This window comes from Malus domestica, chromosome 04 (assembly GCF_042453785.1).
Source record: "Malus domestica chromosome 04, GDT2T_hap1".
Lineage (NCBI taxonomy): Eukaryota > Viridiplantae > Streptophyta > Magnoliopsida > Rosales > Rosaceae > Malus > Malus domestica.
Window position 1 is genome coordinate 11,186,964 of NC_091664.1, and position 72,089 is coordinate 11,259,052.

Consider the following 72,089-nt stretch of genomic DNA (forward strand, 5'->3'; position numbering starts at 1 on the left):
AAATATCACATTCATGTAATTTAACAATTATGAATTTAATGGATACACAATTTATGTAGAATCTAAAATTCGAAAAACGTAAAGTTGGGTCATGCATTATGGTGAATGTTCATGCTATCAGGGTTGCAAAAATATCGAGATAAAAACCGTTGTTTTGAAAGAACCTAATTGCGTGATGATATGGATGAACTGGTTTGATGCAGAAAAAACTTCAACGTCAAATTCCTAAGTGTAGCGGTAGGAGCATGTTGATATTGTGTTGTAGCCTATTTTATCTGACAAAGGGAATAGGGCCGACGACAAGGGTAGAGAAAGTGAGAGAGATGTGTTTGTAGAATTGTAGGGGAATGTGTGTGTTATCCCTCCTATATAGTGCCTTTATTTATAGTAGTAAAAAGAGAGAAGAAATTCTTTCATCCCCAAGGAATACAAGTTGTAATAGAAAAAGATAACTATAATAAAATATAATCTAGGATTTACACAATCACACTTAAACTATGAATGTTTACAACAAGAATTTTTTTTTCATAATTTTCTTTTTCTAACAATTAAACACTATTATAGGTACATTTGGCATGCATTTCCGTATTTTAATCTTTTAAATCCTCATACCATTCCAATTATTCAAATAATAGTTTACGAACGATATGAATAGATTTCTTAACAAATCAGCAAGCTGTTGTCTAGTGGTTGGGAAGAAAAATGCAGAAATTATAGGGATAGTAATTTGGAAACAACGGCTTGAAAGTCTTACAATAGTCCAATGGGGACCCTAAGGAAATCCTTTGTAACTCAACAGAGGTTTGTACAGACAATAATTTGTACATGATAAGAAAAAAAGCTAGTGGAGAATACAATTAGCACTGTTGACTTACGTTAGAGTTGGTGTCGACTTTCACATTAGTTGTGATGTTCTTGTTCTTTAGCTGAGTGCTCACATCTCCTAGACACAACTCAGCCTTCCTGATTCCAGTTAACTAATTGTCTTGAGAAGTATAATGAATCGAAATATCAGAACTCATTGCCATTTGAAATGCGCCCCAAATTGAATTTTTAGAACACCACTAAATCTGTTGAGTCTTTGCATATGTTGTGTGATAATGAGCAAAATCTTCAAATAAGTTCATGTCAATCTTGTTTGGGTTAATATTTAAACTTTGGGCTTTCAGGAGGAGAAGCCCAAAGAGGAGCTCAAAAAGGAGATTTCGCCCGAAGCCCAGCACTTGAGCCCAGATCATCCGTCCCAAAAGCCAGTTGGCACTCCCCATTAATACAAAGGCTAGTTGCTTACAAGAAGTGACAACTGATGGAAATTCACCAACTCTAGGCCCAAAAGCACTTTATGGATGGCATAGCATGTAAATACCAATGATTCCCTACCCTCCAAATTACTTTCGGGCAAGAACAGGAATAGCATAAATCAAGTTGACTCATCTATAAAGGGGGGAAGAGGGCCCAGAGACAATGAGACTCAAACAATCAAACAAACAGACATACAACTTGACTCTCAGCCAAGCAAATGCCCAGAAAGCCATACTTTGTCTAGACTTTGCACCCTTTTAGCCTTAGATTTCCTTAGAAAGACATCTTGTCGATGTAAAAGCTCAGCTACCTTTTCCTAAATGTTGTAGCATCAATCTCTAGTGTATAAACTCTTTTCCAGTCATCCCCTTTAATACTCAATCCTTTGTAAACTGCAAAGAGAAAAGACCGCAAGTTTTTGCAAATAAACTCTAAAATGAATGTCATTTAATCGAACAATCATATGGTTTTCGACCTGGAGGATTTTTGGTACATTTGAGGGAAGAGTAAAGAGATAGGCGATCATACTAGGTGAAATAGAATTGCCAAGGATAATATGAGTTTTGATATGACACGTGAATTATTTTGAACATACGATTATCTACACTAAGTGTCACAGCCGGTCTTGGATTATTTGGATCGGTGGTGTGAAAAAACTAAAGTACCCAACGTTTGTGGTGTTGTGTGGTTTAGGTTTTGGTTATGGACCAATTAAAATTTTCCTAAGTGTTTGGACCCAATTAGAAATGAGATTTTTGTTTGTGTTAAGTGGTAGCCCAAACTGGACCACACACACACACACCCAAACTCCCGTTGACCTTTCTCTCTCCTTCCCTCTCAGTTTTTCTCCATTTTCCGTACGACTGTACGGACAACTCCTACCCTAGCTATCCATTCACGGATCGGGGTTTTAGAAGTTGTTTTCATGCTTCTTGCAACCTTAGGAGTTGATCTTTAGCATTGGTTGGACGTGAAGACCTCATTTTCCCAAAAACCAGATAACCCAGTTTTGGGTTACTGTTCATGCAGTCGTGATCATGGAAGTTTCAGTGAATTTCTTCATTTTCCGTACAACCGTACGAACAACTCTTACCCTAGCTATCCATTCATGGAATGGGGTTTTGGAAGTTGTTTTCATGCTCCTTGCAACCTTAGGAGTTGATCTTTAGCATTGGTTGGACGTGAAGACCTCATTTTCCCGAGAACCAAAGAACCCAGTTTTGGGTTACTGTTTATGCAGTCATAATCGTGGAAGTTTCAGTGAATTTTAAGGTTCTAGGAAGCTTTAGGACGTCTTCACGAAGCTCAGGGAAGAAAGTTTGAGTGTTTTGGACGTCGAGAATTCCCAGTTTGCGAGTTTCAAATTTTGGCTGGATTATCGAGGTTTCACTGGTGGGATTCTGTGGGTTTCAAGGCTTGAAAGTGGTAAGAATGTGTTCTACTCACTCTAAACTTCATTTTGAGAAAAATTTCATGAATTTGGTTAAGAAATTGAGGAGATATGAAGGTTTCAATATTTTTTTAGAAACAGGCGATCACAGCGGCACCGACGACGGTCTCCGGCGATCCAAGGAAGACGAAGGGGAATATTCCGTCAAGTTTGATGGAATATTCTGACGACATCAGGTAACGCTGTTAATTTCTATTAAGGTTTTAACGGAATATTCCTAGCGGCAATTAAGTTTCCATCAAGGTTGGCCGCGCGTGGGGTTGCGTCTGGCCGTGCCCTTGGCCTGTGCGTGGCGGCGGGTGGGTGGTCGGAAAATTTTTCTAAAAATATAGGTATGTTCGTGGTGTTGAGTAGATCACGTTGGTACATTCAAACACCCCATTTGAGCATTGTATGAGAAGTTATTTCCTAGTTTTGAGTGTGTGCTTTAAATAATGTTTATTTAGTTATTTGGCATATAGGTGAGACCTATCCGGAGGACAAGCGCCATCAATCGAGGCTCGGGGGCTACAACCCTTCGACATATCAGTGAGTAGGCTTTTGGTTTTCCGTATATACCTATATATACTTGAGATTTTTCCTAGAAAATAAAATTGAATGATTATACATTTTGAAATGCCATGCACAATATATGCCTATTTTATTTATGCATTAGTAGTTGCATATATTTATGATTAGTGCTGCGAACGCACATGTAAGTGCCAGGTAAGTTCGTAAATTAAAGATATGAGATTACTTCAGTTATGCGAGATATAATGTGATGTATTGAGAGCTCATAAACCTGTACCTCGGTGTTAGTGCTCTCGCCCAGAGTTAGGGCACAGTCCTTCACGTGATGTTCACCTTCTGCACCATATACTCACCTTGGATCCAAGTTAGGTGCAAAGGCTTGTCGTACAGACCACTTTAGGTGGTTCCGACCCGTAGGTGACCCGTGATCATTTGCACGGCCTTCACGTGATCGTAGTACGAGAGCATATTTATTTTACACCTAGTCTTGTCGTACATACCACTTTAGGTGGTTCCAACTTGTGTGTAGGATTTGATATGGGTGAGGTTGGTTATGAGCTATAGACTCAGTCATACAGATTAAGTTAGGGGAATCCGACTAATATGATATCTGGCATTGATATATTTTAACTAGATTACTTGTGGCATTTCATTGAGATACTTTGGCATGGTATATTTCTATGGATTTTCATCATGAGCATGATTTCTTACATAGCATATATTGATTTCTGGGAAATTATATAGGTTTTACGGCGATGGGTTAGAACTTTTGAGAAATGAAATGATTTTGAAAAACTTTGTTTTTGCCCACTCACACTTTTTGTTTTGCGCCCTTCCAAGTTTTAGGTAGAAGTGCTTTGGTGGCTCGTAGGGATTTCGACGGTGGTTCTAACAAAGCATCACAAATGTAGGATCACTTTTGGGTGTTATATATCTAGTACTTGTCCAGTCGGACTGCACTTAGGCTATTTATGCTCTAATGGTGTATTTCACACTTAATCTCGCATTTGCACCTTATCTTAATTAGTACTGCTAATAGTTGGATTTTTATTTACTCATTTCTCTATGTCAATTTTGCTTCCGCATTGTGCACATGGTTATGTCACTCTCACGTGACGGCCAGCATGCCCTGATTCAGGTCGGGGTGTGTCCCTAAGGGGGTGGGGGAGTGGGCTAACCTTACAATGGGTTAGCAATAATGTAGTTTAAATTTTCCTTTGGCGAGAATCGAATGTAAGACCTCTCACTTACAAGTGTAGAAGAATACTACTAAACTGTAGTACTAAGTGGCAAGATGTGAATTATTTTAAAGGGTAAAAGACTGTTTACTACCCTCATGTTTCTTGGTTTTCAACATTTGGTACATCAAGTTTTTTTCATCTCAAAGTCATACATAAAGTGTAAATTTTGGGACAGTCTCATACATCCGTTAGTCAAACTGTTAAGTTTTCCTTTAACTGATGACGTGGCACTCACGTAGACAATGACTAGGCGCCACATGTCATTAAAAATATTGAAAAAAAAAAAAAAAACCTTTTTCCCCCTGCAACCCGCACTCTCTCTCTTCTTTCTTCTTCTTCCCAGATTCTTTTTTCTTTCTTTCTTTCTTTCTTCTTCTTCTTCTTCCCAGACTCAGTTTTTTTTTTCTTCTTCCCAGATTCAGTTTTTTTTCTTTTCTTCTTCTTCTTCCTAGATTCGTTATTTTTTTTTTCTTTTCTTCTTCTTCTTCTTTTCTTCCCAGATTCGTTTCCCAGATTCGTTTTTTTTTCCTTTCTTCCTTCTTCTTCTTCTTCAGATTCGTTTTTTCATTTTTTTAATCTTTTTTTCTTCTTTCTTTTCTTCTTCTTTTTTCTTCTTCTTCTTCTTCTTCATCCCAGATACGTTTTTTTTCTTTTCTTCTTCTTTCTTCTTCTTCTTCAAATTCGATTTTTCATTTTTTTTATCTTTTTTTTCTTCTTTTTTTTCTTCTTCTTTCTTCTTCTTCTTCTTCTTCCCAGATTCGTTTTTTATTTTTATTTTTTTTCCTTTCTTCTTCTTTCTTCTTCTTCTTCTTCTTCCCAGATTCAGGTTTTTTTTTTCTTTTTCTTTTTCTTTTTCTTCTTCTTTTTCTTCTTCCTTCTTCTTCTTCTTCCCAGATTCGGGGTTTTTTTTTTGTCTTCTTCTTCCTTCTTCCCAGATTTGGTTTTTTTTTCTTTTTCTTCCTCCTTCTTGCTGGGAGGGGGTAGTGGGTTTTTTTTATTTATATTAATATTTTAATATTTTTAATAACACGTGGCATCTAGTCATTGTCCATGTGGGCGTCACGTCATCAGTTAACGGAAAATTTAACAGTTTGACTAACGGATGTATGAGACTGTCCCAAAATTTACACTTTAGGTATGACTCTGGGATGAAAAAAATTTGATGTACTAAATGTTGAAAACCACGAAACATGAGGGTAGTAAACAGTCTTTTACCCTATTTTAAAAATCATAATTCATGCTTGATTGATAAGGATGAATCAAGTGCATAAAGGGACTAGGTTCAAAATCCTGGTTCGAATCAAAGAGGCGAGACTGGATAATGGTTGAGTTTCTGCTAAGGAAATGATTAAAATGATAGAGAGAATATCCAAGTAAATGCCGAGTAGGCACAGTCTTATCACGATTCTACCGTAGCAGATTTGTTTAATTATCATGGGGTCCATCTCCGTAAATAGAAAAGGCTTTGCAACTTGAAAGCCTTTCAACTCAACAAACAACTCAAACGCTCTATGCGAAAACCCTGGTTATGGGTGAAACCTTTCTCACAGTTCTGAGAAAAATACTAACAATCATAACCCTCATATCAACACATCTTCAGTTTGGAGAAGGAAACAACACTGTATGAACCAACGACATCTTCATTTTAGATAAGTAAACATCATTGAAGCTGTGAAATCAAGTGATTCAGGAGCATCTTCAATTTTGAAATGTAAACAACACTGCTTCAGTTTGGTTGGTTATTTATCAAAGTCTCGACCAACAAAGAGTTCTCAATTCTTTCATCCAAAGAGGTTACTTCATTATTGATTACCAAAATAAAAGAGGTTACTTTATTAAACCCCCTAGCGAAGTGAGGTGTTCAATAATTAGTTACACTCTGGTGCACTTCACAGTTTGGCGTTCAAACAACCAAACTAAAGGCCACATATTCGTTCCTCGACCGTACGTAGTTGCTTAAGTATAGAAGTCAGCAACGCATTTGACACCACCACCACCACCATCATATCTATTCTACACACCTGATCGAGCTAGATTACTAGTTGGCACGTCCGCATTCAAAAATAAATAAAATAAACGTAGTTAGTTCATAATTGGTTTTACATTACGTTTGCTTTATAATTTTTAGAATCAACAATATTTACATATATATATATATATATTGTATAATGAAGCCAAAGCTTCTTAATCACATCCACTAGAGGTTAGTCTCCCTCCAGCTAAGGAAAAGGAAAGAAAGAATGAGTTATGAGTATGACACACCCCGACCCAGGATGTCCATTAGGACTCCGAATCGAGCTGTGCTAGCTGACACCTGGAGGGTGACGAAGCCATAAAATATGATGATGTGGAACAATGTGAATAAATTTAAACCTACACGTGACGTTAGAGCATAAGTAAAGTATAGTAGTGTGGATTGAAAATCATACCAATGAATACCAAGATTTTCCATGAATCCTCATCGATACAAAAGCTCTACTACTAGACCTGGAGGGATAAAAACAAGAGTAAGTGGTCAGAAAATAGAGCTTTAATAAAGACCTTCTAAATGATATAATCTCTCACCGTAACACCTGTTTAGCTTTTAGAAAATCATACTACGGATAAACATGAAATTAAAAGTATACTAACATTAAATCCAGAAGTATACCACATCACAGCATCTCATTAGCAATATAAATAATCAAGTGCTTAATAACCCATACTAACACGCAGTTGGAGTCACCTATGATGACCTGTGCAACTACAACCATATCTCATCAATCAATGCTAGCTTATAAGTCGGAGTCACCTCTAGTGATATGTATGACTTATTCATATCTCATCACATATCTCATTACATACGCTAGCTCGTCAGATATCTCATTACATATGTTGGCTCATCACATATCTCATTACATATGCTAGCTCGTCACATATCTCATTACATATGCTGCCTAGTGACATATTTCATTACATATGCTAGCTTATCACATATCTCATTACATATGCTAGCTCATCATATATCTCATTACATATGCTAGCTCGTTAGATATCTCATTACATATGCTAGATCATCACATATCTCTGCACACGAGTCGGAACCACCTATAGCAGTCTGTACGACAGGACTGGGTGTAAATAAATACGCTCTAGTGCTACGATCACGTAAAGACTATGCGAATAATCGCGGGTCACCTATGAGTCAGAACCACCTATAGTGGTCTGTACGACAGGCCTATGCACCTACCTTGAATCCAAGGTGAGCATAAGGTGCGGGAGGTGAACATCACGTGAATGACTGTACCCTAGCCACGGGCGGGAGCAATAACACCGGGGTGCAGGTTTATGAGCTCTACTCACATCGATTTATCACTAATTATTATTCAATCATACCAACATTATATACACGCCTGAACTTACCTTGACCTCCGTATTGTGTGCAACATTATGCGGATTTGTACCAAATTACATACTAAAATATAAACTAATTATGGCATGGAATTTATAAAACGTAAAACCACAATCTCTCATTTCTTCACACATTGATTTATAATCAACATTTAATCACCGAGATGTAAGGTGAAATCTCACATTTTTCATCACATTCTTTCATATTGCTCAATTTTTCAAACAAGGCTATTGTTTCAATTATTTAGTCTCATTTATGGTATGGTTGCATCTAACGTCTCGTTAGACTGCCTACGTACCCTAATCAAGGATCAAGCCATTCGTAGTTCGCATTAGTACTTCAAACCATTAACAGTAATTATATGAAATAATCAATTTCTAACCGTTTGTGGAATTGTCAATCATATATATATATATATATATATATATATATATAATATACGATAGAAAGGAAAATACCCACTCACCTGAGGTTCGCGCTACAACTCCTTAGCATGCATATCGAGACATCACGAACCATCGTCACCTATGACCAATTATCAAATCACATCTTAGAGTTCTAACCGATAGAATATATAATTTACATAAAACACATCACTATGTAATTCAATTCGGAATATCTGTATCACGGATTTCAGATCTGTTGCTTCCAAAGATCCATATTATACTTCGATCTCCACCAATTGCCAAAACCAAATGGCGGTCAACATTTTATTTTATGAACTTACAACTCCAATTCAAGAAGATCCATACGTCAGATTTCCGATCCATAAGTTTCTATGGTCCTCAAATATTACATACTATAACATATTAAAGTTTGGTGACGATCCAACGGTCGGATCGTCGATTCATATATTTACCAAGTAACGTAGAGGATTTAGATTCCAACAATCAACCTACATCATACAATTACCAAAACTGAACTCAAGGCATCTAATTGGCCTAAGAATAACATCGACAGCCCCCTGGCCACACGCCGCCGTACTAGCCGCCGCGGGTGGCGATCGGCTGCCCCAACTCGTTGAAAAACTCAACTATTTCTAAAAATTCTCAAAAATTAAAAAAATGAAGATCTCAAAGAGTAGAGAAAACTTTATACATGTGGCCAAGCCCAATTTGGCCTTGAAAGGCTCCAATTTGCCTCGAATACGTCGGGAACCCTAAAAATGAGTGTTTTTTATTCATCCCCAATTCGACTCTGATGCTCCAACCAATGATTGGGCATTGTTCTAGGCTTCAAGGGAAGTTTATTGGTGGTGGAAATTGGAAGAAATTGCTTCAAAAATGGGAGAATCGACACAAGACCTGTCGATGTCACCATCGCCAAATGTCACGGATTTGACCCAATTTCTATCGAATCTTGATAGAAGAATGTAGGGGAAGAGGTATGGTGATGATTGCAGGTGGAAATAGGATGAAATGTGCTTGAAAAATGGCTCAGAACTGTCAGAATTCCACCGGTTTCTAAACCGGGTTGGATGCGAGTGAACGGGGTCACCGAAAAGGTTCGGGTTAGGTGCTCTGCACTTTTCTCCTTTCTCTCCTCTCTCTTCCTTCCCATTGGTCCGTCTCTCTTCCCCTCTTCTCCTAAATGGTCCGTCTCCCTTAACTCTAATTGGGTAGCCAATACCCTGATTTCTTTCATTCTCTTCTGTTTCTCCTTCTTCCTCCATCAAAATAACCGTCTTTTAAAAAAAAATGGTTTGAATGCATGGATATAAAGAAAGACATAAGATAGTAATATACCCACTTTGGAACACTATAGAAATATTTTGTACATCTCACTAAATGTTGGTCCACGAAAGTCAATACCCTCGCATCTAGGGCATTCTCGTGAATTCACATTTTAAGATTTATAAAATCGTAAAATTTGGGACAAGTTGTCACAGAGTAGACCTAGCAATTTCTTACAAGACCCATTAACACGACACGTAAACGACACAAAAATATTGGGTTTCGGGTCAACACAATAACTAATCAGGTCATTATCGGGTCACACGATAATAACCCTTTAATAATAGGTCCTTAATAGGTTTACACGAGAGTGACATGTGGGTAACCTGTTTCAACACGATAAGAAAAAAAATATTTTGATGATTTTAATTTTTTAAACTACTAAAAAAAACTTACTATAAAATACAATAGATATAATGAATTTTTATATATTGTTTATTAATTATTATTCTATATAAATTTTAAAATTTAAGTTTTATTTATTTATTTTATTTTTATAGTATATTATAGGTAAAGATTGAGATTAAAAATTATAAAACACATTAAAAATAAAAATATCAAGTAATTTAAAAAGACCAAACACATTAAAAAAATTATAATAATTAATTTACATGTGCGAAAAATATGAAAAAAATCTGCAAATGCTCGTAGTCGCATCCTCTACGCTTTGAGGATGGGTATATGATCGTTTGAATTTTTAAAACCATGCAAACTCTCATGAATAATATTTTAAGGGAGTTCAAAATAAACAAAATTCATAATCATTAATGTATAAGTCTGAAAGATGTGAAAGCATAATAAACGTTCATAATTGCATCCTCAATGTGACAACCTGTCCCTAAAATTTCGTTTATTTATTTATTTTAATCGGGGCAATTGACGAAAATGCCTAGAGGCAAGGATTTTGATTTTTGTTGATCTAGAGGAATGTGTGACTTATTCTTTTGGCGTATTCTTTAGTCGAATTCCATAGGCGAAAGCCGTTTGCGAGTCCGAATTATAACGGTATAGTTACGAACGTTTGAAGTTCGTTATTTAAAGTTAATTAATTGATTAAGGAGGACCAATTAGATAAAAGGTAGAAAAAGGGCAGCGGCCCAATTAGAAATCAGAAAAGAGGAAAAAAAAAAAGGAAGAAGAAAGCTCCCCCAAAACCGCACCTACACCCATTGCAACCACCCATTGTCCAAGGTTGATTCCGGCCAACTCCGATGAAGTTTTTCGATGCTACCACCGCCATCTTGAAGCTCTCATTCCCCTCTACAAAAACCACCCAACAACCACCTTGATTAACCACGGTATGTGGCGGTTTGAGGCCACGAAAGTAGACGAAAATCAATAGTACTTCAGCCACCTTTTTCAAATTTTCGGCGAATCGGAAAAGCGATGGCCGATCCACCACTTGGGCTTTGTAGCCAATCATCCCAGGAGCAAAACCCAACCAACCTTGACCCCGTCGGACCACCGTAGACGACGAATTGACACCGGGAAGCTTTAGGCACCGGCTGATTTTTGGGCAAAATTGACTATCTTCCGTCTAGTTTTCGACTCGTGTGCAGGTATACTTATTGAGCTATGGATAAGTCGTACAGGTCATTAGAGGTGACTCCCGACTTATGAGCTAGCATATACGATGGCATATATGATGAGCTAGCATATGTGATGAGATATGGATAAGTCGTACAGGTCACTAGAGGTGACTCCCGACTTATGAGCTAGCATATGTGATGAGCTAGCATATGTGATAAGATATGGAGTCGTACAGGTCACTAGAGGCGACTCCCGACTTATGAGCTAGCATATGTGATGAGATATGGATAAGTCGTACATGTCACTATAGGTGACTCTGACTTATGAGTTAACATTGATTGATGAGTTATGGGTGCAGTCGTACAAGTCATCATAGGTGACTCCGACGTGCGTGTTAGTATAGGTTATTAATCACATGATTATTGATATTGCTAATGAGATGCTGTGTTGTGGTATATTTATGGATTACTATTGATATACTTTTGATTTCATATTGATACGGGGTATGATTTTCTGGAAACTATATAGGTATTGTAGCGAAGGGTTATAATATTTTAGATGGTTTCTATTAAAATTCCATTTCTTGGGCCACTCACTCTTGTTTTGTTTTCACCATCCAAGTTTTATTAGTTGAGTTTTCTTATCGTCGAAGATTCGTGGCGATTCTTAGTATTGGAGATTCTTTCGAGGGTACGATTCTTAATCCACTCTATTGTACTTACTTATGCTATAACGTCGCATGTGAAGTGGGTTCCTTCCCGCTCACCAGTGCACTCTGGTATTTAGGCACTCTTAGATTTAAATTTATTCACTTTTTTCCACATCATCACACTTTATGGCTTCGTCACCTTCCAGGTGTCGGCTACCGTAGCTCGATTCGGAGTCCTAGTGGACATTCTGGGTCGGGGTGTGTCACTTAATGCTCAGATGATGGTTACATAATCATTTAGATTTTTAAAACCCTCCAAATCTCATGAACAATGTTTTTTATTTGAGTGCAAAATTAATAAAATTAATAATAATTATTGTAGAAGTGTGAAAAATGTAATCACTCATAATGAAAAGTTTTACAACTTTTATGAAGTGGTCAACTCCGAAATTTAGTATGGATATACTAATTTAGTGTTATGTTTTACATTTTTTTGGGTCAAATTATGTTTTGGGTAAATTACATAACACCCCATCAGGTTTGAGGTCTATTACAACTCCATACAACATCTTTAAAACATTTCACTTTCATACCTCACGTACTATTTTATTTCAAAATAATACTTCCGTTACATTTTCCATCCATGGATCCATTAAGCGCTGAGGGGTCTGCCAAATGTGTGCCATGTGGCAAAAAAAGATTATTTTAAAAAAAAAAAAAACCTAAATCTTCTAAAAAATAAAAAATAAAAAACTTAGAAAACGTAGAACCTACCCCCGCAACCTCTCCCTACCCCTCTTCTCCCTCCCAAGCCCACCTCCCTCTCTTCCACTCTCGTTACCTCCCCTCCCATCCAAAAACCCCTCCCATCCCACCCCACCCCGACCTTCCCCGAGCCCTTTCTCCTCTTCACCCCCACCCCTTTTCCCCCTGCACCCACCCTCTTCCCTCCTCTACACACCCCACTCCTTAAATCCACGCCCATTCCTCCTATTTTCAACTCACGAACCTGGCGATGGCGGCGTAGACAGGATCTGAGTTTTTTTTTTTTTTTTTTTTTTTTCTAGGTTGAAGGTAGGGGAGTCAGAGGAAGAATATGAAGATAGAGGGGAGGAGGAGGGGGGAAGACAAATTGAAGGGTTTTATTTTTTATTTTTTATTTTTTTTCTAGGTTGCAGGGGAAAGAAGATGAAGATGGGGGAGAAGAGGTGAGGAGGAGGAGGAGGAGGAGGAGGAGGAGGAGGAGGAGGAGGAGGAGGGGGAGGGAGGTGCATCTGCGTGGGTTGTGGAGGGATAAGGTTTTTGGGTTTAGAGGTTGCGGGGAGGTGTGTTTTAGCTTTTGTTTTTTGTTTGTTATTTTTTTATTTAGAAGATTCAGGTTTTTAAAAAAAAAAAAAGATTATTTTTTTGCCATGTGGCACACATTTGGTAGTCACGTGACACAAATGTGGTAGCCATGTCAGTTCTTAACAGATTAATGGATGAAAAATGTAATGGATGTATTAATTTGAAATAAAATAGTACGTGAGGTATAAAAGTGAAATGTTTTAAAGATGTTGTATGAGGTTATAATATATCTCAAACCTGAGGGGTATTATGTAATTTACCCTTATGTTTTTCATTTTCATTTTTATTGATTTAAAATATATTTTTCTTAATAAGTAACGGGTTGGGTCATATTACTTGATAATATTAACGAGTTGATTTCGGGTTAGGTCATAATACCCATTTACTTTTATGGGTATTACACGACATGATCTGTTAAGTTATCGGGTATGACACGAAAACTACATGAACATGAAAAACACAACACGAATGTAAAGTCTAATTACGAGTAAAAAGCCAAAATATCTTAACTACCGCCACAGTCACCCACTCTAAACATCAAACGTAGATCACACTTGTCCCTTCCCAGTCACGCTGGACCCACCAACTCATTAATCTTCCGCACACGTGTCAAATCCTTGTCATGGTTTGCATGGCACCACACCGCACCGCTAGTCCCCCTTCACTTTATATACTCACCAACCTCTCCCTTGCCCCGCTGCTCTCTTTTCTCCTCCTCTTCCTCCACCGTTTCTTAACTAAAACTAGCACCGTCGGTTTTGTTGAACCGGTTCTCCACCCTTCATGGCGGTCCAACATCAGTCCAAGTTGATGATTAGTAACTATACTGTGTCGTGGATATCGTTGTTTTTGTTTGTACTGCTCATCCAAGCTATAGGTGGAGGCCGAGCCGCCCGGTTGGAGCGGTGGGACTCTGGAATCCGGTTGCCATCCGAGAAAGATAAACCGGAAGATGTTCATCACAAAGAACCGGGTACAAGATGGGCGGTTCTTGTAGCCGGTTCAAACGGGTATGGAAACTACAGGCATCAGGTAAATATAACATTTGTAATAACCAAGGGAAGTTTATTTCATATTTTTTTTTTAATTTTTTAATTTGTAAATATAACAATTTCTTTGTTCTTGGGGACTTACACTTTAATATTATCATGTATATTCAGGCGGATATTTGCCACGCATATCAGTTACTGAAAAAAGGTGGGCTTAAGGAGGAGAACATAGTGGTATTTATGTACGACGACATAGCCAAGCACTTAATGAATCCGAGGCCGGGAGTTATCATCAACCATCCTCAGGGTGGTGATGTTTATGCCGGCGTGCCTAAGGTACAATTTTTATTTTTTATTTTTTGAAATCAATAGATAACTATTTGTATATGCAGATAGATCATATATATATATCTAATATAGTGTGTGAATTCTACATTTAATACTGTATACTTTGGTGTGACATGGATATGGATAGATTTTTTTTAATATGCTTTCTTAATTTTGAACCGTTCATTCATTTTGTAAGTAATTAACAGTGGGTAGGGGAGCTTAGGTTTTTTTCTAACCACAGAGTGGTGAGCTAGTAGATTGGTAAGGACAAATCAAAAGCTAATACAAGATTAAGATGAGGACATTCAAATTTTCATTTGGCCCTACTTATGCTTTTCTTTTAGTATTTCTTTATTCTTAAACCAATTAAAAGGATTTGAAGTTCTTTCAGAAGATAAAAGAATATTAACAAGTCTATCGTGCATATACAAATCAAATTTTGCAGATGCCGAACCAAAAAAGAAAAAGATAAAAGCCTAACATATTCCATGGTTTAAAGGGGATTCCTGCGGGCTGAGCTTAAAAAGCAGTATGCGGCAGTGTTTCATGTTTGACATTTTGGTTTTAACAACCTTCTAGGGAGCTTTTGATAACCATTTTATTACTTAGGCAGTGTTTCAATTTTTGTGCTTAAGATATGGGGAAATGACTCAAATGAGAAATGAAGAGCGGGGAAGGATTAGTTTTTCACTTTCAAGATTTCGTTTTCAATCATCCTTTATTTGTTTCTCATCCCGATCACCATCCCTCTACTCTTTTTCTCCATATACTTTTTGCATATCTCAAGCACACACACACCAAAAAAAAAAAAAAAACACTTTAATCAGATAAGATGGAATCAAACTCGTCCTTTTTAACCCAAAACAGTCTTTTTCTTTAGGGTGGTGCTATCTACACACTAATGTTTACCTCCCACATACCCCTTGTTAATTTTTGTCATTTGATCTTCTTCAATTTATTCGATCCAATGATAGGAAATTGAGAAGGGTGTGAATGTCAAGTAAAAGAGGTGTGCATATATATAGCATCACCCTTTCTTTAAAGCAACTCCAAAATGCTGCTAAGAACATTCTTTCATTTTGTTTGGAAAACAAAGATCTATACATCTATGATAAATTAGATTATATATTTGTCATGTTAGTTGTGTGTACAGGGTTTCGCTTCTCTTACTTTCTTCCCTTCCTTTCTTTGTTCTTTATACAATACAACCATAAGAGTAGGAGAGGATCAGGTCGCCATGGTGGTGTCTTGGCACAATAATTTAATATCATGTGGAATAAGATCTATCAAAGTCCTTTTCCAGGATGTTCTTAATCACTGGAGTTGCAAGTTGTTTTTTGCCATTTAGTCTCGTTCACATTTTTGCACTAATGGTTCTATTGTAGGAGAAGACTATTAGTGCAAGAAAACAAGGTGGTATTGCAGCATCCCTATTAATGTGTGACCTATGTTTCTTGTGTAATTTAAGCTTTGCTTTTTGAATGCTTTGTGGATGCTTGAGAAGGGGATTTTTTAACCCTGAGAAAGGGAGTTGTTTGGCACTTCGAAGAAAATTATCATTTTACCCTTTATATTCTACTTTGTTTTTTTTCTAAATGTTTTCGTGATTCAATTTTATTTATGGTGGCCCTTTGCATTCATAAACTAAATTCGGAAGTTTGACAAAATAATTGGTAATTTGAAGAGTATTTGCTGAGTTATTACCCTTATTGAATTTTTGGGTTTAAGTTAACTAATCTCCAATCCCCAAAATCTTTGGGTTGAAAAAAGTAAAATTATACTCTCGTGATTACAAACGTGTTTTGTATTTTTGTATAGTTTTGCGTTTTTTGGTGAAGCATGAGTCCCAAGCTAAAGTAACAGAAAATAGCCTAAAACACCAAGATGGTTCTTAAACAAGGTATTTACTAAAGAGCCCAAGGCCTAATTTTTTAGAGCTACTAGACCCACTCCATTATCTTATTTATCCACCCACATTATAATTCCACCCATCATAAAAAGTCAAAAAATTAAAATGCTATTTTCCCACCTACTTTTATTCCTAAAGTATCCTCATTAGCACTCTTGCTCCGCCGCTTGTCTTTAAAATTATTGCACCAGTGGAGAAATAATTTTAGAGCACTCAGTGACAGACTTTGCACCATTTTTTTCTACTGATCGAACTCAAAACCCTTTATAGAAGATTATCCTTCCTTGGTTCTTCCACAATTGTGTATTGAAATATCAGCACCTGTACATATGCAGTAAGTCCACATTACATGTCAATTCATTCTGATATCCATTGTTGAAATATCCAACCAAAACAAAATCATTAAACTTGAACCAGAGAGTGGCTGCAGAAAGTGGAGAAGAAGCATACTCTGGTTGCTTGGTAATAGTTTGCATATTATTGTGGTCTTAATTTAGAAGATTGCGTGCATTAACAAATGTAGTTTGCATATTATTGTGGTCATAGTCAGTCACTTAATTGGTAATAGTTGAGCTACGTCTACTTCGAATTCCATATGTTTGTGAATAATTTATTTTGGTTCAACTGCTTTAGGATTACACTGGTGAGCAAGTAACCGCAGCGAATCTGTATGCAGTCCTCCTTGGGGACAAAAAGGCCGTGAAGGGCGGAAGTGGGAAGGTTGTGGACAGCAAACCTAATGATAGGATCTTTTTATACTACTCAGATCATGGGGGTCCTGGTGTCCTTGGTGAGTTCACTACCTCTTCTTTGACATCCAAGGTACCATTGTTTTATTTTTTTGGTTACATATATATTACATAGGAGAGATCGAACACTTCCCAACCTCCCACCGTAGCTCACCACTTGTGCTAACTCAGCTTATATTGTATCATTATTGTGAACACTACTTCATGATCATGGGTTGTTTCATACGCATATATAGTATAGGGTTAGATCTAGTCTTATTTTCTTGTTTTGGCTTGCAAGAGGAATAAAGTTAGGTTTGTTGCGTAGCATATTAATTCATGTGATCTGAAGTTGGAATCCATTTGAGAGGAGATGTTGCCGTCATCTTGCCAACCTTACTGCTCACTTGAGAAAAGCTGTAAAATGAGAGTAAGGACTCACCAATTTACAATCTGATTGTAGGGATGCCAAACATGCCCTTCCTTTATGCCATGGATTTTATTGAGGTTTTGAAGAAGAAACATGCATCGGGGAGCTATAAAGAGATGGTAAGTAGATCACTTTCTATTCTCACTTCCTTTGGTATTCAAGGTTAAGATGGTTAAGCGCATGAGCACAATTGCATTATGTGCAGGTTATATATATAGAAGCTTGTGAGAGTGGGAGCATATTCGAAGGCATTATGCCGAAAGACCTTAACATTTATGTGACTACAGCATCAAATGCACAAGAGAACAGCTTTGGAACTTACTGTCCTGGGATGGACCCCCCACCACCACCTGAATATATCACTTGCTTGGGGGACTTGTACAGTGTTTCTTGGATGGAAGATAGGTATGCATTCTTGGTCTTTCGAAGATGAGAAATAAATCTGTAATGTCAAATTTCAAAATAATTAAGAAACTAATTTGACTATAAGTTATTCGAAAAATAAAAACAAACATATGTACATGGTATGGTGGGTATTGTTTGGAGCATATGTTGAACAAAGTACGCAAGATTTGTAACTTCTATATGACCTTGTATAAGTCTATTTTATTAAATCTCCTTTTTCTTTAACATTCAGCGAGAGGCACAATCTGAAGAAAGAAACAATTGAACAACAGTATCTGGTGGTGAGCTTACAATATCTGAACTCAACTTCTTGATTCTGGACCTAATGTACAAGCCAACCATTAAATTAAATTGAATTCCAATATGCATGCGTGAGTTGTTGCAGGTAAAGCAACGGACCTCCAATTCAAACAATTACGATGTGGGATCGCATGTGATGGAATACGGGAGCAAAAACATTACACAAGAAAAGCTGTATTTGTACCTAGGTTTTGATCCTGCCTCTGTGAACTTGCCTCCTAACAACGGCCAATTAGAAAAGCCTATGGAAGTTGTCAACCAGAGAGATGCAGAGATTTTCTACATGTGGCAAATGGTGAGCTTCTTCCCACAATCTCTTTTCCACGATCACATATACAAGTAAAAGTACAAAAAAAAATTGTTCTACATTTAGATTTACGGTGAGGTTACCGTTCAATATTTACTTGTGTTTTACAGTACAAAAGATCAGAACATGGATCTGGAAAAAGTAGAGAAATCCTCAATGAGATCAAAGAAACAATGAGGCATAGGACTCACTTGGATGCAAGCATTCAGTTCATTGGAACATTTCTCTATGGACCCGGAAAAGGTCCCTCTAAACTCAATTCTGTGAGAGCTGTTGGTCAACCCCTTGTGGACGATTGGGGATGCTTAAAATCTATGGTAATGACTTACCCTAACCCTTTTGATTATTCAATTGTACAGCTTCAAGATTTAATTCCAAGGTTAAATTTTGAATTACAGGTTCGTGTGTTCGAAACACACTGCGGGTCATTGACTCAGTATGGCATGAAACATATGCGCGCATTTGCCAACATCTGCAACAGCGGAGTATCTGAAGCCAAAATGGCGGAAGCTTGTTCTGCCGCCTGCAACGGGCATGAAGTTGGCCAGTTGCATCCTTCCAACAAAGGCTATAGTGCCTGAAGGTTGAAAATATGCAAATCATAAAGATGTCACACTCATGCTATCATAATAGTGTCAATATGCTTGTTGCTAAATGTAGAATCTAAGTCTAGAACTGTAAGGATATTATGTATTGCAAGAATATTATGTTTTAATTTTGTGTGTAGTGGGTACAAGAAGAGATGTGGATCAAATAGTAATGATATGGTGGCTAAGTTGAGATTCTAATTTTCTCAGAACGCACGAATGTAGCGATGCCGGATCCGCATCTGAGAACAATTCTATAGGTTTATTTCCATTTGGTGAAGGAATCGAAACAACTAGAATCGTATCAGAGGTTGAGTTGCCTCGGATTTGTGGCACTCCTACGTTGCTTTCTCCTTACCTCTCGTCCGTAGGGGTTCCATTTTTTGTTCTGTGTAATATCCTTTCGTTAAGGAATTTTGAGGGAACCAAACGTTCACCATCAAGGGTAGGATCTAATTTTAGATCTTCAACAACAATTAGTGTGGGGGTGAAAGGACCATTACCCAACTTGCATCTTGAGGAAAAGCAGTGCAAATTTCATGGGGAAATTTGGAAAAATAACCAAAATTTAGACCTCATGTAGGATTATAACCACAATTTTAAGTTTATGATAATTATAACAAAACATTGATACAAAAATACTAATATACCTTTTAAATAGAAATTGAGAGATAAGGAGAGTGTTTGAATACAGATCCTAAAAAACTCAAACACAAGGATTTTCTCAGTTTGATTGCATGATAAACAAAACTTGTTATCTGGTTAAGATGGTGGGGAGGGTTAATTTGTTTATCTAGACATCTTGCTCTTGTTTTCGAGGCAGAATGTCCCGAACAAAGGATTGAACATCATGGGTATCCTAATTTTCTGGACATGATTTCCTCTCCTCGTTTTGTGTTTGCCCCGTAAGAGGGTTATCAACTTTTGGTTATAATTATCATAAATCTCAAAGGATAGCTATAATTCTATTCGAAGTCCAAATTTTGGTTATTTTTCCAAATTTCCTCAATTTTATTTTCTTGGTATGGTAATTTTTTGGCTCTATGGATATTTCTCTTTGGTTAGAAACCGCCATTTTTTACATAGAACTTTCTTGCCCCTGTTTACATGAAAATACCATCTTACCTTAAGGCTGTGGATTTTCTTGAACTTTTTCAAATATTGAGAAATAATGCTTGGTCATTGTTGTGGGATACAAAGTATGTGATTAGTTGTGAGTAAAAAACGGATTCTGGGTCATAATAACCATTTTGTTTTTACTTTTTTTTTAACTGAAATCTTGTTTGGTAACTACATTAACAAATTGCTTGTGAATTAATATCCAAATGGATAGGTGTTAGGTTTTTATCTACGCATCTTGAGTTAAAAACTCCTCCTCTTCCGTAAGTTATTATAATATATAGTTTCAAACTCTATTTCCTCCCCTTACGAATAGGAAAAAAAAAAATACTTTATGGAAAATGAAAACCAAAAAGCTATTTTATGAAAAATAAAACTAATTATTAATGAAGATTTCAGTTTTCAGTTTTCTAAAAAGTAAAAACTAAAAATAGAATGATTATTAAATGCCTCTAATAATTTACAATGGCAAAGCCATAGAGATGCAAGAAAGGTGCTACCGCAACTTCGATTGTCGGAAATTAACCCTCAGAACGAGAATATGTCCCTCTGGTTCCTCTAAACCTGAATGGAAACCTGCAATTCCGTTTGTTGTTCAGCAGCCGCTGCTGCCTGCATCAACCTGCTCTACTCGTAATCATTGTTACGAGTCGAATATGTCGTAGCTTGCATGACGTCTCTTTCTGCAATTTGACCTTGCTTTGGAGTTGTTTTGTTTGTTGCAATTTGTTTTACGAATTGAAGAAATGCTAGACTTGGCATTCGTGTTGTGTTAGTTGAATATCAGAGTGTGCCATAACCAAGACTACAAACTAATAAGAATATTATTAAACAAACCAAAATGCCGAAACAAATACATAACCCTAGGCTACATTGTGACTAACTTGTTCTCAACTGAATAACAAACATGTTATTTATAATAAACTAATCTCAATCCCAAAAGGTAAGAAATTGAAACCCTAATGCTAACGGGCTATGCCCAAAAAACCAAACATACAAATAAACTAAAATACTAATATTTTCCAACACCCCTCGTCAAACTCATGGCAGTATACGACATGGGTTTGCAAGTTCGCATCTCATTAGGTGGACCGGCATGCAACTTGACTGGACTTGACTTGACTTAATTTAACTTGACTGACAAACTGGCAAACTTGACTTGACTGGATTGGCAAATTGATTCTTACTGGCAATCTGATTCTGGTTGGCAAACTGATCCTGATTTAGACTGGCTAGTGTTGAGAGTATGGAAAGAACCCGTTACTAAACGGACGAGTTCCCTATCTCAATTGTAGCAATGAACAAACACAAACACTATCACTCAAGTGGTCACAATTCCAAGCACTCGAGTGCATCGGAACTCCAATACAATTGTCAGATCAAAAAAAAAAAAAAGAACAACAAAGACAAGAATTACCAACAGTAGTTGCAAATAGTTCGATGGGTGTGACTTTTAGTTGCAGCGGCATGATGACGACATTATGTGATGGTGGTGGGATTCTGGTGCAGCGATGAGTGATCGGGTTTGTGCAGGCATGCAACAACATATCAGCTACTGGATTGGGTTACAACTGGTGAGATGACACAGGTTGTTGAGGCAGAATCTGGTGCGTGGACTCGACTGGTTTGGCCACAAGCGGTGACTACAACTCCAAATTCAGTTTTTTATTGTTGGTTTTTCTGCTTACTAAACCTTGAATCTACTCTAATACCAAGTTGAATACCAGAGTATGCTATAACCAAGACTACAAGCTAATAAGAATATTATTAAACAAACGAAAATGCCGAAACGACTACATAACCCTAAGTTACATTGTAACTAACTTGTTCTCGACTGAATAACAAGCATGCTATTTATAATAAACTAATCCTAATCCTAAAAGGTAAGAAACTGAAACCCTAATGCTAACGGGCTAAACCCAGAAAACCAAACATTCAAATAAACCAAAATACTAATATTTTCCAACAGTGTTTTCCATGTTTATGTCGTTTTCGTGTCATACCCGATACGTTAATGGGTCATGTTGTGTAACACCTGTTAAAAGGAACGTGTAATATGACCCGACCCAATCCAACCCGCTAATATTAATAGGTAATCTGACTTGCTAATTTAAAAAAACAAATAATTAAATGAAAAACATAATACTAAATTCGTATATTCATACCACACTGTCAGATAAATATTACTTCAAAACATAAAAATATATTTCTCTTTCAAGTATCACATAAATATTAATTAATGTAGAAGTGTGAATATATATATATATATATAGTTTATGTGATTATAGTGGCGAATGTCAAAGTTGAGTGTAAATATATATATGCTTGTAATGACAAGCTTTACAACATTCATGAATGACTCAACTTTGACATTCGCCACTTTAATCACATAAACTATAGATCAAAATTTAACTGTTGATTATCATTTACATTTACGCTCATGAAGGGTTCAACTTTGACATTCGCCACTATAATCATATAAACAATAGATCAAAATTTAACCGTTGATTGTCATTTACATTTACGCTCCATTCTTCTCTTCAAAAAAAATTATTTTTTTCAAATTTTGTTTTCGTTTCAAAACATGATCTTTTAGAAGGTGCATGAAGATGAACAATTTGCATTGTTGATATTACGTTCAGAGTTTTACTGTTAGTGAAAATATTGCTGAGAGTTTATAAAATGTCTAGAAACTATACAAATATCAACTTATATTTCAGTTAACCGTAAATATCGGAACGTGATATCAACAATCCAAACCGTTCATTTATCTATATTTGTTAAAAGGTCATGTTGTCAAAATGAAAATCTGGAAAACAAATGTGAGAAGAGTAAAGCGTAAACGACAATCAATCTGAACCATTCAACTTTCTTACATTTTTCACACTTCTACAATAGTTATTATGAATTTTATTAATTTTGCACTAAAAAAAACATTATTCATCAGGGTTTAGATGGTTTTAAAGAATCTAAATGATGATGTAACCATCCTATATGCGTGGAGGATTTAATCATGAGCTTTTATATATTCTTTCACATTTTTCACACTTGTAATTATTGTGAATTTTTATTTATTTTGAAATCCCCTAAAATTCATATTAATGAGGGTTTGTAGGGTTTTAAAAATTCAAACGACAATTTATGACACACCCCGACACGGAATGTCCACTTGGACTCTGAATTGAGTTATGGTGACCGACACCTGGAGAGTGACGAAGCCATGAAGTGCAGTGTAGTGGAAGAAGAATATGAATAAATTTAAACCTAAAAGTGCCTAATCAAAAGAGTGCGCTGGTGAGTAGGATTGAACCCATTTCACATATGATGTCAGAGCATAAGACAATATAGTAAATAGGATGAGGGTTATACCACTGAAGGTAACCATCTCCTGAGATTTGCCAGAGTCCTCGTTTACACTTAGCACAGCTATTAAACCTGGATGAGCGAAAAACAAAGTTGAGTGGGTCAGAAAATAATGTTTTGTAAAAACTTTTTCAAAAACAATATAACCCCTCACTGTAAAACCAAGTATAGTTTCCAAAAATATACGTACTACGTATAATAAGAAACTACTTACCGTAACTTGCAAAATCTTAAGAAAATTAATAAAGTATAGCTATCAAGGTAAGCACAAGGTGACTGAAATCACATAATCTTGAAATAGTAAACACAACATAACGAATGCTCATCAACCTATGTTGACAAACGAGTTCGTACAGATAATCTCTGAAACGAACATGACTGAGTGTAATCAATGCACTCTAGTACTACGATCACATGAAGGCTGGCACCGAAGTGCGATCACATACGAGTCGGAATTGCCTAATGCAATCTGTATGATAGGTCTGGCACCTGGGCGAGTACTAACACTAGGGTGCAACAATGATGAGCAGATAACATAAATATAATCATGCCATAACAATTCAATAATTGTAGTCAACAAAGTAACTTACCTGCACATCTCGTAGGATTATTTTAGCATTTCACAACAGCACAACAAGTCTTGTAACATTAATTAATCATAGCTGTAAAATATAATCATGGTATCTCACGCATACCTGTGAACCTATAGGGTTCAGAATAATTTCCTAAATTCAGTCATTTCGCCACTTCATGTAATTTTAGTCTAAGCAAGGCATACGTAGTAAATTCTTTTCAAAGTATAACTGGAAACTAGTAAGTTTGTGTATACTTGTAAAAAGAAATGACCCACTCACAGATACGCAGTCGAAATGAAGCCTCCGAACCTTGCTTGATCCCGTACGCCCTCGGGATACGTTTCCTGTATATGTGAAATTACTAATTAACATAGTTTAATAACACATAAATGGAAACTTAAATAAAACCTTTGTAGTTTGCTCAAACATAGGGTTTAAACATACGAAAATGATCTACTCGACGCCATGGACCCACACACGTCGACCACATGCCAGCCAGAGGCTGGACACACCGTCATGCGCTGCCACAAGTGGGTGCACAGGTAGCCACGTGCCCACGCGCCGCCACAAGTGGGTGCACAGGTAGCCACGCGCCCACGCGCCGAGCACAGGGGAGCTACCTATGCGTCACGAGTACAAACATACTCGCCTTCTTCACGGGCTCCTGTGTTTTACAGGTTGAAGGTTCAACTTCCCGAGCTCATATCGAGCTCGATTCTCAACCAAATTCAATGCTACAAAAACCAATTTAAAGATAAGAACGTATTGTCCTAAGTTGATTTCTAACTCGATAGCTAACCAAACTTAGTGATTCAAAAGTCATTTTGAATTTAGGAATATAGAGAACAAGTTTATACCTATTAGGAGTCCAGTTGTGGTCGAGGTTGGTCGAAAAAATGAGCTGAAAGTGACCAAATGGTCACGGTTCCTTGGCTAGAAAATTGAGCAATCTCCCCCCTTCGAGTTTCCTGTGCTAAAACATTTGTTCAAAATATGTACACGAGATTAATATCAACCCAAAAAAATGAAATGAAGATTCTTAGGGTTTCCCGAGGCTTACCTAAGCCATGAACGACAAGAACTCGTCGGAAAAGCTTCGGGAACAATGGTGGTTCCATGATGCATGGAAAGAAAAAAGAGGAGGGACCTCTGCCAGGTTTTGTTTCGAGATAGAGGGGACTCGAGGGTAATGAGGCCACCGGAGAATGAACCACGGTGGTGGAGCTCACGATAATGGTGGTTCGGTGTGCATGTGTGTATGTTGCAGTGAATGAGAAAGAGGTCTCGGGTTACAGAGAGAAAAGGAAGAAGAGAGAGAGGAAAGGGAGGGTTCTTATTGGGTGGACAGAAAAAAGAAAGAGAGAAAATACTTGATTGGTGGGGAGGATTTTGGGGAAAGTTAATTGGTGGTTTGTGTGAAGAAAGAGGACTGAATCCCACTTTTTAAGAAAAGGATTTGAATTTCAGATTATGTACAATTTTATTAATGTACACAAATTTGTTTCCTTACAGTGTTTCAACATTGATAATTTGTACGGGCGTGTACAAAAATACCTATAATTAACCAACTTTAACGGAGCATAACTTTCGCATTACAAATCCGATTCTGGCCTAATTCGCACTCACGTGTTCGCAATGACGAGTACTAAATAACTACGGCCCTAGAAAAAAAAAACTAAAAGCCGAAACCACGTCCACGTCAAATTCCACTTTTGACCAAAAAGGGTAAAAACGTCAAAACACATCAATGAAAAAGAATTTCCAGTGAAAAGTAGGGATGGGTCGTCACAATTTACCCATCTCAAAACGTAGAGAATGCGATCATGAGCATTTACATATTGTTTTCACATTTTTTGCACTTGTAAAGTAATTATTATAATTTTTTAATGTGTTTGGTATTTTTAAATTACTTTAATATTTTTATATTTTAATGTGTTTTATAATGTTTTAATCTCACTTGTAAAAGGATAACATTTGTGTATATGATTGTATGAGAGAGAGTAAAAAACTTTGTTAGGTCATTGACTCTAAAATTGAAAGTCTGTCTTTTTGCCTATACTAGTAGATTTGAATTTATCCGATTAATGATAATAAGAAACTCTCATAATAAAGATAAATAAATAAATAAAACTTAAATTTTTTTAACTTATATAGAATAATAATAGAATAATAAATATTAATATAGGGTGATTTTGTGTAAAATCAATAAAAAGTTACAATATTAACAATATATCAACAATATTTATGTTAATTATAAATATGTCAATCATGTCTAGTAATACTTAAATGCACCTAAAATAAACAAAAAATTACAAAATCTGCCACTGTAGCTGACACCCACTTCAGCTGATACTCCATTTCTCATAGTTTTATATTTTGCAATAAGTCAATACGAATTTTGTTTTTTATATTTGGATTCAGACAGTGCATTGTAGTGTCCATTTACTGGTTTTGTTTTCTCCATCACTCACACGCCTCTTACATGTTCCCTTTTACATTTAGATTCAGACGCTGCAATGCAGTGTCCATTTCCTAGTTTAGTTTTTTTACTTTTGGATTCAGATGCTGCGTTATAATGTCTGTTTCATGGTTTTTTTTTCCATCACTCACACATCTCCTACACCTCATATCTCATGTGACTCTTGATTTTTACATTTAGATTCAAACACTGTAATGCGCAAGGTCTGTTTCCTGCTCTATTTTTTACATTTGGATTCAGACATTGTAATGCAGTGTCCATTTCCTAGTTCTATTTTTTACATTTGGATTTGGACATTGCATTGCAGTTTCAATTTCCTAGTTTCTTTTATTTTCTTTTTGTTGAGCAAACTCCTCCATATAAACCAAGGGTGAGAGAGTGATAGAATATACATGTTTTAACTATTTAACTATCTATAAGATTAAGATCATCTTTAAATCAGTTCTATATTGGGGATAGAAATTCAACGGCCAAAACTTTTTCCTATTCTGCTCTTTCTTGTTCTTTATCTTTGAGATTTCCTTTTACTGTAACTTTATTTATCTCTTTATAATTCTTCCATAGTTATGAAAAAGAACTCTGTAACCAATAGACATCAGTTTGGACGGCCCTTCTCTTTGTTGTTTTGTTATGGTCAGCTGAGATTTTAGGGTTAATGGACTTGCAATTAAGGGATGTGGCGATGCTGGGGCTGATTTTTATGGAGTGTAAGGTGAGGAACCTACAATTGAGGTTGTAGGTTGGGTGGGTTGTGGTTGTGTTATGGCTGATTTTGAGGTGAGGTTGAATTTGATTTGGAATTTGGGGGGCTGGTGGTTCGAGGTTGAGAGCTTCGAAGTGAGGGAGAAAGAAAAGAGTTTAAGGGAATAGAGGAAAAATAAGAGATTTTGGCCGTTAGATTTGTATCAATTGATGAGAACCATCAGTTTGGAGGATCCCTACAAAACTAATCCGAAGAGGATCTAAATCCTTACCTATAATAGTTTAAAGCGCATACGACATTTATAGAGAGAGTGTCACACCCCAGACCCAAGGTCAGTAAAAAAAATAACCCCTCGCCTAGCGCGCGAGTAAAAGGAAAAAGAAATACGAAAAACTAAATTTCTCTTATAACAATAATCTCGATAATCCTTATATGATGTACAAAAATACATAAATTCCTTAAATTCCCTCGTCTAACACAACCGCAGTTCATCTAGTACATGTCTTGCCAAATAACTCGTCTGTAAAATTTAAGGTGAGGGGTCAACCACCATTGTCTAGTGAGTAGAATAGGTATGTAATATGCTAGTCAAGCAATGTCATTTTACGCACGCTAGAAAGTACGAGAATAATATAAAACTTTTGCCACATAATTCCATATCACATCATCCCTTTACGTGTTCATTATATCTTTCATAAATTGTAACTCGCCATGTGACCCCTAATGGCCATTTTGCTCTAATGTCTAATGTGCAGCTTACATTTTATCCCTCGGATTAATGAACACCAAAGTCCTCATGTTCATGAACATCTCAAACAATTCTCACTGATCAGATATCTAATAACTCTGAAAATAGTTCACAAAACATGTATATATATATGTGTGTGTGTGTGTGTGTGTGTGTGTGTGTGTGTGTATACAGACACATACGCACACATACACATGTATTCTACGTGAGCTCCAAAGCATGCACTGCATGCTAGCTCATTTCCAAAAAAATCAGAGAAATGCTCCTATAAGAGCAAGTCTACCCCTCTCAAAAAAAAAAAAAAAAAAAAAAAAAAAAACTTACTTCACCCCAACCTATCCATGAGCCCAGCAAGTCACCTAGCTGAAAATCCACTAATCCAATACCCAGTTGAGTTGACATTAGGTTGATGTCAGCCATATGCACTTTTTTTTTTTTCGTGTCAGTCGTGGGGGAAATAAACGTGAGTGGGCTCGCATTACCTGACAGGGTGTAAAAGAAGGGCCCACACTGGTAGTGCACTAAGGGGGCGAGGGATAAACGCAACGTGGCACGACTATGACCGATGGATTTCCAACGACTAGTTTTCTAGACTGTTGGATTTCCAATGATCAAAAAATTTTGAAATTCAAAACCAATGGCTAGTGACGTGACAAAATCTGGACCGTTCGATTTCTAGATTAATAGTCTAGGTTTTTTTACCTAAACAAAATGTCAGAAATCTTACCGTTGGCCATGTGTCCAGTTTTTGCTGTTGGATTTCAATTTTTTTGAAATCCAACGATCCAGATTAATTAACTTAATAAAAATTTAGAAAAAATATTTTAAAACGCATAAAAAATAAAACGAAAAATTAATTTTTTTTTCATTTTTCTATAAATACCTAATCATCTTCATCCACCTTACATTATATTTCAGTATTTTCAATACTTTCAACCAAAGTTTTCATATACTTTTATTTTCATAGTATAGGTCGGCCAAAAGACTCGGTGTGGATGCAAATTTCCTCCTCCTTGATCTTGGACAAAATTGCACCTACAAAACAATTAACACCTTTGGTTAAGGCCAAAAGCCTCATGCGCGCACGATGAATGGGGGGGGCTTGGGCCGAAGAACCTCCGATGCCAAAGTTAGAATTTAGAGAGAAAATTGTTTAGAGAGTTTTTGGAGTTTTGTAGGAGTGTGGACCTAGGTTTTTAGAGAAAATGGGGTTCAATATATAGAGCATGGCCGGTCCCCCTTTTGAGAAAAGGTGGCCGGCCCTTTGGGGTATTTTTTTGTGTGAAATGGGTGATTTAATTGGTAATTAATGGATTAATTAGGAATAAATCCATTAATTAGTCAATTAACTCAATTTATATGGAATGTTTTGAAGGTTATGAAATAGTTACCTTGTGGAAAATATAGGATGAGGATGGATGAAATAACTTTGAATTTGTTACCTATTTTGGGCATTTTTGACTTGATTGAGGGATGATTGTCCACTGCTCACACATAGGAATCCCGATGTGCCTCGAGGGTAATTTTGTCATTTTACCCAAAAATCGACGCGTCGCCTCTTGATTATTTTTGGCTCCACAAATGCCCCCACACATGTTGAGCTACTCATAAGAAAAGGCAGCAGATGTAGAGATCTTCTTGCTTGAGGAAACATAAGATTGTTTCCTATTTTGATGTTGATTCCCTCTTTAATTGGAAATTAAATCCTTCTAGGAAAGGGAAATAAATTTCTCTCAAAGCCTATTTAAGTCCACCTTAAGTGGGTTATTAAATCAACTTTAGAGAGCAATTTATTCTACCCTACAAGAGAGAGAGCTTAGAGGATATTTGTTCCCCCTCATTTAGCAATATTCTACATCTTAGTTGTGTAAAGGACCGTCTTTCGTTGCTTTCTTCGTCTTCTCCATGCCTCACCAAAGTAAGAAAAAATGTAATTTTCCTTGTCTTTTTCTTGGATAATGCGGTCGTGGGGCAGCCGTCAGGGTGGTGCGGCACGTCGGCTGGCAAGGGCAAAGAGTCGGCTCGGCATAGGCCAATGAGGTGTTGTGGCAGGGACCACTGCTTGGGTCGCTTGGCTTGGCTAATGCCAAGGGCAGCTTACGCGGTTAGGGCCATGATTGAGACACTAGGGCGCAATGCTAGGCGAGTTGCATGGCTCTTTTCTTTTAGGCTCTTGGCCCTGACGCGGGCCAAGCTGGTGATTGAGAGAAATGAAAAGGTTGCGAGCCTTCTAGGCTACTAGAATGTTGGACATGCAGGCTTCCTGCTTGCTTGTCTGAGAGAAAAAATGAGGGAAAAGCCAGTATGGGTTGAGCTCTCCTGTTGAGTACCGTGAATGGCATTGACTGCTTAGTTTTCTTCGACGAGAGAAATGTGGGCTGCTCCCGAAAGAGAAGGTAAAAAGGATCAAAACAGATGCATTGGCTTGTCTGAACGCTGTCGTGAAGCCTATTATGAATGAAGGTGGAAAGAAGAGATCTTCCCCGCCTGCTCAAGAGATGTCAGTTAAGAAAACTGAAGACTTCCTCCGCTGCTTGTGAGGGTCTGCCTGCTGCCGAGAGTCCTGTGATTGACATATTGAGAATGGGAATGAGGCTGTTAGATCTGAGCATATGGTGTCTTCCATATTGAGAATGGCCTGTACAATTGTTGATAATATTGCTCAATGTAGAGGTCTTAGCATGCCCCCAGTGCCAAAGTCTATGCCAAGACGTCAGTTGGGAGCAAAGTTTGATTCTTCTTCGGAAAAGCTTGCTATTATGAAGAGTGATAACGTGGACTCTGTTGCTAAAGTGGCGCTAAGGCCCACTCCCTTTGTTGCTGAGACTGATTCGCCTGCTGGGAAGGAGGAGACTGCTCGCGTGGGCAGCTGTTAGAAATCCACTAAGCCTATTTCTGGGGAGGTTGCTGAGATCTATGTGCTCTTGAAACTAGATTTGCTTGAAGACATGGACGCTTGTGCCAAGTTTGTTGATGGCATTTAGAAAGGTTTGTTTGCCCAAGTTTTTTTGCGAAGCATACGACCTAATATAGAACGACTGCTCTGCTTGCTATGTGCAGATATAGCAAGGTTGCCAAAGAGGTTGTGAAGACTATGGCAATTGAAGCTTATTCCTCGACCGAGGAGATCAAGTGGTTGAATTCTCTGCTCGTTGCTTTGAATGGGTCTACTATGTCTGCCCCTACTTCTCTATAGCTTGAGCCCGCTCGCCAAGATATTGTTGACTTGAAGACTAAGCTTGACGCGATCCAAGTTAAGTATACAAGTGCAGACCTTATATACCAGTGGTAGGCATGCTACTTCAGCCTTTGCTAGTTGTTTATAAACATGCTTCCTTTGCTTTTCTTCATCTTCACTTATTTTGTTCATACCCTAACCTTAAGACTTTATAGACTAGTGGCAAACGTGCTACTTTTCTATAAACAGATAGGCCCGCGTAGCCTATGTAGCCTAAGGTGTTAGTGTAGAAGTTTGCAAAGTTGTTAGCCATAGGGTTGGCAGTCGGATGCCTTACTTACAGAAGTAGACATGTCTGCGTAACCACTAGACTATTAACCTTGGATTTCTCCAATTCTGTAGGTTGCGTAGCAAGTATCATAACACTTTAGGACTTGGTGTAGGTTGTTCTGCGCTTGGTAGATGTGAAGCTTATCGACTACCTAGCACGTCAGCAATGGATAAAGGTTCGTATATGCATGCTAGCTTGTTTAACCTTTCACAAGAATGTGCGGTTGTATAAGTCTAGTGTGGTTTTATTGCTCGAAGGGCAAGCCGTAAACAGTCTTCCAGAAACCATAGGTTACATTAGTGCACTCGGTAGCAGCTTTAGGGTTCCAGGGCAGTCGTCTGTAGGGCGTACTGCGTAATGTGCCCCATTCGTCTCTAGGGTCTGGTTCCCCACGGATTAGGCCATGAGACCCAAAATCCTTCAGTTACTTAAGCCTTGAAAAAGACCATTGTGGCTACTTCTAGGAATCTCGGCACAAGCCATCGTGCATCTAGTTATACTAAAGTAGCCAGGCTCATCGACGTCTGGATATACGGAGTGTAGAGTTTATCCTCCTGTCTTAGAGAGCTGACCTATGTGAGTGTTAGGGAATTGGTTTACCCTCTCGCACTGGAGAGCAATTAGTTTACCCTCTCGCACTAGAGAGCATAGTTGGTCCCTCGGGGGGCACAATTCCTAGGATGAGTATTTAAGAAAGGCGCGATCTTCTTTTGAAGTGCAGAAGTGATTAGTTATTGTAAGCATGCAACCGAGCTAAGTTGTGATTACTTCTGAATTCCTCATTGAAAAACGAGTGAAACGAACGAGAACTTAGCTGTAAGGTAGGAACTGCATAACAACTGGATAGTCCTCGGCTTGTGAGGTAGTGCATGTCGAGCTGCTTGAGTCTTTGGGCGTTGATGTAGCGGGAGGTCACATATGGTACTTCCTAGATTGTAGGCGCTCCACTACTTTTCGATCTTTTTATTGTTTCATGATGACGAGGCTGTAATTACTCTTGCCACCTACTCTGTTGATCTTGTACAGACCTTCCCAGATATGATCCATCTTTTTTAAGCCTTCTCTACGGGAAGTGATAAAGGCTTTTCTTAGGACTAGATCTTTGGGCTGGAACTGTCAGATCTTGGCCCTTTTGTTGTAGCTGGAATGGAGCTATTGCTGGTAGGCTACGATACAGGTGATGGTCTGCTCGTGCTTCTCCTCTGCAAGATCTAAACTTGTGGCCATCTCCTTATTGTTCTGCTCAATGCTTGGTAGTAGAGCGATGATACTTGGCTTAATGACATTAGGATAAATGATTGCTTCTAAGTCAAATGCCAAAGAGAAATGAATCTCTCCGGTTGCTCATCTTTTGGTGGTGCGATATGCCCATAGACATACGGGGAGTTCGTCTGGCCATTTTCCCTTCTTGTTGGTGAGGGATTTCTTGAGGCAGTCGAGGATCATCTTGTTGGATGCTTCAGCCCACCTGATATTCTCAGCGTGGACATGTGCTGCGTGATGCCATACTTTTGGAAGAACTTCACCAAATCTTTACCCACAAACTGCGAGCCGTTGTTGATGACGATGGACTGTGGGATGCCAAATTGGAAAATGATGTTCCTTCATATGAAGCGCTCTATGTCTTTTTGAGTCATGGTCGTTATGGGCTCTGCCTCTATCCATTTGGTGAAGTAATCGGTTGCCACAATCATCATGCCTTTGCCCTCAGTAGCAGGCTGCATAGTTCCTACCAAGTCGATTGCCCACTATATGAACGGCCAAGGACTCGTCTACGGGTGTAGCTTGCTGGCACGTAGTGCTGGTACCCGGCTTGTAATGTTGGTAGTGGTCGCACTTTTGTACTAACTCCTTAGCATCTTGGTGCATGGTAGGCAAGTTGTAGCCTACGTTAAGAGTTTTCTATGCTAAGGATTGGCCTCTGGAGTGATTTCCACAAACACTTTTGTAGATTGAGCTTAGAACCTTTCTGTCGTCAGGAGGCGCTAGGTAACAGAGATGTGGTCTAGTGTAGGATCTTTGGATGAGAATGTCGTTCCACATATAGTAGTGTGCTGCCTTTATTTGGAGTTTTCCAGACTCCAACCTTTCTGAGGGAAATGTGCTATTGACTAGGTAGTCTATAATAAAACTTTGCCAGTTTGGAGTTGTATTAACCTGTGACACTTTGGCTGCTGGCTCCGCCTCTATGCTTTGCTCATCTAGATACTCCATCAGAATAGAGCATTTGAGTTGGTGGTCGGGGGCGGAGCCTAGGCCGGCTAGTGCGTCCATGTGAGCATTGTCTGCTTTTGGAACTTAAGTGAGGGTGTAAGTCTGAAATGCCTCAAGTAGTCTGGCTAGTGATTAGTTGGGAATCAGAATGAATTGATAGCTTTTTCACCAGCAAGTCTTTTGCTATTGGGACGTCTGTTAGTAGGGTCTCGTACTCTGCTTCGTTGTTGGATGCTTTGAAGCCTAAAGTGATCGTCTGTTCGGGTATTGAATTGTCTGGGGTGACAAGGACTATGCCTGCTTTACCTTTGTAGTTGGATGCGTCGTCGACATACAAATGCCAGAAGCCTCCATTGGGTTGAGCAAGCACAGCTAGGGCGTGCTCGGCTACTTTCGGGGCATTGTTGGGCCACTATGTTGCGTTGTGAATGTGTGGTAGGGAGTCGTGGAGTTGGGACCATGTTACACATAGCAGAAGATGCTCAACTGCCAGTATTGGACCATTCTAGAGCTAAATTATGGAGCAATGGTCAGCTAGGGCCGTGTGACATGCAGTAGGAGGTGGTGCTCAACTGCCGGTACATGTTGTTCCTATGTAGAATCTTTTAGGGCGACGAGGACAAAACTTGCTTCTGAATGTGTCCTTCCAGTGTTCGTTTGCCCTTGATGTGTATTTTGGGCCTAGTTGTTGCGCCATCAGAAAACTTTGCATCTGCCAGGGTCTGCGCATTTATCGTCGTGCTTTTGGATTGGGCGAAATAGTGTGTCATAAGGATGACTGCGTGCGTTTGAAGGTAAAACTTGAGCTTCCAGGTTGCAACAACTATCGCCAAAGTTAGCTTTAAAATTTATGATAACATAGAGGAGAGCTTTTGAACTGTGGAATACAGATAGTTGGGCCCTAGCTCTTCTTGCATGATGTTAGAGCTTATTACTGCTTTAGATACCGTTAAACATGTGAATAAGTCCTCTGCTTCTTCCAGCTTGGATATTAGGGAGGTGATGTTGGGTGCTTCTTCAAGTCTTTGAATGTGCATTGGCGAGCCTCGTCCCAAAGTGCATACTTCTCTGCCAGAGCGAAAAAGTCTGCCAGAGTTAGATCTTCTTTCATGATCAATTTTTTGAATAGCGGGTGGTCTGCTGGAAGTCCTTTTTGGAAGGCTGCTCTAGCTATCGAGTCGTTGCATCCGACTATCATTGTCTTCTCTGCATTAAACCTCTTCATATAGTCACGAAGCAACTCCTTTGGGTTCTTCTTGACGTTGAGCAAATAGTCGGACTTCTTTTTAATCGAGTGATAGGATGAATATTCTTTGGTGAAAACTAAAGAAAGTTCGTCGAAACTCCGGATGAATTGTGGCGGTAAGGTGTAGAGCCAATCTTGTGCCTTGCCTTGTAGAGTGATGGCGAATATCTTGCACATGAGATCGTCGTTGTTTCGATAGAGGATGATTACGCTTCGGTAGTGTTTTAAGTGTTTCTCTAGGTCTTCATCCCCTTTGAAAGATGTGAAATGTGGCATGTTGAACTCGCATGAAGGCTTTGCCTGCTCGATCTCATCCTTGAAGGCTTCCCTCAACCTCGACTTGCTGGTCTAGGCTGCTCTAACATATGTTTGGCTCATCTATGCAGTGCGTGTGGTGCATTCCTAACAGGCGGGCGAGTTCTTCGCAGACTGCTGGTTGAACTTGAGCCTGATTGAGTGACTACTTTTCTCCGTCCGTCGTACTGCCTACTTCGATATGAGGTGGAGGATGCTTCTTCCGAGCTTAGCCGTGAATGAACACTTCGCCTAGAAGGTTGCTTATGTTGACTATCAGAGTGTGACCCCAATTGTGTATGTATGCTCGTCTGTAGGCCTAGTTGAGAGTGCACGTTTCTCCACGCACTAAGACAGGAGTATACGCTATCTCGGGGGCCCAATCGGGTGTGTATACCACCTGAACACTTGGTTTGTAGCTGGTTGAGAGGTTCTTTGTTTGCCCTTGTCCTACTTTGGGACACCTCATCTGAGGCACGTTGCATCTCGATCCGCTGCAAGAGCTGGTTCACCAAGGTCGTCTGCTGTGTGAGGGCCCTTGTCAACTCTATGACTTGTCGAGACAAGTGTTGTTCTCCATTTGGGTTGGAATAGCTTGGAAGGAATGCGTCTCCTTGAGCAGTGGAAGTGTGGTAGACTTCGAACGCTAGTTTGGAAATGCCAAATCCGTAGAAAAATATGGTGAAAATGCTCATGTTTCCATCGTTGATCTGAAAATTTAAAGTCGGGATGGTTTAACTAATCTTGGATCGATTTGGGCTGCTAGGAATGCCATGGGAGTAGGCTGGGCCATGAGAGTGAGCTGCTTTACGGAAGTAGGTTGGACCACCAGAGTAGGCTGCTCGGCTGGAGCAGGCTTGGCCACTGGAGTGGGCTGCTCGGCTGGAGCAGGCTGGGCCGCGAAAGTGGGCTACTTGGCTGGAGCAAGCTGGGCCACGAGAGCAAGCTATGCCACGAGAATGCACTGCTCGACTGGAGCAGGTTAGGCCACGGGAGTGGGCTGTTAGACTGGAGCAGACTGGGCCACGAGAGTAGGCTGCTCGGCTGGAGCAAGCTGGGCCACGGGAGCAGGTTGTGCCATGAGAGTGGACTGCTCAGCTTGAGTAGGCTGGGCCATGTGAGTGGGCTGCTCGGCATGTGGCTCACGTGGGTGCGAGGACAAGGCTCGGCTTGGCAATGCGTTGGGCTCGTGTTGAGCTTATGGTGACATGGGTTAGGTCGTGCCTTTGTTGCCGGGGGCCTTGGATGACACGACTTGGGCTTGCTTAGATGACATAGCTCAGGCAGTGGTGGTGGTGCCATGGACCTCGTCGCGGGTGGTTACCGTGGTGGTCATCGTGGTGGTTGCCATGGTGGAGCTCTACTTATTGTCACATTTAGCCTCATGGATCGCCGTGGTTCAATCTCTTGAATATTGAAATTTTCACTTGTGGACTTTTCTAAATTTCTAGCCATTGATTTCTCTTTTACGTTTTATCAAAGAATCTTCGCAAATAAAAAATTCTAATAATAAGAACGTACGAAAAATATACAAATGGACAAGAAAAAATGTAGAAAAACCTTTTATGCGAGAGTCTTCTACGAGTGTGTATACTTCAACTCTCAATGAAAGCACTAATTTATGGATGCAAATTTTTTCCTCCTTGATCTTGGACAAAAATGCACCTACAATACAATTAACACATTTGGTTAAGGCCAAAAGCCTCACATGCCCACGATAAATGGGGGGGGGACTTTGGCCGAAGAACCTGTGATGCCAAAGTTAGAATTTAAAGAGAAAAGTGTTTAGAGAGTTTTTGGAGTTTTGCAGGAGTGTGGACCTAGGTTTGTCGAGAAAATGATGTTCAATACATAGACATGGCCGGTCCCCTTTTGAGAAAAGGTGGCTGGCCCTTTGGAGTATTTTTGTGTGAAATAGGTGATTTAATTGGTAATTAATGGATTAATTAGGAATAAATCCATTAATTAGCCAATTAACTCAATTTATATGGAATGTTTTGAAGATTATGAAATAATTACCTTGTGGAAAATATAGGATGCGGATGGATGAAATAATTTTGAATTTGTTACCTATTTTTGGCATTTTTGACTTGACTGAGGGATGATTGTCCACTACTCGCGCATAGGAATCCCGATGTGCCTTGAGGGTAATTTTGTCATTTTCATCAAAAAATGCACGTGTTGCCTCTTGATTATTTTTTGCTCCACACTCGATGCTAGGTAAAACAATAAAAAAATAATTTGAATGAAGATTAACTCTGCAGATATAAGTAAGCATTTGAATGCATGGAGATGTGTCAAGTACATACGTAATGAGTGGCTTAAGAGCTGTCAAACCTTCATGCCTGTAGCTAACACCTCATGCAAGTAGACTTCCACCTCCAGGGCTCACAGCCACACACATATGAAGGCTATGAATAATTAGGCCACATGGTGGCGTTTCATAAGATAGGAATGCAATTTGATGATAGATAGGTTGAAAATTGGAAGATGATATGGAATTAAATAAACCAATAAATCTTAACTGGTAAATATTCACCCATTGTTGGAGATGAGTATTTATCAAATATAATAAAAAATTAACCTTTAATTTAAAAAATGTCATTGTTTATAAAAACTTTCAAATATATCTAAAATTTCACTTAAATAGACACAAATACCTTCAAATTTAAAAATTAAATAAATGAAAGGTTTTTTAGCTGTGATTGCCTCAAGCTTCGATCCAACTCACCTTCGCTTCAACACTCCACCACCACAACCCTATCCCCTTTGACCCCCTCATCACTGACATTGAGCACTGCTGCAATTACCACAAGTTGAAGTAGCAGAATTTCAATCAAGCCTTCAACACCTTTTTTTCTTACTAATACCATTTTTAGTTTTAAATATTAAAATAGTTTTTAAAGTTAATCCACATGTCGTTATATAATTGTATTTGTGAGACCCATGTGACGCCATATCATCACACTAATAGAGCAATTAATAGATTTTTGACGAAAAAACTAAAATGATAACGATTGACAAATTCAAAGAAAGACTAAAATGATTCACGATAGACAAATTCAAGAACACTACTATTGATTATCATTAATTGTTAAGGACCCAATTAAGGAGTTATGTTAATGTCACAAACCATTTTGGCTAAAAAGCCTTTAATTTATTTAATTGTTATTTGAGGGTAATTTTGTCTATTTAAATAAATTTTAAATATATTTGAAAGTTTTTATAAAAAATGATATTTTTTAAATTAAAGGTTAATTTTTTACTATATTTGATAAATACTCGTTGGAGATGTCAAATTGTCAATAGCATGTAATATTATATGGAGTAGGATTCTCTTCCTTCCTATTCCCATCCCCTTCCCTCCCCTTCTCTCATACATTGTTTTTTGTCTTATTGTCTCTATAAAAAAAATCAATATAAGATGTTGACGTGGCTTAACCATGACCGTTCAAATAAGAGAAGAAAGAAGGAAATACAGATTAGGAGGGGAAAGAATCCTCCTCCATATTATATGGACTGAAGTATAAAATGCAATGCGTGGCTATTTGGATAACAACTTAGTATTACCAAATAAATATAAATAACAAACTTAAATAAAATAGACTAGTAAATGAGACTATGACATGTATGTAAAATATCACAAAACTTTTCAATTAAAAACTCAAAAATAATACGGGATTTGACTGAGAGAAAGAGACAGAAGGATAGAAGAGTTAAATTTTAACTATTTATAATGACTTAAAACTTATATGGCATTTATAATTGACCTATGCCTAATTAATAAAAATATATCATTAATTAAGTTCAAAACAAAAATATGTCATTGTTATATGACTTACTAGTAAAGCTTTTGTAGACTTTTGGCAAAATTACCTTTTAATATACAATATATACACTATAGCTACTTTATTATAGTAAGTTTTTTTTTTATAGTTTAACTCTAAAATCATCAAAATAAAATTTTTAATGAGTTGAAATAGGTTACCTACGTGTAAACCCGACAAGGACCCATCGTGTAAGAAATTGTCAAGTCTAAAAAATGCCTAGTAGGAAAGAAAGGAAAGAAGGTAAAAAAAGAAAAGGAAAAAGAAAAAAAAAAGGAAAAAAAAGTTGGCTATTTGTTTGTGAGGTCCACACGGGTGAAGAGGAAAAATTTGTTGGTTTTTAGATTTTAAGGCCCACGCAAAAGTTATATTGTTTAGGTGTTGTTGGCCTCGAGGGTAAGGATGACAATTCCAATCGTTAAATCTGATAACTGTGGATAAATGCCCGATTGAAATGAATTTTGGTATAAAAATTCGGGTATATTTTGGATATGGGGAAAACCGTGAATATTATTTGGTTATTGATATTGTGACAGCCCGTCCTGAATGTGTAGATTATTTTATCCTCAAGAGAATGGAAATTACCATAATACCCTTGGAGGTTGAGTTAGATTGTGTGGTGGTGTGGTTTAAGCTTAGGTTTTGGACCAATCTAGTTTATTCCTAAATTTTTGGAACTTAAAGTTAATTGTTTTTGTTGTTGTTTGGTAGCCCAAAGCTGGACCACACACACACATACACAAAGTTGCTGACCTTCTCTTTCTCTTCCTCTCGGATTTCTTCCCATTTCTGTACAATTGTATGGACAAGTTCTCAAACCTAGCTTTCCATTCACGGATCGGGGTTTTGGAAGTTGTATTTGTACTTCTTTCGAGCTCTGGAGTCGAAATATACCTTTGGTTGGACGTGAGGGTTTTGGGAATCTCTGGAACGAAAATCCCTGATGTGGTGCATAGTGACCCCAACGTGATCGCAGAGGTTTTGTTAAATTGTAAGGTTCTAGTGAGCCTTAGGACTGCTTCACGAAGCTTAGGGAAGGGTTTTGAACGGTTTTGGACATCGAGAAATCCCAGTTCGTGGAGTTGCAAAAGTGGCCGGATTATCGTGATTTTTCCGACGAGATCCCGTTAGTTTAGGACCTAAAAGTGGTAAGTTTTTGTTCCTCTCAAACTAAGCTTCATTCTGGTATAAAATTCGTGAATTTTAGTTAAGAATTGAAGAAGATATGAATATTTGAATATTTTCTAGTTTCCGGAGACACAGACGGCGACAGCGACAAAATCCGGTGACTTGCCAAAGAAGAAGGCAAATATTCCATCAAAGTTGACGAAATATTCCTAGTGGCGTCAGGTATCTTTAACGGCATATTCTATATTTTAACAGAATATTCCTTAACGACATTAACTGTTCCGTCAGTGTGCTAGGCACGTACCTGCACGTGGCCGGCGCGTGGGTGCTTGGAAAATTTTTCTAAAAATATGGGGTTGTTCGCGGGGTTGAGTAGGTCACTATGGTAAACACCCTATTTGAGCAATGTATGAGAAGTTATTACCTAGCATTGTTTATGTGCTTTAAAATAACGTTTAAATAGTTGGTATTTTTTCCAGAAAATGTATTTAAATGAAATTATGCTTTGAAATGCCATGCCTATTGATTTATACTTAGATTATGAACTAGTATAGTAATTGCATATATCTATGTCGATGTTGTGGATGCTCAGGTAAGTGCCAGGTGAGTTCTAAATTGTTAATGTGTATTGATGATTATGTGAGAGGTGTTGAGAGCTCATAAACTTGCACCTCGGTGTTAGTGCTCCCGCCCGTGGTTAGGGCATAGTTCTTCACGTGGTGTTCACCTCCTGCACCATACGTTCACCTTGGATCGAAGTTAGGTGCACAGTCCTGTCGTACATACCACTATAAGTGGTTCTGACTTATAGGTGACCCGCGATTATTCACACAGTCTTCATGTGATTGTAGCTTTTGAGCGTATTTATTTACACCCTGTTCTGTTGTATAGACCACTATAGGTGGTTTCGACTTGTGTGCAGGCATACGTGTTGAGCTATAGGTTCAGCCGTACAGGACACTTTAGGTGGACCCAGCTGATATGTTATTTCTCATGTGTTATTTCACCTGAGTTACTTATTCAGTTATTTTGAGATATTTGGCATGGCATATTTATGAATATCACTTTTTTTAGCATGGTTTTGAGATATGTATATATATTATATTTTATGGGAAATTATACAGGTTTTATGGTGAGGGGTTAGAACATTTGATAAATGAAATGATTTTGAAAAGTTTGTTTTTGCCCACTCACACTTTCGTGACGGCTAGCATACCTCGATCTAGGTTGGGGTGTGTCAGATTGGTATCAGAGCTTAGGTTGGCAGTCCTACATATCTTGTGAATGTTATAATTATCTTTGTGTCTTCTGTCAGAATTATGCCGCCTCGTAGAGAGCCATGCCCTTGAGCTAAGTTTGGTTTCCCTAATATAGCTCAGTTAGGGGAAGCTATCGCTAATGCTATTCAATCATCATTTCGCCCTCCCCAAAGGACTCCCCTGGAGACTATGTATAATTTGAAGTTAAGTAATTTGATGGGTAATGAAGGATATGAGGGAGCAGAAAAATGGCTTAATCATCTTGAGAAGACTTTTTGTTTGATGCATAGACAGGGGAATCTTCCAGAGGATAGGTGGGTTGAGACGACTACCTGGTTTTTAGGTGAGCAGCCTGCATCTTGGTGGAGGTAGAAATCTTATCAATTATCACCAGAGGAAGCTGCTGATTGAGAAATTTTTAAAAAGTTATTTTAGAAGAGATTCATTCCTCCGGAGTATATAAATCGCAAGAAACAAGAATTCACGCACCTAAAACAGGGAAAGATGACAGCTAATGAGTACTATATGAGGTTTACTGATTTATCTCGCTATCACCAAGAGGTTGCTGCTAATCCGGTTAAGATACTCTGTCGTTTTACGTTGGGTACTCGAAAGAAGTGGCATTCTATGGCGACCACAGCTCCCTGTGCTACTTACCAGGAGTTTTATGAGATTCTGCTGTGAATTGAAGATTCAAAAGACATGCCCAGTGATAGTGAGGAAGACAAAGAAAAAGATGGTAACCAGAATAGAGATGATAAAGGTAAGGGTCAATCGTCTTGAAGATCTCGTAAGACTCATAGTTTTAAGAGAAGTGGTGCCAGTTCCAGTTCTTCTAGTGGGGGTATGAGTTCCACTGGTCAGAGGAGAGGTGGTAGATTTGCTTAAGGTCCTCATTTTCAGAGGTAGAGAGATTCTGGGGGCACAAGTGCACATTTATATCGTAGGGGTAATAATCGGCACTTTGGGGAGTGAAGGTGAGGCAATAGTGGATGCTATACTTGTGGTCAAATAGGGCATAGGGCTATGCATTGTCCTCAGAATCAGCAGAGGCCTCAGTAGCCTTCCTTACCACCGCTAGTTCCGATCTAGCAAGTTCAAGGATCTAGCATCTATGGTCAGACAGGTCGCGGAGGTGCTTACCATTACCAGGGCGATGTAGCTCCTTATTTTGTAGGCCAGTATCAGTACCCACAGAACCCGTATCAGCAGAGTGGTTATCCTCAGTATTCTTGAGGTTATATGTCATATCCGCCGTATTCAGCTGGTGGATCTCAATGGTATACTGGAGGACAACCCCAGCACGTGGAGGTTACTTCCAGTAATGCGGGATCTTCGAGGCAGCCTGGTCAGCCAAGTCAGGGACGAGGTGTGCAGGGGCAAAGTAATCAAGCTAACAGAGGTCGTGGAGGACGACAAGCCCAATGACGTATTCACCACATGACATTGCAGGATGCTTAGAATAATCCTGATTTGATCATGGGTACGTTAAATATTCTTGGTCATTTTGCTAGAGTATTAATTGATTGTGGTGCTACGCATTCTGTTATTTCTCATACGTTTGCTCAAATGACACAACCTCATCCTACATCTCTTAGATATGATTTAGAGTTTGCAATGCCTAGAAGGGAGAGATGTTATGTTAGTTATGTATATCCAGGATGTCCTGTGTTAGTGGAGGATGTAGTTATGCCAGCTAATCTCATCCCGTTAGATATTGTGGATTTTGATGTGATTTTAGGCATAGATTGGTTACATTACAATCGTGCCAATATAGATTGCTACGAGAAAATAGTTACTTTTCATCATCATGAATTATTTGAGGTTACATTTGTGGGTGAGCGTAGTGGGGTGTGGCATAGTGTTATTATTGCCATAAGAGCTAAAAAGTTGTTAGAGAAATGTTGTCAGGGATATTTAGCTTATGTACTATTGAATGATAATGTTCTTACCAGTGTGGATGATGTGCGATTAGTCAGGCATTTTCCTGATGATTTACCTGGATTGCCATCAGACCGAGTTGTGGAGTTCATTATTGATTTGCTTCTAAGTACTGATCCTATATCTTTAACTCCTTATCGAATGGCTCCTGCAGAGTTGAGGGAATTGAAGATTCAGTTGCAGGAGTTAGTTGATAAAGGTTTTATTCAGCCTAGTACTTCACCCTGGGGAGCTCCGGTGTTATTTGTGAGGAAGAAAGATGAAACTTTGAGGCTATGCATTGATTATAGGCAATTGAATCGGGTAACAATTAAAAACCGTTATCCATTGCCGCGTATAGATGATTTATTTGATCAACTTTGAGGCCCCTGTGTGTTTGCTAAGATTGATTTGAGGTCTAGTTATTATCAATTGAAGATTAAAAGTAAAGATGTTCCTAAGACATCTTTCAAGACTCGTTATGGTCATTATGAGTTTCTTGTGATGTCATTCGGGTTAACTAATGCACCATCAACTTTTATAGATTTGATGAATCGACTATTCTAGCAATATTTAGATAGGTTCGTCATAGGAGCATATTTATGCGCCTTAGTTAGCTATTTCTTGTGCATTTATGTTCTGTTTTCTTAGTTAAGTTAGTCTTTTAAGTTAATTTCTTGTGTTTTCAAGTTTTAAGAGCAAAGTATGCAAAGTAGTGCATTTTGGAGTCTTTTGAAGCAAAATTGAGCTTGGAATGAATGGCACATGCATGGAGCAAAAGGAATGGATGAAATTGAAGATTTGAAGATGTGAGGAGTCCTAATTGAAGAAGGATTCCTAGTCAAATATGGATTCTTAGAAGAATGAGGATTCCTACTCCAACAAGGTTTCCTACTTGAAGTAGGAAAGTTAAGCCTAAAGTTTCCTATTTTGGGTTGACCTTTCCTAAACCTAGATGGCCTTAAGTTCCGGCAACATTGAAGGTTTCCGAAGCATTTTTGGACACAAAGAAAGGTTTTAGAACACTTCCCTATCCTTGCCGTGCATCTCCTTGGGTTTGTGGGTTTCTAGAAGCCCTATCCCTTCATTCCCTATCCTTGTTGCACAAGAAAACCAATCCCTTTCAGATCTAGGACCTTTACCGCACCTAAGCCTTTCTAGAAACCTTTTTCCTTGCCTTGCAAGGCATTCTAGAAGCCCAATCCCTTTCCTACATATATGCCGTACCTCTTATACCTTTTCCCCCGTGGATTTTGATTGTTTGGGCCCTAATCCTTATTTTCTGCTAGGTCTAAGTCCTAACCTGATTTCCCTAGGGTTTTGTGTGCCTATATATACTTATTTTTCAGCCTTGGCTGAACCACCACCTCCCATATACATCAATTCAATCTAGATACATTCTCCCATTCTCTACCGCAGCCATCACCCCCAATTCTCCATAGTTCCTGACCAAAATCACCCCTTGCCGCACCTTCCATCCATCCTAAACACTACCATACCATCTCCCATCCATTCTTCCATACACATAACCCCTAAAACCTGTCCCCAAGCCTTGTGCCGTAGCAAGGAGGAAGGAGGAAATCGTGGATGTACCTGCTGTCCAAGTTGGAGCGTCTAGGTGTTTTCTTTCTTTGGTTTTCAATGTCTAAATTTTTTTATCTTTGCTTTGTACGTATGAGGAACTAAACCCCTCTTGGCTAGGGGGGAATTCGAAACCATGTTCATGCTTGTTATATGATTTGATTACTTTCAATTGCGTTTCATAAGTTGTGAATTCAATTTGCTTGTCTATATGAATTAAAACTGATTTGTGTGTGTTGGTTGAGAGTGCACGCTTAATTTTCATGCATAAATCTGATGCTAGGATATAATGGAGTTTCATCTAATTGTTATGAATTTATTTTCAAGAGTAGTAAAGGTTGCTAATCACAATCGTGTTAAGTAAATTCTTGGCATAAGTTTCATGCAATTCATAGTAACAAGTGCCTCATCAATGCTTATGATTTTCATAGAACTTAATGATCTTTGCTTGTATCTCTATTGTGCAATTCATGTGGGGAACTTGTAGGGAATTCTTTGGGTTGTCGTATGCAATCATCCAATTCAATAACTTTAGGAAATTCTGAGGGTTAATTAGTGCAATTCACTGTTAATCTGGGGCGTTGAGAATTCATGGTTGATTGAAAAGCAATTGGAAATTGTTTTGTATGCAAGTGTGACATGTGTGGAGAAGAACCTCCGAGCTAACCAATCATCCATCTAATTCACCTAATTTCATCTAAAATCTGTTTAAGTCTTTCTTGTTTTATTTTATTTGATTTTCGTCCAAAACCAAACCCCCCCCATTACTTTAGAGTGTCTAACTAGTTAGAATAGGTTTTAGATTGTGTTTTCAAGTGTTTTGTGTCTAGGAAAACCCAAAATTCGTCCAAAAGAGTGTTAGAGTTCAAATCTGCCCATTTTGTGTTTTTAGGCAGATTTGAGTGTGTTTAGGCAGATTTGAGTCTTTTGAGTTGTTTTAGTGTTTTCTAGTTTAGTTTTGCATTCTTTGAGTCTAGTTTAGTGTTTTAAACTTTGTTTTATGTTTTTGAGTCAGTTTTAAGTGTTTTAGCAATCCCTCCTAATCCCCGGCCTAGAACGGTCCCTACTTACATACTTTGCTACAATTGATAAAAAAAGGGTTTAATTTGTGTGCTTATATATTTCGCATCAAATTTTGGCGCCGTTATTGGGGATTAGCAAAGTTGCTAATCCCTTAGATCTTTTATTTTGTTTTGTTTTAAGTAATTCCAGATTCTGACCTTGTTTTTATTTCCTTGTTCTTAGGTACTAGTTTATGACTCGGAGTTCTCATCCGGTTCGTGAATATATCTTGGACTTTGACGACAATTTCGAGGGAGAGTTGAGACGAAAGAGGAAGAATCTAGAACCTAGTGAATCAAGTTCACATTCAGAGGCCGAATCTGAATTTGAGGAGGAAGAACCCACGACAAGGGTGGGTAAAGTAGTGCAAGACATGGCAGCGGACAACCGAACAATCAAGGAGCTTTCCGCTTCGGGATTGGACAATGCCGCACCCCTATGCATCCAATATCCCACGGCTGCTCAAGGCAAGACCGAAGAATTCGAGTTGAAGTCAAGCTTGCTGCACCATATTCCGAAGTACCATGGGTTGTCCATGGAGGATCCCAACAAGCACTTGAAAGAGTTCGAGGTGGTGTGTTCAAGCATGACTCCCATCAACGTCGACGGGAGCATATTGAAGATGAAGGCTTTTCCCTTTTCTCTCATAGAAAAGGCGAAAGATTGGTTGTATGAATTAGCTCTCGGAACTGTCACATCTTGGGAGAGCATGAAACGGGCTTTCTTGGAGAATTTTTTCCTAACTTCTCGAGTTATTCTTTTACGGAAAAGGATAAGTGGAATTCAGCAAGATGAAGGTGAGTATTTTCCTACTTATTATGAACGTTTTAAATCTCTTGTTGCTTCATGTCCACAACATCAAATGAAGGAGGAGCTTCTTCTACAATACTTCTACGAGGAACTTGTACCAATTGAACGTCAAATGCTAGATGCCTCAGCGGGAGGAGCCTTGGTGGACAAGACCCCCACGGCTGCAAAGACTTTGATTGCTAATCGGGCGTTGAATGCTCAACAATACGAAGGTGTTGGACAAAGAAGCACCCCACAGCAACACCAAGTGAATGAGGTAAGTGCCATTTTCGAACTTCAAAATCAAATGGCTAACCTTACTACTCTTCTTTCTCATGTTGTGGATGGACCAAAAGTACAAAATGTGGCTGCTTGTGGCGTGTGCTCCATGCAAGGACATCTCACGGATAACTGCCCATAATTGATTGAGAACGGAGGGTGGGAGATACTCAATGTCGTGGGCTTTAGGAATCAATACCAACTAAGGAATGATCCCTTTTCTAATACATACAATCTGGGATGGAGAGATCATCCAAATTTCAAATGGAGAGAACCCCAACAAGGCCAACAACAAAGTGCATTTAGGCAACAACCCCCGGGTTTCTATCAAAAACCGTTTGCACCCACACAACCTCAAGCACAACCTGCCCAAAACAAATTAGGTTCGTTTATTGCTAATGATTAGATTTTTCAATTACTAACTTCTATGGCGCAGGGTATGCAAACTAGAGACAAAAAGGTGGATAAGATGGAGAAACAAGTTGGGCAAATTGCGGAGTTCATGGGACAATTCCGAGAGCAAGGCAAGTTGCCTAGTTCAACTGTTGTCAACCCGAGGGGAGGCTTTGAATCTGCCAAGGCAATCATACTAAGGAGTTGAAAAGAAGTTGGAACTGATCCACAACCATCTAAATCAGCCCAAAGAGAGGACGAGAAGTTGCAATTCGAAGAGGAGGATCAAGCCAAGGCCACGGCCAGGAAGGAAACACTATTGCCGCAGCCTCCTACATCCCCTAATCCACCTAATCCGTCAACCATAGGTAAGAAAGTTCCAATTCCAATTAATTCTAACGTTATTCCTCCAAATGTACCATTTCCTAGCAGATATTTGCAAGCCAAGAACAAAGAGGAGGAAAAAGATGTTCTGGAGACGTTTAGAAAGGTGCATGTCAATATCCCACTCCTTGATGCTATCAAGCAAATCCCCAAGTATGCCAAGTTTTTGAAGAAGCTTTGTACAACAAGGAAGTGTATTTGGGAGAAAGAAGTGGTACATGTAAGCGAAAATGTCTCTGTAATGTTGCAAAGAAAGCTGCCACCAAAATGCAAATATCCGGCTAGTTTCACAATTCCTTGTGTAATTGGTAATACAAGATTTGTGCATGCTATGCTAGATTTAGGTGCATCAATTAATGTCATGCCATATTATGTGTATGCATCTATGAATTTAGGCAAACTAAAAAATGATGGTGTGATTATTCAATTAGTCGATCGATCTAATGCATATCCAAAAGGAGTATTGGAAGATGTTTTGGTGCAGATAGACCATTTGATTTTTCCTGCAGATTTCTATGTGCTAGATATGGAGGATTCAGCCCACTCTCCACCATCACCACTCTTACTTGGATGACCTTTCATGAATACAGCTCAAACCAAGATTGACGTGGCTAAGGGAGCAGTAACTATGACATTTGGTGGTGATATGATTAACTTTAAGATTGTTGAATCTGTTGAGAATACTAATGATGTTCATTCTTGTTGTGCCATTGATGTACTTGAAAATATAGGGCATGAATGTTCAACACTAATCAAGAAGGATGTTTCTCGCACCACAATCGAGGAGGGACTTGGAGTAAAGCACAAAAAGCATGCCCCAACCTTCAAATCACCAAATCTGGCCGAGAGTATCCTTTGTGCTTCTGTTCAATGTGCTGCTACTTCATTGTAGCACATGGGTGAGCCATCTTCTCCAATTTCAATTCCCATTTCGAATAACAGGTTGTTACCTTGTTTGGTGTAGGTACCTAGGTGCATTCAACGTGGTGGGAGAGTTCATGTTGATTTAGGGAAGCAAAACACCAAAATCAGGAAGGATCATTATCCCCTTCCATTCAAAGATCTAAAGCATGAAGTGGTTCGTAGGACATGTTGTAGAGGAAGCACCCCTTCATGCTGTGGGGTCCAATAAAGCTTCAAAAGGAATATCGTCTGGCTGCAAGACGTTAAAGCAAGCGCTACTTGGGAGGCAACCCATGCATTCAACAAAGGAAGACCTAGGAATCACTCCAATTCCAGATTTGCATTCCTCAAACCCTTCTCTTTGTTGTTATTTCGTTTCTGCCATGTTGAGTTGTTTAGTTGTTGTTTGTTTATTTATGTGTTTTTGTGTGAGTTTATTGATGCGTAAATTAACTTAACACACAAATTAAACCCTCTTGTTGACAATTGTAGTATGGATAAGTAGGGATCGTTCTGGACCGGGGATTAGGAGGGATTGCTAATCTACTCTAAACTGACTTAGAAAGACAGTAATAAACTTAAAAACACTTAACAAGACAAGACTCAAAACAAACTTAAAAGACTCAAACTGCCTAAAAACAACACTAAGTTAGTTTCTGCTACTAACACAAGTTTTGGACGAAAATTGATTATATCTTGACTCAAAACACTTAAAAACACAATCTAAAACAAGTTCTAACTAATATGACTCAATAAAGTAAAGTGGGGGTTGGTTTTGGACGAAAATAAGTATAGCAAAACAAAAACAATTTAAACAGATTCTTAGACAAATTAGATGAATTGATGGGTGATGGGTTAACTAGGGAGTTCTTCTCCACACATGACACACTTGCATTCAAATTGATTTCCAATTGCTTCTCTCAATAAGTCATGAAACTTAATACTCCAGGTTAACTGTGACAGCACTTTTTTAACCTTCAAGTTCTCCTTAAGTTAATGAATTGGATGGGAAAGCACATACAACAACTCAAAGCATTCTCTAAAAGTCCCCTATGTGAAAAGCACAATAAAGGTACAATCAAAGATCATTAAGTTTCATGAAAACTATAAGCATTGACGAGGCAATTGTTACTATGAAAAGCATGAAACTTTTGCCAAGAATTCACTTAACACGATCGTTTATAAGCGACCTCCACTACTTGCAAATATAAGTTTGTAACTATTAGGTGAAACTCCATTATATTTTAGCTTCAAATCCTTGCATGAAAACTAAGTGTGCACTCTTAATAAACATACAAGAATAAGTTATCAATCAAACGGTTAAGCAAATTAAATTCACAACTTATGAAATAACAACTGAAGGTAATCAATTCATAATGCAAGTATAATCATGGTATTGAATAGCCCCCTAGCCAAGAAGGGCTTAGTTCCTCATAAACGCAAAACAAAGATACATAAATTTAGACATTGAAAACAAAGAATGAAAACACCTAGAAACGCTCCAACAATCCAACGTCTTGAATGGCAAGCACGTCCAAGGGTCTCCTTCCTTCTTCTTTGCTGCGACATAAGGGATGGGTGAAGGTTTTTGTGGTGATTTGTGGTGGTGGATGGATATAGGTTGGTTATGGTGAAGGATGGAATGCTTAGAATGGTCAGCAATGGCCTTTATTTATAGGGGAAGGAAGGGCTACGAATTTGAAGTGGTTTTAGGGAAGGATTTATGTAGGAAAAGGAATGTGATTTTGGGTCAGAAAATAGGCAAGAAAGGTGCAGGAATTAAAGAGAAAAGGAAAGGGAAATTCGGCAGAAATTGTAGGACAGATTTAGGAATGTGTTTTGAAGCACAAAATAGGTAAAAAAAGATGTAGGGTTGGGCATAGGGTTTTAGGGAAAAGGAAATATGTTTTAGGACATAAAATAGGAAGGAGAATCTCTCCCTTGAGCGGCAAGGGGTGGAACAAAACAGGAATGTGGTTTAGGTGTAGAAAATAGGAAAGAAATGAGGGATATGTGCAGATTTTGGAAGAGAAAGGGAAAGGGAATTGCAGCAAGGAAGGATCCTTGCAGATTTGGTGTGGCATGGACTTTAGGGAAGGTTTAGGGCTTCTAGAACAACCAATTAAGTGCCCTAATATGTTTTGGAATCCCTTTGTGGCTGGAACATAGGTGAGGAAAGATTAGGAAACTTCCAAGCCACGAATAGAAACTATCAAGAATGGAAACCTCCAAGAATAGAAACTTCCAACTTTATAAACTTTGGCTTCCAATTTTGAACACTTCATTCTTTATTTGTCTTGAATCCAATTCTTCACATCATCATTCAATCCTAGGCTCATTTGATCTTCAATTTCGTCCATCTTCTTACCTCCAAGCATATGCAATCCATTTGATGCCCAAAACTGCTCCAAAAGGCACATGTATGCATACTTTGTCCTTAAAACCTGAAATTGCACGAAAATAGCTTAACATACTAAAATTACTAAGTACTAGCAATGTAAATGCAAGGAAACAAGCTAATTAAGTCGCATAAATATGCTCCTATCATTTATGCTTGAAACATTGAGGACAATGTTTGATTTAAGTGTGGGAGGGGGGGTAGGTGCTTTTGATGCAAATTCATGGGATTTTATCACCCATAACTTCCAATGTTGTTCCTTGCTATTTTAAGTGGTTTTTAAGCTATTTTGATGCATTTTAGTGTGTTTGATATAAAAATATGAAAATCCCATAAAAATTTGAAAAATTGTTTTGAAAAACCCAAAAAGAGTTGTTTTTGAGTTGTTTTTGTGTGTTTGTTTGTGTCTAGGGTACCTTCCAACACAATAATGAGGATTTGGTTTTTAATTGCATGACTGTTAAAGAAAGTTATAAACATGGATGGAAGTTTGATATGCTCTTTGGTTTATGCTTGGTTGTGGTTATAACTTATGAATTCACATGCAATCATAAAGGAAAAAAAATCAGTTTTTGTAACATGCTTGAAGGAAGGAACTCAAATTAACGCTACAACCTTGTGAGACTTGAGCCTAAACGTTTATTTGGAGAGTTAATAATCTGTGCATTGTTGTTTTCTAAAGTCGTTGCATGATCTCATTATTCTTTGCATGGTTACTACTTAGAAGGCGTTTCATCATTTAGTTCCAAATGCTAGAACTCATGCCCATTTCATTCAAAGCATGCTATTGATTGCATAACACATATTCAAGATGAAGTTGTTAGTAGTTACCACCAGAGCCAAAAAGCCTTCATCCCATGCATTTGTTTTTGTAGGTTTAACCCCTTTGAGCCTTAATTAGCCTATATTCTTTGTTAACCCACACTATCCTCACCTAGCCTAGATTAGGATCATCCATACCCTTGTTCTTGAAGCATAGTAAAGCTTGACTCAAGATGAATTCCTTTTGATCAACATATTGCAGAAAAACAAGTGTGGGGGAAGGGATTTTTGTGTGTGTGTGTGCCAAAGTCTTAAAAGAGGCACGGGTAGAAAAGAAAAAGAAAAAAAAAGTTGCGGAAAATAGAAAAAAAGAAAAGAAAAGTTGTGAAAAGTATGGAAAAGAGTGAAAAAGATGTGAAAACAAGCTCTAAAGTGTGATTGTTGAAGATAGGGTCCAAAACATTCAATTCAGCCTTAAGTGTTGTATGACTCTTCTCTTTGTGTTTAAAAGTTGATTTCTGCATTCTAAAGTGAATTCTAAGTTGCGATTTCATTACTTTGCTTGTTATTGCTTTAAGAACGTTTGTTATCCGTATCTTTCTTTGTTAGCCATTACCCTTAGCCCCGTTACAACCCTTGACTTCTATCTTGAGTGTTATGTGTTTCAATTTGTGGAGTTTAAAGTTGGTATGAGCATATGGTGTCACTGGTTCTCGCATCTAAGTAGTAGCATTCCATTCATGAGATCATATCTAAACATATTTATTACCTCCAGAAATTGCTTTCTTTGTTATACATATATGTGAGCGTTCGTTTTCATGTCTACATAAATCTTCTCACATATAACTAGTATAAGGTGTGTAGTTAGAAAATTTGAGTGAAAATTGAGTGCATATCTTGTAAGGAATTGAGCAAATTCTCTAAGGCATGTTACTACATTCAAAACATTGTTTTAATTGGTTAAATGTGAACTTGGAAGTGGTGACTATGATTAAGTATGTGCGTAAGTGTGAAGATGACTAAAATCTGTGGGAATGATGATTTTTAACATGTCATGTGCATTGGAAATCCCTGAGGCAAACGTTGGAAGGTTTAGGTTGTGTTTTGTTTGTTTTATTTCGTTTTGTTTTCTTGAGTTCGTTTTGTTTTGCTCGAGGACTAGCAAAAGCTAAATGTGGGGGAATTTGATAGGAGCATATTTATGCGCCTTAGTTAGCTAGTTCTTGTAAATATGTTGTGTTTTCTTAGTTAAGTTAGTCTTTTAAGTCAATTTCTTGTGTTTTCAAGTTTTAAGAGCAAAGTATGCATAGTAGTGCATTTTGGAGTCTTTTGGAGCAAAATTGAGCTTGGAATGAATGGCACATGCATGGAGCGAAAGGAATGGACGAAATTGAAGATTTGAAGATGTGAGGAGACCTAATTGAAGAAGGATTCCTAGTCAAAGATGGATTCCTAGAAGAATGAGGATTCCTACTCCAACAAGGTTTCCTACTTGAAGTAGGAAAGTTAAGCCTAAAGTTTCCTATTTTGGGTCGACCTTTCCTAAACCTAGATGACCTTAAGTTCCAGCAACATTGAAGGTTTCCTAAGCATTTTTGGACACAAAGAAAGGTTCTAGAACACTTCCCTATCCTTGCCGTGCATCTCCTTGGGTTTGTGGGTTTCTAGAACCCCTATCCCTTCATTCCCTATCCTTGTTGCACAAGAAAACCAATCCCTTTCAGATCTAGGACCTTTGCCACACCTAAGCCTTTCTAGAAACCTTTTTCCTTGCCTTGCAAGGCATTCTAGAAGCCCAATCCCTTTCCTACATATCTGCCGCACCTCTTATACCTTTTCCCCCGTGGATTTTGATTGTTTGGGCCCTAATCCTTATTTTCTGCTAGGTCCAAGTCCTAACCTGATTTTCCTAGGGTTTTATGTGCCTATATATATTTATATTTCAGCCATGGCAGAACCACCACCTCCCATATACATCAATTCATGCCAGAAACATTCTCCCTTTCTTTGCCGCATCCATCACCCCCAATTCTCCATAGTTGTTGACCAAAATCACCCCTTGCCGCACCTTCCATCCATCCTAAACACTACCATACCATCTCCCATCCATTCTTCTATACACATAACCCCCAAAACCTGTCCCCAAGCCTTGTGCCGCAGCAAGGAGGAAGGAGGAAATCGTGGATGTACCTGCTGTCCAAGTTGGAGCGTCTAGGTGTTTTCTTTCTTTGGTTTTCAATGTCTAAATTTGCTTATCTTTGCTTTGTGCGTATGAGGAACTAAACCCCCATTGGCTAGGGGGAATTCGAAACCATGTTCATGCTTGTTATATGATTTGATTACTTTCAGTTGCGTTTCATAAGTTGTGAATTCAATTTGCTTATCTATATGAATTAAAATTGATTTGTGTATGTTAATTGAGAGTGCACGCTTAATTTTCATGGATAAATCTAATGCTAGGATATAAGGGAGTTTCATCTAATAGTTATGAATTTATATTCATGAGTAGTAAAGGTTGCTAATCACAATCACGTTAAGTAATTTCTTGGCATAAGTTTCATGCAATTCATAGTAACAAGTGCCTAGTCAATGCTTATGATTTTCATAGAACTTAATGATCTTTGCTTGTATCTCTATTGTGCAATTCATGTGGGGAACTTGTGGGGAATACTTTGGGTTGCCGTATGCAATCATCCAATTCAATAACTTTAGGAAAATCTGAGGGTTAATTAGTGCAATTCACGGTTAATCTGGGGCGTTGAGAATTCATGGTTGATTGAAAAGCAATTGGAAATCGTTTTGTATGCAAGTGTGACATGTGTGGAGAAGAACCTCCTAGCTAGCCAATCATCCATCTAATTCACCCAATTTCGTCTAAAATCTGTTTAAGTCTTTCTTGTTTTATTTTATTTGATTTTCTTCCAAAACCAAACCCCCCTTTACTTTAGAGTGTCTAACTAGTTAGAATAGGTTTTAGATTGTGTTTTTAAGTGTTTTGAGTCTAGGAAAACCCAAAATTCGTCCAAAAGAATGTTAGAGTTCAAATCTGTCCAGTTTGTGTTTTTAGGCAGATTTGAGTGTGTTTAGGCAGATTTGAGTCTTTTGAGTTGTTTTAGTGTTTTCTAGTTTAGTTTTGCATTCTTTGAGTCTAGTTTAGTGTTTTAAACTTTGTTTTATGTTTTTGAGTCAGTTTTAAGTGTTTTAGCAATCCCTCCTAATCCCCGGCCTAGAACGGTCCCTACTTACATACTTTGCTACAATTGATAAAAAAAGGGTTTAGTTTGTGTGCTTATATATTTTGCATCAGTTTTTCATTGTTTTAATTGATGATATTTTGGTGTACTCTAAGTCTAAAGCAGAGCATGTTCGACATCTCACTTTGATGTTGAAGAAATTGAGGGAACACTAGTTGTATGCTAAGTTTAGCAAATGCCAATTTTGGCTAGATCAAGCGGCATTTTTGGGGACATTTCATATTTGGTCAAGGTATTTAGGTGGATCCTCAAAAAGTGGCAACTATTGAGAATTGGGAGCAACCACGAACCGTCACTTAGGTACGAAGTTTTCTTGGTTTAGCAGGTTATTATCGACGATTTGTTAAAGATTTTTCAGTTATTGCTTTACCACTGATGAGGTTAACTAAGAAGGATATTAAATTTGAGTAGGATGATAACTGTGAGATGAGTTTCCAGCAGTTGAAATATTGTCTCACTCATGTACCTATTTTGGCGCTTCCAGATGATAGTGGTAATTTTAAGATCTACAGTGATGCTTCCTTGAATGGTCTAGGATGTGTGTTGATGCAGCATGGTAGGGTGATTGCTTATGCGTCACGACAGTTGAAGTCTCATGAGATGAATTATCGTACACCTTTATGTTGGTCAGAGGTTGGCGAGAGAATTTTGGTGGTCCCTAAGATTGTGGATGAGACTACTCAGAATATTCAAGTAAGTAAATCTAACCTGAAAACAGCCCAGGATCGACAAAAGAGTCTAGCAGACAAGCATGTCACTGACCAAGTGTATAAAGTTAGTGATTGGGTATGTTTGAAGTTGTCACCTTGGAAAGGTGTGGTACAGTTCAGGAAGAAAGGTAAGCTAAGTCCTAGGTACATCGGACTGTATCAGATCACCAAGCGAGTTGGTGAAGTTGCTTACAAGCTTGAGTTGCCTCCAGAGTTGTCTAAAGTGCACGATGTGTTCCATGTTTCCATGCCTCGTCATTATGTTTCTCAACCATTGGAAATTAATCCAGATTTGACTTATGATAAGGAGCCAGTGACGATTTTGGATTGGAAAGATAAGGTTTTGAGGAATAAGACCATGCGCTTGGTGAAAGTTTTGTGGATAAACCACTCAATGGAGGAAGCTACCTAGGAGACGGAAGAGCGTATGAAAGAGATGTATCCACGCTTGTTCTATGATTATTAATGGTTTGTATATTAAGGTGTGAAATTTCGGGGATGAAATTTTATTAAGGGGGTAGGTTGTGACAACCCATCTATTTTATCCTTGAAAGCATGGAAATTACTACCCTTGGACGTTGAGTTATATTGTGTGGTGGTGTGGTTTAAGCTTAGGATTTGGACCAATCTAGTTTATTCCTAAGTTTTTGGAACTTAAAGTTAATTGTTTTTGTTGTTGTTTGGTAGCCCAAAGCTGGACCACACACACACACACTCACACATACACAAAGCTGTTAAATTTCTCTCTCTCTTCCTCGTAGATTTCTTCCCATTTCCATATAGTTGTACGGACAAGTTCTCAAACCTAGCTTTCCATTCATAGATCAGGGTTTTGGAAGTTGTATTCGTACTCCTTTTGAGCTCTAGAGTCGAAATATACCCTTGGTTGGACGTGAGGGTTTCAGGAATCTCTGGAATGAAAATCCTCGATGTGGTGCACAGTGACCCTAACGTGATCGCAGACGTTAAATTGTAAGGTTCTAGCGAGCCTTAGGACTGTTTCATGAAGCTTAGGGAAGGGTTTGAAGGGTTTTGGATGTCGAGAAATCCCAGTTCGTGGAGTTGCAGAAGTGGCCGAATTATCGTGATTTTTTCGGCGAGATCCCATGAGTTTTAGAACCTAAAAGTGGTACGATTTTGTTACTCTCATCCTAAGCTTCATTTTGGTATAAAATTCGTGAATTTTGGTTAAAAATTGAAGAAGATATGCAGATTTGAATATTTTCTAGTTTCCAGCGACACAAACGACGACGGAATCCGGTGACTCGTCGAAGAAGAAGGCGAATATTCTGTCAAAGTTGACGGAATATTCCTAGCGGCATCAGGTATCTTTAACAACATATTCTATATTTTAACGGAATATTCCTTAACGGCATTAACTGTTTCGTCAGTGTGTTAGGCATGTGTGGCCGTGCCTTGGCTGGCGTGTGAGAGCACATGGGTGCTCGAAAAAATTTTCAAAAAATATTTGGTTTTTCATGGGGTTGAGTAGGTCATTGTGGTATATTCAAATGCCCCATTTGAGCAATGTATGAGAAGTTATTACCTAGTATTGGTTATGTGCTTTAAAATAACGTTTAAATAGTTGTTTCGCATATAGGTGAGACCTATCCAGAGGACGAGCGTAATCAAGCAAGACTCACATATCAGTGAGTGGGCTTTTGGTTTTTAGTATATACTTATATACTTGGTATTTTCCCAAAAAATGTGTTTAAATGAAATTATGTTTTGAAATGCCATGCTTATTGATTTATACTTACATTATGAACTAGTATAGTAATTGCATATATCTATGTTCGTCGTTGTGGATGCTCAGGTTAGTGCCAGGTGAGTAGTAGATTGTTAACATGCATTGATGATTATGTGAGAGGTGTTGGGAGCTCATAAACCTGCACCCCGGTGTTAGTGCACCCGCCCGTGGTTAGGGCATAGTCCTTCACGTGATGTTCACCTCCTGCACCATACGCTCATCCTGTATCCAAGTTAGGTGCACAGTCCTATCTTATAGACCACTATAGGTGGTTCCGACTCATAGGTGACCCACGATTATTTGCACAGTCTTCACGTGATCGTAGCACTTGAGCGTATTTATTTACACCTAGTCCTTTCGTACAGACCACTATAGGTGGTTTCGACTCGTGTGTAGACATACTTGTTGAGCTATAGGTTCAGCCGTATAGGCCACTTTAGGTGGATCCGACTGATGTGTTATTTCTCATGAGTTATTTCACCTGAGTTATTTATTCAGTTATTTTGAGATATTGGCATGGCATATTTATGAATATCACCTTTCTGAGCATGGTTTTCAGATATGTATATATTCTATTTTCTGGGAAATTATATAGGTTTCACGGTGAGGGGTTAGAACATTTGATAAATGAAATGATTTTGAAAAACTTCGTTTTTGCCCACTCACACTTTTTGTTTTGCGCCCCTCCAGGTTTTAGGTAGAAGTATGTGTTGGTGACTTACGAGGATTTGACGGAGGTTCTGACAGATTATCACCAATGTAGGATCAACTTTGGGTAGTATTTGTTCTGCTGGACTGCACTTAGGCTACTTATGCTCTGGTTGTGCAATCACACTTAATATCACACTTGCACCTTATCTTATCTAGTGCTCTAGTTGGTTTGGTTTTTTTGTTTATTCGCATTCCTTATATTAATATTGCTTCCGCACTGTGAACATGGCTACGTCACCCTCTCGTGACGGCCATCATGTCTCGATCTAGGTCAGGGTGTGTCAGATATGGTTATTGGGGTCCCGAATCCGTATCTGTCCTAGAATCCGATTCGAATAATATATTAAATAATTTAGATAATATAATAATATAATAATATAATTTGTATATAAGTATAATTGTACTATATAGCTGTATATATATGTATATTCATTATTCACTGAACCAGTACCTTGAGAATACAAAAGTTGCATTGTGTGAGTTGCATTTTGCGAGAAAGTTCAAAAGTTTTGAAATCAAAATCAATAAGAATTCAATGGTGCTTGTGGGAGATATCAAAGATCAGCCAACATCATCAATGTTTTAAATTCAATGCTTTTATGTTTATACTCTATATGATTTGTTCATTGAATCATTTTATACATCAAATATTTAGTAACGAAATTAATATCTACTAAATTATAACGCATCAACCAAACGAATATATTTTTTGTATTGACAAAGATGGATATAACCGTTAACTGTTGGGCATCCATTACCCGGTGGGTATGGTTACGGATAATCCCCGATGATTAATTTGTGGTAATGGATATTGTTAATTTTCGTGGTTATGGGATAAATATAGCATTTCCGTCCCCAAACCGATCGAACTATTGCCATTCCTACTCAAGGGACGTTTTGTACGTGGTGAATTGAACTTTCTTATTTGTCTCGCCGAATTCTATCCTCAATATTTTGATGGTGTGGACGTTATGAATCTTCCAGTTCAATTTGACAATTATACTCATGATATGAAGATACATAGTGAGTTCATAATTAAAAGAAATTAGTGATCTTTCAAAGGAATTGGTGAAGGCCAAGATGTAAGAAAGCTACAAGTTAGTGTACAAGCTTCTTACATTGAATTTGGTGTTACCGGTTGTAACCGTTTTTGTGGAGAGAGCATTTTCTGCTATGAATATTGTGAAAATACACTACGTAACAAAATGAGAGATCAATAGTTGAGTGATAGCATGGTTGTTTACATTGAGAGAGATGTTTTTGCTTTTATTGATAATGAGCCTATTATGTGACGTTTTATGGCATGAAATCTCACCGGCAACAATAGTAACTTGTTTGCAACGATAAATTATGAACAACATTAATATTGTGTACTATCTAAAGTGATTTGGGTGTCTATATTTTGGTGTCCTCAACACCTCGTTTTACCACCCTTCTTGTGTTATAAGTGTGTTTTGTATATTAATTTTATGTGGTAAATGTAAATACGTTATTTGCTTATAACATGTGAATTTGTAAAGTCAAGTAGAAGCGCAATAGTGTGACACTCAAAGGAGTAATGTTAGGAGTACCATATTAATGAACCACACTAAAAACCGATAATGCTAGTCAAATGCAAGAGGTGTTGCACAATGTGGTACAACTAATGTGATATCATTATCCCTCCACCATTCAAAATCTACTGAGAGTAGTGGTCAAGGTAACAACAGCATGAAAAGCTCAAAGCACAAGCACCAATTTGTTCATCACAACTCACATGTCTTGTCGCCATCGGTTGTAATTTTACTTTTTTTTTGGGTACGAGTTCGTCACCATTTATTTTCACACTTCAGAAGTATGTGTAAGTTTTATTATACATGCATGCATTATCTTCTATCTCTACCTCCTTTTCACATTCATGCATCCATAAACAAGCGTTGCAGTTGCACATTTCAGTTCATCTGTCCATATCAATGGCACAAGGTTGATACAAAATGATATCATACCTCAAATAGTAGCATATCCAGGAATATTTCCTCGTGGGAGCTTTGCAGCACTAACTGCGTAAGCTAGCTTAGACTTTTGAGGGATTCATCGAACACCTTGACCTGATTTAAAAAAAAAATAAAAAATCAGTAAGAAATTTAAGTCGAAACTAAAGTTTTACATGCACCGGCAGAGGCACATGAGGACTAGAGTAGTCCTAGGTCTACCCCGACTTGAAAAAACAGGATTAGTATTACACCTATTTCTATTGCTTTGCGGCCCTTCTCAACACTTAGCACCTAGGCCTACCTTGACTTGAAAAAACAAGATTAGTATTACACCTATTTCTACTGCTTTGCGGCCCTTCTCAACACTTAGCACGGATCCAATCATTTATCTATCCTTTCATCCAAATCCTCCCAAAATTAAGTATAGTATTTAAAATGGTCATTTATCACAAATCAATGACATTAAATTAAAATCCATCATTCACTTTTAATTAAAAAAAATCGTCTTTCATTCAGGCACGCTCTATTCCCCCTATTCTTCTTGAATTTCATATATTTAGCCATTTTAAATTCCAAATTTATTGAATAAAGAACAATAAGGTTTGTGAAACTCTATTATTCTCTATAAAATATTTGTTTCTATTCTATCCTACCCCTTACTTGAGTTCTAGGGTTTGCAAATTTTTTAGTAATTCTCTCTATTGAGTTTAATAATGCTTTCAATAGTATAGATCATCATGCAAAGGTTTCCAAATATGAAATTCGTCGAGAATAATTATGATTACTATAAATAGATAAAACTATCTATGCATATGTTAATGTTGACTACTTAATTATTTGGATATATATTAGGCTTTTTAGCCAAAATTGTTCCTGAGATTTCATAACACATCACTGTGGTTCCTGAGATTGAAAATCAATAGAAATTGTCCCTAAAATTGTCCACCATCCATTATTTTGGTTCTTCTGTTAAAAACTCCATTAAGTGTACCGGACCTATTTGCCAATTTTCAAAGCTTTGTAACTCAATCGGTTCTTAACCAAATTTGACCCATAATATATCAAAATGAAGATAGGAAAGTGTATGTGGATGCAAATTTCTTTCTCCATGATCTTGGACAAAATTGCACCTACAAAACAACTAACACCTTTGGTTAAGGCCAAAAGCCTCATGCGCTCACGATGAATTGGGAGGGAGGGGCTTTGGCCGAAGAACCTCCAATGCCAAAGTTAGAATTTAGAGAGAAAAGTGCTTAGAGAGCTTTTTGGGAGTTTTGCCAGAGTGTTGGAACTCCCTTTTTAGAGAAAATGGAGTCATATTTATAGAGCATGACCGGCCCTCTTTGGAAGAAAGAGTGGCCGGCCTTAGGGTATTTTTTGGGGTGTAATGGGTGATTTAATTCGTGATTAATGGATTAATTAGGAATTAATTCATTAATTAGCCAATTAACCTCCACTTAAATGGAATGTTATGTGGGTTATAAAATAACTACCTAAGATGAGGTGGATGAGAATATCTTTGAATTGGTTACCTATTTTGGACACTTTTGACTTGATTGACGGATGATTGTCCGCTGCTTGCACATAGAAATCCCAGTATGCCTTAAGGGTATTTTTGTCCTCTTTTACCTAAAAATCCACATGTTGCCTTGTGATTATTTTTGGCTCCACAAATGCCCCCACACCTATTGGGCTGCTCGTAGAAAAGGGCAGCAAGTGTAGAGATCTTCTTGCTTTAGGAAACATAGGACTGCTTCCTTTTTTTGATGTAGATTCCCTCTTTAATAGGAAATTAGATCCTTCTAGGAAAGGGAAATAAATTTCTCTCAAAGCCTATTTAAGTCCACCTTAAGTGGGTTATTAAATCAACTTTGGAGAACGATTTATTCTACCCTACAAGAGAGATAGAGCTTAGAGGATATTTGTTCCCCCTCCTCTAGCAATCTTCTACATCTTGCCCATGCAAATGACTGTCTTTCGTTGATATCTTCGTCTTCTCCGTGTCGCACCGATGTAAAAAATTTAATTTTTCTGGTTTTCTTCTTGGATAGTGCTATCGCGGGGCAGCCGTCTGGGTGGTGAGGCACGTCGGCCGGCAGGGGCCAGAAGTCAGCTCGGCATAGGCTGAGGAGGTGTTGTAGCAGGGACCACTATTTTAGGCTGCTCAACTTAGTTAGAGCCATGGACAGCTTGTGCGGTTAGGGCCGCGAAGTGAAGCACTGGGATGTAGTGCTAGACGGGTTGCATGGCTCATGTCTTTTTAGGCCCTTGGTCCTGACGCGGGCTAGGCCGGTGATTGAGGGAAAAGAGAAGGTCACGGGCCTCATGAGCTGCTGAAATACTAGGCATGCAGGCCTCTTGCTTGATGGAATGCTAGGTTGAGCTCCCCTGCTGAGTACCATGAATGACGTTGGTTGCTTAGTTCTCTTCGCCGAGAGTAAGGTGGACTGCTCTCGAAAGATAAGGTAAAGAGGATCAAGGTAGATGCAATGGCTTGTCTGATCACTGTCGTGGAGCCTACTATAAATGAAGGTGGAAAGAAGAGATCTTCCCCGCCTACTCAAAAGATGTCGGTTGATAAAGACTGAAGACTTCCTCTATTGCTCATGAGGGCCTGCTTGAGATGCTTGTGATTGACATAACTTCTTCCAATGGGAAGAAAAAATGAGACTGCTAGATCTGAGCCTGTGGCGCCTACGATGTCGAGAATGGCTAGTACGATTGCTGATAGGATAACTCAGTGTAAAGGTCTTGTCATGCCCTCAGTGCCGAAGTCTGTACCAAGATGTCTGTTGGGAGCTAAGTTCGGTTCACCTTTGGAAAGGCTTACTACTATGAATAGTGATAAGGTCGACTCTGCTACTAAAGTGGCACCAAGGCCCACTCCCTTTGCTGCTAAGATTGATCCTGCTAAAAGGGAAGAGACTGCTTGCGTAGGCAGCTGTAAGAAATCCACTAAGCTTACTTCTGGGGAGGCTGCTGAGATCTATGTGCTTTTGAAACTAGATTTGCTTGAAGACATGGACGTTTGTGCCAAGTTTGTTGTTGGCGGTAGAAAGGTTGTTTGCCCAAGTTCCTTTGCGAAGCATACAACCCAATATAGAAGGACTGTTCTGCTTGATATGATGCATATTCCTCAGCCGAGGAGATCAAAAGGTTGGATTCTGAGCTTGTTGCTTTGAAGGGGTCTAACATTTCTGCCCCCACTTCTCTACAACTTGAGACCGCTCGCCACGAGATCATTGACCTGAAGGCTAGGTTTGACGTGATCCAAGTTAAGTATGAAAGTGCAGAGAATGAGATTGGATGTTACATACCTCAGATTCAAGATCTTGAGTTTGCAGTTTCTGAGCTTCGTTTTAATGCTTATGCAAATGATGAAAAGTTGATTGCTGCTTATAATTAAGTGATCCACTTCAAGAGAATCGTCGATCGGCTTGAACCCCAAGTGTTGGAACTTCAAGATGTACTGAAGATCAACGAAAGTTTGAAGAAGGAAGTGGATGAGCTGCAGCGCATCCGTGTTGGTCTGCTTAAGAAGAATGAGCAGCTTATAGCTCTTGTTTTTCTTGAACTCCTTTGGCCTTTGCTAATTGTTTATAAACATGCTTCATTTGCTTTTCTTCATCTTCGCTTCTTTTGTTCATACCCTAACCTTTAGACTTGATAGACCAGTGGCAAGCATGCTACTTTTTTATAAGCAGACAAGCTAGCGTAGCCTATGCAGCCGTAGGTGTTGGTGTAGAACTTTGCAAAGTTGTTAGCCATAGGGTTGGCAGCAAGATGACTTAATTACAGAAGCAAACAAGTCCGCGTAACCACTAGGCAAAACCTTGGCTTTCTCCAATTCCGTAGGTTGCATAGCAAGTATCACAACACTTTAGGACTTGGTGTAGGTTGTTCCGCGCTTGGCAGAGGTGAAGCTTATCGACTAAGTAACATGTTGGCAGTGGATAAAACTTTGTACATGTATGCTAGCTTGTGTAACCTTTCACAAGAATGTGCGGTTGTATAAGTCTAGCACGGCTTTACTGCTCAAAGGGCAAACCGTAGGAAATCTTCTGGAAACCGTAAGCTACCTTAGTGCACTCGGTAGCAGCTTTAGAGTTTTAGGGCAGCCATCTGTAGGGCGTACTGCGCACTGTGCCCCCTCCGTCTCTAGGTCCCGATTCCTCACGGATTAGGCCAAGAGACCCAAAATCCTTCAATTAGTTAAGCCTTAAAAAAGACCATTGTGGCGACTTCTAGGAATCCCAGCGCAAGCCATCGTGCATCTAGTTACACTATGGTAGCCAGGCTCATCCACGTAGTTTATCCTCCCGTCTTGGAGAGCTGACCGATGTGGGTGTTGGGGAATTGGTTTACCCTCTCGAATTGGAGAGCAATTAGTTTACCTTCTCACACTAGAGAGCATGGTTGGTCCCTAAGGGGGCACAATTCCTGCGATGAGTCCCTAAAAATGGCGCAGTCTTCTTTTGAAGTGCATGAGTGATTAGTTGTTATAAGCATGCAGCCGAGCCAAGTTGTGATTATTTCTGAATTCCTCATTGAAAAATGAGTGAAACGAACAATAACTTATTGGTAAAGTAGGAACTGCATAACAACTGGATAGTCTTCGACTTGTAAGGTGGTGCCCGTCGAGCTTCTTGAGTCTTCGAGCTTTGATGTAGCGGGAGGTCACACATGGTACTTCTTCAGATTGTAGTCGCTCCACTGCTTTTCGATCTTTTTATCGTTTCATGGTGGTATGGGTGTAATTACTCTTACCGCCTACTCTGCTGATCTTGTACGGACCTTCCCAGACGGGATCCATCATTTTGGAGCATTCTCTACGGGCAGTGATGAAGGCTTTTCTTAGGACTAGATCTTCGGGCTGGAACTACCGGATCTTGGCCCTTTTGTTGTAGCTGGAGAGGAACTGCTGCTGGTAGGCTGCAATGCGGGTGATAATCTGCTCGCATTTCTCGTCTGTTGGATCTAAGCTTATGGCCAAAGAGAAATGATTGCTTTTGATGACATTGGTAGTAAAGTGGGGATACTTGGTTTGATGACATTGGAATGAATGATTGCTTTTGAGCCAAATGCCAAAGAGAAAGGAGTCTCACCGGTTGCTCGTCTTTTGGTGGTGGGATATGCCCATAGACATCCAGGGAGTTCGTGTGGCCATTTTCTTTTCTTGTGGCAGTCGAGGATCATCTTGGTGGATGCTTTGGCCCACCTATTGCCTTGAGGATATCTTGGCGGAGACATGTGCTGCTTAATGCCATATTTTTGGAAGAACTTCACCAAATCTTTGCCTATGAATTACGACCATTGTCGGTAACAATAGATTAAGAGATGCCAAATCGGCAAATGATGTTCCTCCATATGAAAAGCTCTATGTCCGTCTGAATCGTGGTCATCTTGGGCTCTGCTGCTACTTATTTGGTGAAGTAGTCGATTGCCACGATCATCATGCCTTTGCCCCCAGTAGTCTGGCTGGTGATTAGTTGGGAATTGGAATGAATTGAAAGGTTTTTCACCGCTAAGTCTTTTGCTATTCGAAGGCTTGCTAGTGGGGCTTCGTACTCTGCTTCGTTGTTGGATACTTTGAAACTTAAATTGATCGCCTGCTCAGGCATCGAACCACCTGGGTGACAAGGACCACGTCTGCTCCTGAACCTTTGTAGTTGGATGTGCTGTCGACATGCAAATGTTAGAAGTCTCCATCGGGTGGAGCAAGCGCGGCTATAGTGACTCGGCTACTTCCGGGGTATCGTTGGGCCACTTTGTTATGTCACACGCAACAGGAAATGCTTAACTGCAGATATTGGGCCACTCTAAAGTTGAATGATTGAGCAAAGGTCGACTAGGGCCGTGTGGTATGTAGTGTTGCTTATATGTATAATCTTTTATGGTAACAAGGACAAAACTTGCTTCCGAGTGTGTCCTTCCAATGTTCATCTACCCTTGGCGTGTCTTTTGGGCCGAGTAGTTGTGTTCGTCAGAAAACTTTGCATCCATCAAGGTCTACGCCTTTATCGTCATGCGTCTGGATTGGGCGGAATAATACGTCATGAGGATGACTGCATGCATTTGAAAGTAAAACTTGAGCTTCCAGGTTGCAACAACTATCACCAAAGTTAGTTTTTGAATTTCTGATAACATCAATGAGAGCTTTTAAACTGTAGAATACAATTGATAGCATCGATGAGAGCTTTTAAACTGTGGAATACAGGTAATCGAGCCCCCAGCTCTTCTCGTATGATGGTAGAGCTTCTTTCTATTTCAGATGCGACTGCTCGTTCATTCAGACTTTGAATCTCCTTCAGATTAATAGGGAACTTCATATTCAAGATCGCTCGGATTTGCCTTGAATAGGCATCTGCGAACTTCGTCCTAAAGTGCATGTTTTTCTACCAAAACGAAAGAGTCTACCAAAGTTAGATCTTCTTTCATGATAAATTTTTCGAACAGTGGGTGGTCTGCTGGAAGTCCTTTTTGGAAGGCTGCTTTAGCTATCGAGTCGTTGCATCTGACTATCCTTGCCTTTTCTACTTTGAACCTCCTCAAATAGTCACGAAACGACTCCTTTAGGTTCTTCTTGACGTCGAACAAATGGTCGGACTTCTTTTTGATCGAGCAACAGGATGAATATTCTTTGGTGAAAACCAAAGAAAGTTGGTCGAAATTTTAGATGGATTATGGCGGCAGGGTGTAGAACCAATCTTGCGCCTCGCCTTGTAGAGTGGTGGCAAATATATTGCGCAGGAGATCATCATTATTTCGATAGAGGATCATTGCGCTTCAGTAGTGCTTTAAGTGTCTTCGTGAAAGGTGACCTGCTTATGTTGGTTATGTTCCGTCGTAGTGCCTCGTCGATGACCTCCTTCCATTGGAAATTGCTCAATCTCTTAGTTAAGAGTCTCTCTACTTCTTCCTGAATTTGCCTTTGTTGAGGTAGTGGAGCTCTTGGCTGCCCCCAACTATGACTTGCTAGTCTAGGCTGCTCTTCCATTTGTTTGGCTTATCTATACTGCGAATGCAGTGTGTGTACTGCATTCCTAGCATGCGAGTGATTTCTTCGCAGGTTACCGGTTGAACTTGAGCCTTATTGAGTGACTACTTCTCTTCGTCTGTCGTGCTACCTACTCTAATATGAGGTGGATAATGCTCCTTGCGGGCTTAGCCGTGAATGAACACTTCACCTGGAAGGTTGCTCATGTTGACTATCGAAGTGTGACCTCAACCATGAATGTATACTCGTCTGTAGGCCTAGTCGAGAGTGTACGCTCCTCTGCACTCTAAGACGGGAGTATACGCTATCTCGGGGGCCCAATCGGGAGTGCACACTGCCTGATCGCTCAGTTCGTGGATGGTCGAGTGGCTGCTTGCCTGGACGCTACTGGAGAGGTTCTTTGTCTACCCTTGTCCTACTTTAGGACACCTCGTCTGGGGACGTTGCATCTCGGTGCGCTGCAAGAGCTGGTTCACCAAGGTCATCTGCTGTGCAAAGGCGCTTGTCAACTCTATGACTTGTCGAGACAAGTGTTGTTCTCCATTTGGGTTGGAATAGCTTGGAATGAATGTGTCTTCTTGAGCAGTGGAAGTGTGGTAGACTCCGAGCACGAGATTTGAGTTGGAAAATGTCAAATCCGAAGAAAAATATGGTGAAAATGCTCCTGGTTCGATCGTCGGTCCGGGAGTTTTGCAAGAGTGTTGGAACTCCCTTTTTAGAGAAAATGGAGTCCTATTTATAGAGCATGACCGGCCTTCTTTGGAAGAAAGAGTGGCCGGCCCTAGGGTATTTTTTGGGGTGTAATGGGTGATTTAATTGGTGATTAATGGATTAATTAGGAATTAAGTCATTAATTAGCCAATTAACCTCCACTTAAATGGAATGTTATGTAGGTTATAAAATAACTACCTAAGATGAGGATGGATGAGAATATCTTTGAATTGGTTACCTATTTTGGACACTTTTGACTTGATTGACGGATGATTGTCCGCTGCTCGCATGTAGGAATCCCGATATGCCTTAAGGGTATTTTTATCCTCTTATACCTAAAAATCCACATGTTGCCTTATGATTATTTCTGGCTCCACAAATGCCCCCACACCTATTGGGCTGGTCGTAGGAAATAGCCTGAAAGGTGACTGGTTTGTGGGAAAACTAGAAAACTCGCCGGAAACTGGGTAAACTTTAAACGTTCATAACTTCTTCAATAGTCAACGAAATCGAGTGATTCAAAAATGAAAATCATACTTCTCAATGAGATGAAGAGAATCGTACCTTTCTTGATGGCTATTTCGCCTTGGTTTTGCCAGAAAATGGCTCGAAAGTTGCTAACTCGAGACCAAGAAAGCCACTTTCGAGCCATTTTCTGGCCAAACCATGACGATTTAGCCATTGAGAAATGTATCATTCTCTTTGTCTCATCAAGAATTATGATTTTCATTTTTTGATCACTTGATTTCATTGAGTATTGAAGAAGTTATGAACATTTAAACCTAAACTAGTTTCCGGCGAGTTTTCCAGTTTTCTCGTGGACCAGTTACCTTTCAGGCTATTTTCCGGCCATCTCCAGCAATCATTGGGCTTCCAAGTAGGTATAATCTTATTCTACACTTTCCTATCTTTATTTTGATATATTATGGGTCGAATTTGGTTAAAAAACGATTGAGTTACAAAACTTTGAAAATTGTCCAAACTTTCGACCAAAAGCTCTAGGATACTTAACGGAGTTTTTAATGGAATGACCAAAATAATGGATGGTGGACAATCTCAGGAACTATTTTTATTGATTTTCAATCTCAGGGACCAAAGTGATGTGTTATTCAAATCTTAAGGACCATTTTGGCTAAAAAGCCTATATATTATGATGTTTTGCATTAGTAATTTTATAACCACTATTCATTTTGTCTTCTTCTATACTTATGTGAGGCCCTCCTCAAAAATATTATGGCTGTACCTTTGTCTACATGTACCTCAAATAAAACTTGCACTCACTCTTTCCCAGTTGTTTGAAGATCTTTCTATTTTCTCTCAATGCATCAAATCGTAGACTATCAAAATTTGTAAAGCTCGCTAAATACAATGAATATCCCGCATAATTGTATTAATCACGGACGCAATACGTCATGGATAAACATGAACAAACAAAAGTTATGTTTGGATAGCTTGAATCGCTCACTAAATTGGACCAAACGTTCCTAAAGTCCCTAAAAACTGGTAAAGTAAAGTAAAATTCAACACAACTCATTAAAAAAGAAAACCCCTAAGGATAGGATTAGATGATAGATAAGTATTGACTTCAATATGCACATTATTAAGTGGGATAAACAAAAATTAATAGGGTAAAAATAGCCCTTTAAGTTTTATTTTCTTTAACAAACATGAGTTTAGTCTCACTAAGTTAACAATAATGTGGTTCAAAATTGCAATTGGTAATAATCGAACCTAAACTTCTCATTTACAAATGAAAAGAAATACTACTAGAACATTATACCATAATACTAAGTAGCAACTCTCTATTTTTTTAAATGAAAAAAAAATAAAAATACATGAAAACCACTATCAAGAATTTGGACCGTTGAGGCATTTTACCCTAATTGCCACCAGTTGTGGTTCAAGTCACCAATAACGACGGTTTTTTCTTCTCTGCCGTGGGCACTGGTCCCCTGCGGCAATCTTCATTTGCACTTTCTCAAACTCCGAAACACCACAAGGTATCACGATCCGACCCGGATGATTGTATCCGTAAACCTTCTCAGCCTCCTTCAAAAGCTCCCCAACCAGAGGGTGATTGAAGTACAAGACCGGAACTAAATACCTATGCGTGTCAGCGTCTGATTCGTCCACGTACACAGCCATGTGCCCCTTCGGCACACCAACCGGTTTCGTGGCTTTTGTTTCCTCCGGGGCTCCACGGATCCGAATATAACCCGAGTTTGGGGAACAGAGTTCCTTGGCTCCGCGCTGAAGAGAGCGAGCCAAGGTGAAGAATTTCGAAATCGGGTTGTAGGTTCGGGCTGGAGGATCCAATCTTTGGAACCGAGTCTCGTCTTTTCTGGGTCGGATCATCCATTTGAAGATCCTCACTAGCTTGTGTTTTAGCCTGAAACCCCTGTTCCTTCTCATCCTTAATTTAGTTAACGATAAGAACCCAGAAAATAAATGGACAAATGGGTATTTTTAAAAACGTGTTTCCTGAATTCGGTTTGTGTTTTGAAAATACAGAGAAGGAAACTGTGAACTTGGTAGGGTTTGTGTAGAATAGTGCATGATGAGTCTTGTTTTAGAGTATGGTGGTGGTGGGAATATTTGGATATGGAGATGAGAATATATGAGAATATGGTTCCTTTGGGAGTTCAGAGAATATGTATCAGTAGGTTGTCGGCACACGATACATAATTTTTTACTGTAGGATATGTGAAGGCAATGGAGATTATATATGGAAGAGAGAAAATAAGAAAATGGTAGGAGATGGAGAAGTAAATTAGTATAATCCAGTACTTGTAAACGTATGGATGCATGTATATAATGGGCTTTTTAAGAGTAATGATAGGATACAAACTTTCTAAATTATTTTTGCAAATTATATGACTTGTTACCAATAAGAAATAAGTACGCTAATTAACAATTAGTAGTTTAATCATCAACAATCATGTTATGTGATTTACAAAATAAAAAAATGATAAGGAACTCTTTTAAAGTGGGATTCTCTCCCACCTCAGTTTTAATGTTAATTATTTTTTATAACAAAAGTACGATATTCATTAAGCAAAACAGAATTCATACAAACTGAGGATAGTGTGCAAAATGGGCCTCGATAAAAACTTTGTCGTGGATTTCAACCCGGTCAAAGGAAAAGAGTGCCTCGCACAACAATAGACCTATCCTCAAATAAACAATCAAACTTACAATCCTTCCTCAAACAAAATATCCTGAATTAAATCCAGAGGTTCCTCGAACCACACAATCTCCTGAGTATAAGTAAGCCCTAGTCGAGCAAAGCCGACGAGCCGCCGAATTTCCTTCTCGTTGCACATGACTAACCATCGACTTCGACCAATCCAAATAGAAACATCACAAATCATTAATAATGGGTCCAAAATTAAACCTATCCTCGCCTTGGCCCTTAATGGCAGCCAATACCAAGCTCGCATCTCCTTCAAGTTGAACTTGGACATTGACCGAATATAACCCTTTAACAAACTGTGCAGCATGCCTAGCTGCCAAGAATTCTGCATGCAATGGAAACGTGGAACAATGAATGGGACCTGCTGCAACACCTAAAAACTTCCCCAAGTGATTGCGCAAAACAATTCCATACCCTCCCCGGTGTTAACGGTGATTCCATGCTCCATTGAAATTGCACTTTATCCAACCCTCCACTGGTCTTTTCCACTTCTGCAACTCACATCTACCCTTCATTATGTCCATCTTATGGCACCTGTGTACGATCTCATCCGGGTTTGAGTATTTACCATTCCAAAGAACGTCCTTCTGGTGTTGCCATAGTGACCAAACTAACATTAGACCAAAGCTCAAATCCCACCATAGGTCCCTGTAAATGTAGATTGGCTAACCAATTCAAAAAACTCACATCATGCCCATTTTCCACCCTTAAACCCAC

At 38.7% G+C, this 72,089-nt stretch overlaps 3 protein-coding genes across 11 annotated transcripts; 2 read left to right on the plus strand and 1 right to left on the minus strand.

Moving 5' to 3' along the window:
• Positions 1-13,839: 13,839 nt before the first annotated feature.
• On the plus strand, positions 13,840-19,339 carry LOC103433087 (legumain). The gene is made up of 9 exons (XM_008371311.4): positions 13,840-14,185; positions 14,314-14,478; positions 17,015-17,171; positions 17,573-17,658; positions 17,745-17,944; positions 18,177-18,225; positions 18,330-18,539; positions 18,662-18,868; positions 18,950-19,339. The coding sequence occupies exons 1-9, from the start codon at positions 13,937-13,939 to the stop codon at positions 19,130-19,132; spliced, it is 1,506 nt and encodes a 501-aa protein (XP_008369533.1). The 5' UTR covers positions 13,840-13,936; the 3' UTR covers positions 19,133-19,339.
• A 1,277-nt stretch (positions 19,340-20,616) lies between these two features.
• On the minus strand, positions 20,617-25,642 carry LOC114824354 (uncharacterized). Of its 9 annotated transcripts, XM_029101047.2 has the most exons (6): positions 25,256-25,642; positions 25,053-25,168; positions 24,640-24,929; positions 24,475-24,539; positions 23,627-23,692; positions 20,617-21,006 (listed from the first exon to the last, which is right to left on the minus strand). In XM_029101047.2, the coding sequence occupies exons 3-6, from the start codon at positions 24,711-24,713 to the stop codon at positions 20,885-20,887; spliced, it is 327 nt and encodes a 108-aa protein (XP_028956880.1). In that variant the 5' UTR covers positions 24,714-24,929; positions 25,053-25,168; positions 25,256-25,642; the 3' UTR covers positions 20,617-20,884. The 9 variants fall into 9 exon arrangements, 1 of the variants encoding a protein (XP_028956880.1); XR_011579976.1 differs by having other exon boundaries at positions 20,617-23,692; positions 24,450-24,539; XR_003772620.2 differs by lacking the exon at positions 24,640-24,929 and having other exon boundaries at positions 20,617-21,011; positions 25,256-25,636.
• Positions 25,643-43,171: 17,529 nt separating this feature from the next.
• On the plus strand, positions 43,172-46,387 carry LOC139194986 (uncharacterized). The gene is made up of 2 exons (XM_070820153.1): positions 43,172-43,789; positions 46,349-46,387. Exons 1-2 carry the CDS (start codon positions 43,172-43,174, stop codon positions 46,385-46,387), a joined length of 657 nt encoding a protein of 218 aa, XP_070676254.1.
• Positions 46,388-72,089: the final 25,702 nt, after the last annotated feature.

Coding starts and splice junctions, on each gene's coding strand:
- LOC139194986 (XM_070820153.1), top strand. CDS start 43,172: ATGACACAACCTCATCCTACATCTCTTAGATATGATTTAGAGTTTGCA. Junction 43,790..46,348: donor GGGGAGCTCCGGTGTTATTT/GTGAGGAAGAAA, acceptor CCTTGTTCTTAG/GTACTAGTTTATGACTCGGA.
- LOC114824354 (XM_029101047.2), bottom strand. CDS start 24,713: ATGACGGTGTGTCCAGCCTCTGGCTGGCATGTGGTCGACGTGTGTGGG. Junction 23,693..24,474: donor TTCATTTCGACTGCGTATCT/GTGAGTGGGTCA, acceptor TCGCTCATCCAG/GTTTAATAGCTGTGCTAAGT. Junction 21,007..23,626: donor GGAGATGGTTACCTTCAGTG/GTATAACCCTCA, acceptor TGCCAAGTCTAG/CATTTCTTCAATTCGTAAAA.
- LOC103433087 (XM_008371311.4), top strand. CDS start 13,937: ATGGCGGTCCAACATCAGTCCAAGTTGATGATTAGTAACTATACTGTG. Junction 17,659..17,744: donor CGGGGAGCTATAAAGAGATG/GTAAGTAGATCA, acceptor CATTATGTGCAG/GTTATATATATAGAAGCTTG. Junction 18,869..18,949: donor GGGGATGCTTAAAATCTATG/GTAATGACTTAC, acceptor TTTGAATTACAG/GTTCGTGTGTTCGAAACACA.